At 48.7% G+C, this 70149-nt stretch overlaps 9 protein-coding genes and 2 pseudogenes across 9 annotated transcripts; 4 read left to right on the top strand and 7 right to left on the bottom strand.

Moving 5' to 3' along the window:
• Positions 1–6687: 6687 nt before the first annotated feature.
• LOC109774351 (germin-like protein 9-1) lies at positions 6688–8589 on the bottom strand. Its single transcript, XM_020333069.3, has one exon. The coding sequence runs from the start codon at positions 8587–8589 to the stop codon at positions 7867–7869; it is 723 nt and encodes a 240-aa protein (XP_020188658.1). The 3' UTR covers positions 6688–7866.
• Positions 8590–9395: 806 nt separating this feature from the next.
• Positions 9396–10263, top strand: LOC109774353 (putative germin-like protein 9-2). Its single transcript, XM_020333070.3, has one exon. It carries the CDS (start codon positions 9396–9398, stop codon positions 10041–10043), a length of 648 nt encoding a protein of 215 aa, XP_020188659.1. The 3' UTR covers positions 10044–10263.
• An 829-nt stretch (positions 10264–11092) lies between these two features.
• LOC109774337 (germin-like protein 9-3) lies at positions 11093–12326 on the top strand (annotated as a pseudogene).
• A 20342-nt stretch (positions 12327–32668) lies between these two features.
• LOC109774354 (germin-like protein 9-3) lies at positions 32669–33316 on the top strand. Its single transcript, XM_020333071.1, has one exon. The coding sequence runs from the start codon at positions 32669–32671 to the stop codon at positions 33314–33316; it is 648 nt and encodes a 215-aa protein (XP_020188660.1).
• A 4825-nt stretch (positions 33317–38141) lies between these two features.
• On the bottom strand, positions 38142–38976 carry LOC109774338 (germin-like protein 9-1). Its single transcript, XM_020333057.1, has 2 exons — positions 38681–38976; positions 38142–38565 (listed from the first exon to the last, which is right to left on the bottom strand). The coding sequence occupies exons 1-2, from the start codon at positions 38974–38976 to the stop codon at positions 38142–38144; spliced, it is 720 nt and encodes a 239-aa protein (XP_020188646.1).
• A 651-nt stretch (positions 38977–39627) lies between these two features.
• On the top strand, positions 39628–40379 carry LOC109774355 (germin-like protein 9-3). Its single transcript, XM_020333072.2, has one exon. It carries the CDS (start codon positions 39717–39719, stop codon positions 40377–40379), a length of 663 nt encoding a protein of 220 aa, XP_020188661.1. The 5' UTR covers positions 39628–39716.
• A 1461-nt stretch (positions 40380–41840) lies between these two features.
• On the bottom strand, positions 41841–42719 carry LOC109774339 (germin-like protein 9-3). The gene has a single exon (XM_020333058.3). The coding sequence runs from the start codon at positions 42717–42719 to the stop codon at positions 42108–42110; it is 612 nt and encodes a 203-aa protein (XP_020188647.2). The 3' UTR covers positions 41841–42107.
• A 514-nt stretch (positions 42720–43233) lies between these two features.
• LOC109774340 (F-box protein At5g18160-like) lies at positions 43234–44480 on the bottom strand (annotated as a pseudogene).
• Positions 44481–49950: 5470 nt separating this feature from the next.
• Positions 49951–51233, bottom strand: LOC109774341 (germin-like protein 9-3). Its single transcript, XM_020333059.3, has one exon. It carries the CDS (start codon positions 50869–50871, stop codon positions 50239–50241), a length of 633 nt encoding a protein of 210 aa, XP_020188648.1. The 5' UTR covers positions 50872–51233; the 3' UTR covers positions 49951–50238.
• A 788-nt stretch (positions 51234–52021) lies between these two features.
• On the bottom strand, positions 52022–53496 carry LOC109774321 (small ribosomal subunit protein eS25y). The gene is made up of 3 exons (XM_020333046.4): positions 53371–53496; positions 53076–53285; positions 52022–52324 (listed from the first exon to the last, which is right to left on the bottom strand). Exons 1-3 carry the CDS (start codon positions 53371–53373, stop codon positions 52211–52213), a joined length of 327 nt encoding a protein of 108 aa, XP_020188635.1. The 5' UTR covers positions 53374–53496; the 3' UTR covers positions 52022–52210.
• A 2720-nt stretch (positions 53497–56216) lies between these two features.
• On the bottom strand, positions 56217–61054 carry LOC109774356 (uncharacterized). The gene is made up of 8 exons (XM_040386144.1): positions 60853–61054; positions 60501–60745; positions 59434–59511; positions 59190–59241; positions 58555–58625; positions 57742–57855; positions 57509–57602; positions 56217–56866 (listed from the first exon to the last, which is right to left on the bottom strand). Exons 1-7 carry the CDS (start codon positions 61052–61054, stop codon positions 57513–57515), a joined length of 852 nt encoding a protein of 283 aa, XP_040242078.1. The 3' UTR covers positions 56217–56866; positions 57509–57512.
• Positions 61055–70149: the final 9095 nt, after the last annotated feature.

Genomic DNA, 70149 nt, shown 5'->3' with positions numbered 1-70149 from the left:
GATAGAAAGAGGAGGAAGAGGCGACTGGCACCTTGGTTTGCTCCCCACCACTCTCACTCCGACTCCGACTCTGATTGCAATCTCATCTCGAATCAGTCTCCACCTCCGGCTCCTATCCCCGCAACCTCCCCCTACTTAAATCCGTCCACACACCCAACAAGAAGAGCCAGCCGATGTGGGATTGATCCACACACACCCAGGGGCCAGGACGAACACCTGGATCTGGGGTCTATGGATCTCGCTGCTGCTGCTTATGGCCACCATGCAGGAGTAGACGAACGGCCGATCATTCGCAGGCACATACGCCTCGAGGACTGCCCATCCCTGACCCCGCCTGCTCACGGCTACCCGGACGACGACAACGGCGGCGAGCGGCCACCCTTCGTTCTCATAGAGCCGTACGCCTACTTCGCCGACCGCGACAACGCCACCACGGCCAGCTGCGAGATCGCGGACCCCGAGCTCAAGGGCAGCAGCATCAAGCTCACCTTCTGCGTCGTCCGCCCGCCGCAGGTCTCCTACCTGTGCGTCCACGCCGTCGGCCTGGGTTGTTAGCCTAGATAATCTCATGCATGCAGCATTGTTTACTTTCTGTTTCTTGTAATAAAGCATGCAAAGTCATGCACGTAGTGGAGAGCTGCGCCTCTCCGTAGGATACTCCCACCTCCTGGTCTTGGTCACTGATCGATCCAGTCGCTGGATGGAGCGACTCTCGCGGATCGCAGCTGCCAGGCCGGGAGGTGGTTAGTGGAGTCCTGTACGATGGATAAGATGAGGAATAACATAACAGAAAACGCTGCGCGTTGTGGCAGCACAAAACCTCTCGCGAGTTCATCTTCTTCCTCGCTCAATATCTCTCTCTGACTCGCTCGATCGACAACAACATTTGGCATCAGAGCCTCGGGTGTTTGTTTCTCGGAGCAGCGGCGGTGTTTGATCCGCCGTGGTCATGTCTGGCGACGAGTCGGACGGGAAGAACAAGGGCGGCGCAAGGTCGCCGACGAAGACGCCTTCACCCAAAGCGCCGCTCGCGCGCCTCACCGGCAGCGGCAGCGGCAGCGGCGAGTATCGGGTGGTAGAGCGCGTCGTGCGCGAGGAGGCGGGGGCGTCCATGATGCTCATGCGCACTAACTACATGGAGTGGGCGCTTGTGATGAAGGTGAAGCTCCAGGTCGCCCGGGTCTGGCCCGCGGTGACCGACGACGTCGCCGATGAAAACGACCGGCGCGCGCTGCAGATCATTCTCACCGGCGTTCTGCCGGAGATGCTGCATGTACTGGCCGCCAAGGACACGGCGAAGACGGCGTGGGAGACGATCCGGACGATGCGGATGGGCAGTGAGCGCGCCCGCGAAGCCAAGGCACAGGTGCGCCGGCGACAATTTGAGGATCTCTGGTTCAAGGACGGAGAGTCCGTCGAAGATTTCGGGCTGCGTCTCGCCGCCCTCGTCGCGGATCTGGAGCTATACGGCGATCCCATCACCGAACACAAGGCCGTTCAGAAATTTCTCCGTGTGGTGCCGCGGAAGTATCGACCGATGGCCATGGCGATCGAATCTCTGATCGACCTGAAGACCATGACCATCGAGGAACTCGTCGGGCGTTTCTCGGCTTGCGAGGATCACTATGACCTCGACGACGCCACGCAGTCCACCAGGCGCCTCATGCTCACGCACGAGGAGTGGGTGGCCAGAGAAAAACAAAGCGGTGGCGGCGGGTCGTCGTTCAGCGCAGGCAGCGGCAAGAACAAGTCGCCCGCTAAACACAAAGGCGCGGGCGGCGGCAAGCCTACGTCGGGAAACCAGGGTGCAGGCGGATCGGGCGGCTCAGGCGGCAAGAAAAAGAAAGGGAAATGCCATCACTGCGGCATCCCGGGGCACTGGAAGAAGGAGTGCAGGACGTGGCTCCGTGAACAGCAGCAGAAAGGCACCCAGGAGCAGGCAAATCTGGTGCAAGGCGGCGCGGAGCACGACCCAGGTCTGTACATGGCCGTGGCCACCACTGTTTCCACACCACAGATCGCCGTGCCGCAGGAGGTCTTCCTCAACGAAGAAAAGGTTATGCCAGTGCCCTCGCCGGACGGAGTATGGTACTTCGACACCGGCGCCAGCAGCCACATGACGGGCGACAAGGGAGTCTTTGCATCACTTGACGAAACTGTGCATGGCACGGTGAAGTTCAGCGACGGCTCTGTGGTGGCCATATGCGGACGCGGCTCGGTGGTCTTTCGCTGTCAGGGCGGAGGGCAGCGCGTGCTCACTGGTGTTTTTCACATCCCGAGCCTGCGCACGAACATTGTCTCAGTTGGACAGCTAGACGAAGCGGGCTGCATCGTCAACATCCAAGATGGCGTGATGACCATCCAGGACCCAGGGCGGCGAACACTGGCATACATCCGTCGCTCTGGAAATCGCCTGTACACTGGAGCGCTGGAGATCGACACGCCCAAGTGCTTGCTGGCGTTGGGAGACGACGCAACCTGGCGTTGGCACGCGCGCATGGGGCATTTGCACTTCCGCGCTCTCCGCACTATGTCATCGAAGCAGATGGTGAGGGGCATGCCAGTGATCGACCACGTCGAAGAGTATTGTGATGGGTGCGCCCTCGGAAAGCAACATCGCACGCCGTTCCCGCAAGTCGCCGCGTACCGTGCAGAGCGCGGGCTGGAGCTCGTGCACACTGACCTTTGTGGGCCGATCGAGCCGACCACACCAGGAGGAAGCAAGTACTTTTTGCTGATCGTGGACGACTATAGTCGGTACATGTGGCTGGAGCTGCTCAAGTCCAAAGATGAGGCCTTTGCAAGGTTCAGAAAGGTGCAAACTCTTGCGGAGGCAGAGGGAAACTGCAGACTGCGCGCGTTCAGGTCTGATCGCGGCGGCGAGTTCAATTCCGGCGAATTCAGGGCCTATTGTGAAGAGATCGGTGTCAAGCACTTCACCACTGCCCCATACTCACCACAACAAAATGGAGTGGTAGAGCGGCGGAACCAGACGGTCGTGGAAATGGCCAGGTGCATGTTGAAGAGCATGGACATGCCGGCGTACTTCTGGGCGGAGGCGGTGAGGACCGCCGTGTATGTGCTGAACCGCGCGCCCACGCGCAGTCTAAAGGGTGTCACGCCTTATGAGGCGTGGCACGGCCGCAAGCCCAGCGTGCATCACCTGCGCACGTTCGGGTGCACGGTTCACGTCAAGAACGTCGGCCCCGGTGTCACCAAGCTCAGTGATCGTTCGACGGCGATGGTTTTCATCGGGTACGGGGAAGGTTCCAAGGCCTACCGTGTGTACAACCCAGCAACAAAGAAGGTGCAGGTGACCCGGGACGTGGTGTTTGAAGAAAGCAGGCCATGGACATGGCGCGCTTCGGGCGTGGCAGAAAACCGCGCTGCGCCGACCACTTTCACCGTGGTGTATACCACTGCCAGCGGAGTGCATGAGATAGACGCCGGGTCTCCCGCGTGTGCCTTGACACCGCAAAGCTCTCCAACAAGCTCAACGCCTGCACCTGCGGACTCTCCTGCTGGGATGAACACGCCTGCTTCGAGAGCACCAGGGACACCACAGTCCGGTCTGGCTACACCCGCTACAGCTGTGGAAGATCGCTCGGCCACGCCCCAGTCGCACGACTCCAGGCATGATCTGCCAACTGGACAGCCGGTTCGCTACCGGAGCATCACAAGTGTGCTGGAGGAGACTGAAGATCAGGCTGTGCGCGAACAGTTTGAGCGTTGTCTGCTCGTGCGCTGTCTGTTCAGTGCCGAGGAGCCGCGCGACGTAGACGAGGCACTAGGAAGCAAGGCATGGAAGGACGCCATGGATGTCGAGATGCAGTCCATCATTGACAATGGTACATGGGAGCTCGCTCAGCTCCCGCCTGAGCACAAAGCGATCGGACTGAAATGGGTGTATCGTGTCAAGCGCGATCCGGCGGGGAATGTTGTCAAGCACAAAGCTCGCCTCGTCGCAAAGGGATACGTTCAGCGCCAGGGGGTGGATTTTGAAGAAGTCTTTGCTCCTGTGGCTCGTATGGAAACTGTCAGGCTACTGCTCGCGCTTGCCGCGCACTCTGGCTGGGAGGTCCATCACATGGACGTGAAATCAGCATTCCTGAACGGTGATCTCAGTGAGGAGGTTTATGTTGCACAGCCTCCGGGATACGAGGTTCCTGGCCAAGAGGGAAGGGTACTGCGTCTGCACAAAGCATTGTATGGACTGCATCAGGCGCCACGCGCATGGTATGCTAAGCTGGATGAGACCCTCTCCTCTCTTGGCTTCACACGAAGTGCTCTAGAGCATGCAGTGTACAGACGGGGCAACTCGCAGTCTTTCCTGCTGGTAGGAGTGTATGTCGATGATTTGATCATCACAGGGACAAATGCAGCAGATATAATCTCCTTCAAAGATCAGATGCAGCAGCTCTTTAAGATGAGCGATCTTGGACAGTTGAGTTACTATCTGGGTATTGAAGTGCAGCAAAACAGCGGTGGAATCACACTCAGCCAGAAGAGTTACGCTGGCAAGATCTTGGAAATGGCAGATATGAGCAACTGCAACAGTTGTCACACGCCAATGGACTGTCGCCTCAAACTGAAGAAAGAGGATGATGGTGATCTGTTTGATGCCACTCTGTATCGCAGGATAATTGGAAGTCTGCGCTACCTAGTGAACACAACACCAGATATTGCACATTCAGTGGGTATAGTCCGTAGATTCATGGAGAAACCAAGCACTCATCACTGGGCAGCAGTTAAGCAAATCCTAAGGTACATCAAAGGCACTATGCATTATGGGTGCAACTACAGGAGGGGCCATGGAACTGCTGAACTTCTTGGATTCAGTGACAGCGACCACGCTGGAGATACTGGCGATCGCAAGAGCACATCCGGGCATGTCTTCTTTCTTGGTAAGAATCTGGTAACCTGGAGCTCTCAGAAGCAAAAGATTGTGGCCCTCTCTTCTTGCGAAGCTGAATACGTTGCAATAGCAGCTGCCACTTGTCAGGGACTGTGGCTGAGCCGATTACTGGAGGATATCACAGGTACCTCACCGGCGCAGTTCAAGCTTCTGGTGGACAACAAATCAGCCATAGCTCTGAGCAAGAACCCAGTTCATCATGATCGAAGCAAACATATCGATGTTAAGTTTCACTTCGTGCGAGATTGTATGGAGAAGAAGCAAATGGAGATAGATCATGTTGGGACTCAAGATCAGCTCGCCGATGCACTGACCAAAGCTCTCGGGCGCGTCCATTTCATTGAGATGCGGCAAAGGCTGGGGATGATCGGCGTAGTGCAGTGAGATTAAGGGGGTGAAATGTTAGCCTAGATAATCTCATGCATGCAGCATTGTTTACTTTCTGTTTCTTGTAATAAAGCATGCAAAGTCATGCACGTAGTGGAGAGCTGCGCCTCTCCGTAGGATACTCCCACCTCCTGGTCTTGGTCACTGATCGATCCAGTCGCTGGATGGAGCGACTCTCGCGGATCGCAGCTGCCAGGCCGGGAGGTGGTTAGTGGAGTCCTGTACGATGGATAAGATGAGGAATAACAGAACAGAAAACGCTGCGCGTTGTGGCAGCACAAAACCTCTCGCGAGTTCATCTTCTTCCTCGCTCAATATCTCTCTCTGACTCGCTCGATCGACAACAACATGGGTAACCCCGTGTTCGCCGACCCGCCTGAAATCATACGCGTCCTCATCGGTGACACTCCGCTCGACGCCGTGCTTGACAACAGCAAGCGAGAGGAGTTCTTTGTGTATGACGCCCGCGTCCCCTCGCTCGTGCACCTCCCGCACCCCGGCCACCACCAGTGCTTTATCGATAGCACGGCCGGCATCGTACGCCAGTGCCGCGGCTGCCATGATGGAGCCGGTGGCCACAACTGCGCCTACGTCATTGCCGCGCGCAGTCTCGTTGGTTCGGGTTCGACAACCCTTCCCATCTCTGGCTGTACCACTCCGACACTGGCGCCTGGAGCAAGCAGCCGGTGGCGGTCCTCGAGCCACTCCCCGACAACTACACGCACAAGACGATCGCCGTGGGAGGAGACAAGGGCACGGTGGCCTGGGTAAACCTCTCGGGCAGCATCGTCTTGTGCGACGTGCTCGACGAGCGCCCCACGCTCCGGTTCTTACCACTGCCGCCGCCGGTGGAGCCTACGGACGCGTCTACCCAGGACGTGGCCGTCGTCGGTGGCTCTACAATAATCAAGTACGTCGACCTGCAGCCCAGCACGCATGGCTGGAAGGCCGCGGTGTGGAGCATCGGCATTGGTACTAGTACTATCTTGTCTCCGGAGGACTGGCGCATCGATTACGAGCTCGACTCCTCTGAGTTGCGACCAGACATTGATGGTACCGTAGCTCCTCACATTGGCCTGCCCAAGCTGAGCCTGCAAGAGGACGGCATTGTGTACTTCCTCACCAAGGTTGACTACCGCCACACACACCTTATACACAGATGCTCGCCGAGTTTAGCCCGACCAGGAGTGTCGGTTTCTCCTTCGACTACGATGCTAGTAGGATCTCCAAATATCTCAGAGTTGCTCCACGTGTTAATTGAACACACCGTGGAGATAGTCATAGATCATGAACAACATACGAAATTAACATGCATGACATGGAAGCACACGTAAAGCAGCATTTATATTAGGGCGGATAATTAGCGGTTTATTGTCGAAACTATATTCATTCGATCTGACTTGTAGATCCGTGTAAAATTTTCTTTTAAGTTTTTCTTCTTATATTTTATATGTTCTTTTTTTCCTTATTCGAAAAGGGGAATGACCCCGGCCCTGGAGAAAAAAATTATGTTCTTTCATTTGACCGAGACTTCGTTAAATCTCAGTCGACTGAGATCTAGTCACACCCTTTAATGAAATTATGAACTGAGCATAATCTGCCCATCGGGATTCAGTTCCTAGACTTGGCACGGGTGATCACATTTCCCCCTGGATTTATTCTAGCTTTCCCCACACTATTCTTTCAATGGTATAGCATGGCTGTCAACTAGGAGGTGTCTATGACGACTTTCTTTATCTCAAGATCCGCTGGCTCAGTCTTTCAAAGGTGCTCATAGGATAGGGTGAGTGTGTGTGTTTGTCAGCATCTGTGTATGTATTGTGTTTCTCATAAAAAAAATTATGAAGTTTATATATTTGTGCCAATTTCTTTTATTTGGTGCAGAGCTCTAAAGTGCATCACCAAACGAATATCTTGTCAAAGGTTTATGTTGTACGACTAGATATAAGGTTTATATTGTCAAAGATTTACATATACGTGTTTATGATGAACTTTTTATATATAAATGGTGCTTTTAATTGAAGTATAATTTAGCATCAAGGGGATACAAACACAATGATCACACAACCAGTCTCTACATGATTAGAATGCAAATAACCAACATCAACACATACACAAGAAAGATTACATTTGCAAAAACCAGTCATACAAGACTGAAACTATAACTAGGCAGAGGAAAAAAGAAAAAAATGAATCGTTCAAAACAATAGATGATGAAATACAACACCCATCGGCATCAACCATCTCTGTACAACACAAGAAATGATACAATAAGGTGGACAATGCACTTATATTCCGACATTTATATGATTCATTCACTAGAGAATTATTGAAATGTTGAAGAATCATCTTAAATCCAAACATCAGTTGACCCAAATTATAGACCCAACCGACCAAAAATTATGCATCGAAATGTCAACTTCAAAATTCATCTAAAAAAACTACTCGGATGCACAATTATTTAAAAATCATCACAAAATTTAAATGACCGGAAGTACTTTTGAAATATAAGGTCGTGAATAACGGACAATAAGATGAAACCACAGCTCTCACAAGATCCCAAATCAAAGCAACAATGCGGCTGCGAAGCCAACCAGGAGCGAGAAGCATGCCGGCACCAGCGACGCGGCACCGTTCTTGGGCGCCGGAGGGGAATCCGGAGCGGGAGCGGGAGCGGGCGGCGCAAGGTCATGCTCGAGCGCGTGCACGGTGGCCTCGTCGACGTGGAGCGACTTCTCGAGGATGGCGTCCGGGATGCCAGACTCGAAGAGCGTCACGGGCAGCGAGACGGTGCCGGGGCTGGCGCTTCCGAAGGCCGAGAAGGCGCGCGCCATGTGCTCGCCGCCGTTGAACTGGAAGTGCACCATGCCCTTGGGGAACACAAACATGTCGCCCGTCTGCAGCGTCTGCGCGTACAGCTCGTTTTTGGTCTCGTCGACGAGGCCCACCATCAGCGGGCCCTGCACCACGTAGAGCAGCTCCGAGGCCCTGGGGTGGACGTGCGGCGGGTTGACGGTGCCGGGGCCGAAGACGAGCGCCGCGTAGGAGACGGACTGGCCCAGCAGCGCGGGGAACTCGGCCGCGGTGGCCTTGGACACTGTGAACTTGGCCGGGTTGGCGGAGTTGTCGGCGATGAGGCCGGTGTAGGTGAAGAAGGCGCCGTCGAGCACGGACGCGTTGGCGCCCGGGGGCACGACGAAGTCCGTGAGGATGTCCGGGTCGCTGGCGTGGGCGACGAAGGCCACACCGAGGAGGACGAGCAGAGTAATAAGAGGCGATGGCGCCATTTTCGCTGAGTTGTAAGGTTGTGTGATCGGTGGAGGTCGCCGGCTGGAGGCTATTTGTAGGAGTCGCCAGGGCATTGGAAGAGCCGTCAAGATGACACTGCCAGCTGGAGCAAATTTAGCTGGCCATCACAATTGTTGTTTCCAATGTTTGACAGGAAACTAGCAAATTTGTAAGCATCGATGAAGCTCTTGTGACAGTTTATAGTTACTTTGAGACCTGATAATACTAAGTCCAGTGCTACATTACATATTTGCAGGGTTTTGGTGGACTCATACAGCTGTAATTTACCAAGTCGAGAGTGAGACACAAAGTAGTGCCAAAGTTTTGATCAGAATGCTAATAATTTTCCTAATTTGCATGCAGGTATATCCATATGCATTGTACACCCTCCGTTTCTAAATTTATGTCTTTTTAGAGATTTCAATATGAACTACATATAGATGTATATAGATATATTTTAAAGTGCAGATTCACTCATTTTGCTTCATATGTAGTCTATATTAGAATTTGTAAAAAGACTTATATTTAGGAACGGAGGGAGTATATCCATATGCATGGCTGGAGACACCAAAGAGTAACATGACATTGGCCAGTTAATTCTTCCTCAGATGTGTGCCAATTAGCCCTAGCGTGCGTGGGTGCATGCGTGGGTGCGTGCGTGTTGCAGCTTGGTGTTCATCATATCTGTCGATCGATTTTCTGTATAAATAACACAAGCAGATCTGCAAGATCTTCACCGCATCTCACAACCACACCGTCCACCCATCACTCTCTTACCAACGTTGTAGCTACTCATTCAACTTCAATGGCATCCATGAACTACTACTCTTTGGTGTTGGTGGTGGTTTCATTGGTCTGGGCACCTCTGGCTGTCGTGGCCGGCGATCCAGACATCCTTGGTGACTTCATCGTGCCGGCGCCGATGGTTGGCATGCCGCCGACGAACATCACCGGTGACTTCTTCACCTACACTGACTTCGGTGCCGCAAACGAGACCATGCCGTGGCCTCCACAGTATTTCATTGTGATCAAGGCCAATATGGGGGCGTTCCCTGCGCTCAACGGGCAGAGTGTGTCCTATGCCATGCTCGTGTTCCCCTCCGGATACGTCAACCCGCCGCACACCCATCCGCGCGCTGCTGAGTTGCTGTTTGTCCACAGCGGTGCGCTCTCCGTCGGGTTTGTTGACACTGCCGGTAAGCTCTACACACAGGACCTCGTGGCCGGTGACATATTTGTGTTCCCCAAGGGCCTCGTGCACTACCAGTACAACCAGGGCCCCAACCCTGCCACCGCGTTCTCGGCCTTTGGTAGTGCCGCCCCGGGCACCGTGAATGTGCCTGCCTCCGTGTTCGGCACCGGCGTTGACGACGTCGTGCTTGCCAAGTCCTTCAAGACTGACTTTTGGACGGTGCAGAAGCTCAAGGCAGCGCTCACTCCACCACCCAAGTGATTCGTTTGTGCTCTTGTCGCTCTTGTTCTTCATCACTGTATCGCCCCTGCCGCGAACTAATAAGGCCACCATGCTAGTGAATGATAGTGGCATAATCCCGGTTGTATTGTTAGTTTCAGTTGTGATTGTTGTGACTTGTAATAATATGCTTCTTGTGGTTTGTGAGTTGATATTGTGATCGTGTCAAATTTATTTAATCATCGTGTGAAGAATGTGCCATCAAATACACTTTTGTCTGTCATGCAACTCTTTTCTTTTTTCCTTGCATTGTTACATGTAAACTCTGCCATGTTACTTTCAGTGTGAGTGTGTGACGTATTATAGTAATTATACATTTGAGTAGAGTGTTGTGGTTCCGTTTCGATATTGTTTCAGCCCCAAAGATGCCTAAACTCCACCGTGTGATAAGCCGGTGCTGCTTTTGACGCTTCATCCTCTCGTGTTTTGGAGCTTTTGCTGCTCACTAAACTAAAAACTCCACGAGGTGCTTTTGGAGTTTGCGGCGCTCTGTGTGTGTGTGTGTGTGTGTGTGTGTGTGTGTGTGTGTGTGTGTGTGTGAGTGGACACGATGCTCTTGTGACATTTAATGGTTAATACTTAATAATGCAGTGTTAAAACAGACACACAGTTGTAGGCTATTTGCTGAACAGTTCAGACAGCTCAGATTGGTGAAGTTGAGAGTGAGAGACACAAACGCCCAGGTTTTATTTATTAGAATGATAAAAAATGTTTCTGAGTTGCATTACTTGGAGACACCAAAGAGTTGCATGCATAGGCCAGTTAAATCTTCCTCAGATGTGTGTGCTAGCTAGCTGGTAACAGCTTGCAATTCTAGAATGCTCATACATCATCCTAGATGTCATAGGGGGTGTTTGGTTCAGAAGTCCTAAGACTTTTTCTAGTCCCAGGACTAGTCAAAAAAAGACTCTCTAGTAGAGTCTTTTTCTAGTTCCTGTAGAAAAAGTCCCTTCCGTTTGGTTCCTAGGGACTTTTTAGGGACTTTTTTTAATCTCTGGGACTAAAAAGTCCCTGAACCAAACACCCCCATAGACTCTTCGTCACATAAATAGGTTGCCCGCTTGTGTAACACAGCAAGCAGCCCAACATCTTTCACCAGCCTCCATCAATAATTCTCGAGTTTTTTATGGTACATCATAATACTTCTAGAACCGAGTTACTAAATCATCATTGATTAGCGGGATAGTTTTGTCTTTTTTTTTTTGTTTCTTTAAGTAGTAAAATCCCTCACGGTGACCATCCTCCTGCGGACTCGTTGATGCCATCGCCAGTCATCAACGGGCATGTCCAACAATAGATCGGAGCTGGCCTCCGTGCCATTAAGTGGGAGCCCCAAGTCTCCAACTGGGCATCGCATCAACCAACAGTGAGAGTTTTGGTACTTATTTTGTAGGTCTTCCAATTTTGCTCCTTGAACAAAATATACTACTGGTTTTTTCTAGTAGTGTTAGTGGATCTAGCCCCTTGAATGACTTGAAATAGACTCCTCGTATTATTCTGATGTACCGTAAAAGGCCTCTAATTCTCTTAGCACAGCTAAGTTATTAGCTTAGCTTGCAGATACATTCAATTTCAATGGATTCCATGAGCTCCTACACCTTAGTATTGGTGGTCGTTGCATTGGTCTCGGCGCCACTAGCCGCCGTTGTCAGCGACCCAGACATCCTCACAGACTTTGTCGTCCCAAAAAATATGTATGGGAAAGCACCAACGAACAGCACTGGTGACTTCTGCACCTAAACCGGCTTCCGCGCCGTCATAAACATGACCATGCCGATGCCGATGCCGGGGGCGTAGAACTTCACTGTAACCAAGGCTACCATGATGGAGTTCCCAGCCCTTAACGGGAAGAGCGTGTCCTACGCCTTGCTCAGGTTCCCCTCATAATCCATCAATCCCCCGCACACACACCCGCGTGCCGCTGAGCTGTTTCTTGTCCTCAACGGTGCCCTCTCTGTCGGCTTTGTGGACACAACCAGCAAGCTCTACACGCAAGACTTGGCCGTCGGTGACATTTTTGCGTTCCCCAAGGGTATGGTGCACTACCAATCCAACCCGGGGCAAAGCCCAGCAATCGCTCTCTCGGCCTTTGGTAGTGTCGCCGCGGGCACCTTATCCGTTCCCGTTACCGTGTTCGGCACGGATGCTGATGATGAGGTGCTCGCCAAGTCATTGAAGACTGACATGCCCACCATACAAAAGCTCAAGGCGGCACTCACTCCGCCACCCAAGAAATGTTCCGTTAGTGTATTGCAATCGCCATAATATGCTTGTTTGTGACTTGTGAGTTGTTTGTCGTGGCCATGTCAAATATTATTTGATTTGGGTGTTAAGATTATGCCATCAAATTGTTGGGGAACGTAGCAGAAATTCAAAATTTTCTACGCATCACCAAGTTCAATCTATGGAGTAATCTAGCAACGAGGGGAAGGGGAGTGCATCTACACACCATTATAGATCGCGATGCGGAAGCGTTGCAAGAACGCGGATGAAGGAGTCGTACTCGTAGCGATTCAGATCGCGGTTGATTCCGATCTAAGTGCCGAACCACGGCGCCTCCGCGTTCAACACACGTGCAGCCCGGTGACGTCTCACACGCCTTGATCCAGCAAGGAGAGAGGGAGAGGTTGGGGAATACTCCGTCCAGCAGCAGCACGACGGCGTGGTGGTGATGGAGGAGTGTGGTAATCCTGCAGGGCTTCGCCAAGCACCGCGGGAGAGGAGGAGGGAGAGGGGTAGGGCTGCGCCAAGAGAGAGATGTTCTCATGTGTATGGCAGCCCCAAAACCCCCAATATATATAGGGGAGGGGAGGGGCTGCGCCCCATCTAGGGTCCCCCCCTCAAGGGGTGCGGCCAGCCCTAGATTGGACTTGGGGGCGGCCAAGGGGGGGGGGAGAGGGGGGCCCCCCACTAGATGGGCCTTAGGCCCATCTGAGCCTAGGGTTTCGCCCTCCCCCCCCCCTTCCTGCACCCTGGCCCCTTGTGGGAGGCGCACCAGCCCACCTAGGGGCTGGTCCCTTCCCACACTTGGCCCGCGCAGCCCTCTGGGGCCGGTGGCCCCACCTGGTGGACCCCGGGACCCTCCCGGTGGTCCCGGTACATTACCGATAGCACCCGAAACTTTTCCGGTGACCAAAACAGGACTTCCCATATATAAATCTTTATCTCCGGACCATTCCGGAACTCCTCGTGACGTCCGGGATCTCATCCGGGACTCCGAACAATATTCGGTAACCACGTATATCTATTCCCTATAACCCTAGCGTCATCGAACCTCGAACCTTAAGTGTGTAGACCCTACGGGTTCGGGAACCATGCAGACACGACCGAGACGTTCTCCGGTCAATAACCAACAGCGGGATCTGGATACCCATGTTGGCTCCCACATGTTCCACGATGATCGTATCGGATGAACCACGATGTCGGGGATTCAATCAATCCCGTATACAATTCCCTTTGTCAATCGGTATGTTACTTGCCAGAGATTCGATCGTCGGTATCCCGATACCTTGTTCAATCTCGTTACCGGCAAGTCTCTTTACTCATTCCGTAACACATCATCCCGTGATCAACTCCTTGATCACATTGTGCACATTATGATGATGTCCTACCGAGTGGGCCCAGAGATACCTCTGCGTTTACACGGAGTGACAAATCCCAGTCTCGATTCGTGCCAACCCAACAGACACTTTCGAAGATACCTGTAGTGCACCTTTATAGCCACCCAGTTACGTTGTGACGTTTGGTACACCCAAAGCATTCCTATGGTATTCGGGAGTTGCACAATCTCATGGTGTAAGGAAATGATACTTGACATTAGAAAAGCTCTTAGCAAACGAACTACACGATCTTGTGCTAGGCTTAGGATTGGGTCTTGTCCATCACATCATTCTCCTAATGATGTGATCCCGTTATCAACGACATCCAATGTCCATGGTCAGGAAACCGTAACCATCTATTGATCAACGAGCTAGTCAACTAGAGGCTTACTAGGGACATGGTGTTGTCTATGTATCCACACATGTATCTGAGTTTCCTATCAATACAATTCTAGCATGGATAATAAACGATTATCATGAACAAGGAAATATAATAATAACCAATTTATTATTGCCTCTAGGGCATATTTCCAACAGTCTCCCACTTGCACTAGAGTCAATAATCTAGTTCACATCACCATGTGACTAACACTCACAGGTCACATCACCATGTGACCAACATCCAAAGAGTTTACTAGAGTCAACAATCTAGTTCACATCACTATGTGATTAACACTCAATGAGTTCTGGTTTGATCATGTTATGCTTGTGAGAGAGGTTATTAGTCAATGGGTCTGAACCTTTCAGATCCGTGTGTGCTTTACGAATATCTATGTCATCTTGTGGATGCTACCACGCGCTACTTGGAGCCATTTCAAATAACTGCTCTACTATACGAATCCGGTTTACTACTCAGAGTCATCCGGATTAGTGTCAAAGTTCGCATCGACGTAACCCTTTACGACGAACTCCTTGTCACCTCCATAATCGAGAAAATTCCTTAGTCCACTAGATACTAAGGATAAGTTCGACCGCTGTCATGTGATCCATTCCCGGATCACTATTGTACCCCTTGACCAACTCATGGCAAGGCACACTTCATGTGCGGTACACAGCATAGCATACTGTAGAGCCTACGTCTAAAGCATAGGGGACGACCTTCGTCCTTTCTCTCTCTTCTGCTGTGGTCAGGTCTTGAGTCTTACTCAATACTCACACCTTGTAACACGGCCAAGAACTCCTTTGCTGATCTATTTTGAACTCTTTCAAAATCATGTCAAGGTGTGCGTTCTTTGAAAGTATCATCAGGCGTCTTGATCTATCTCTATAGATCTTGATGCCCAATATGTAAGCAGCTTTATCCAGGTCTTCCTTTGAAAAACTCCTTTCAAACAACCCTTTATGCTTTCCAGAAATTCTATATCATTTCGGATCAACAATATGTCATTCACATATACTTATCAGAAATGTTGTAGCGCTCCCACTCACTTTATTGTAAATACAAGTTTCTAACAAACTTTGTATAAACCCAAAAACTTTGATCACTCCATCAAAGCGTATATTCTGAATCCGAGATGCTTGCTCTAGTCCATGGAAGGATCGCTGGAGCTAGCATACCTTTTAGCATCCTTAGGACAAGACCTTTCTGATTGTATCACATACAACCTTTCCTTACAAAAACTGGTAAGGAAACTTGTTTTGACATCCATCTGCCAGATTTCATAAATGCAGCTAATGCTAACATGATTCCGACGGACTTAAGCATCGCTACGGATGAGAAAATCTCATCGTAGTCAACTCCTTGAACTTGTGAAAACACTCTTTGCCACAAGTCGAGCTTCATAGACGGTAATCTTACCGTCCACGTCCGTCTTCTTCTTAAAGATCCATTTATCTCAATGGCTTGCCAATCATCGGGCAAGTTCACCAAAGTCCATGCTTTGTTCTGATACATGGATCCTATCTCGGATTTCATGGCTTCTAACCATTTGTCGGAATATGGGCCCACCATCGCTTCTCCATAGCTCGTAGGTTCAGTATTGTCTAACAACATGATATCTAAGACAGGATTACCGTACCACTCAGGAGTAGTACATATCCTTGTCGACCTACGAGGTTTGGTAGTGACTTGATCCGAAGTTTCATGATCACTATCATAAGCTTCCACTTCAATTGGTGTAGGTGCCATAGGAACAACTTCTTGTGCCTTGCTACACACTAGTTGAAGTGACGGTTCAATAACCTTATCAAGACTCCACCATCCTCCCACTCAATTCTTTCGAGAGAAACTTTTCCTCGAGAAAGGACTCGTTTCTAGAAACAATCACTTTTGCTTCCAGATCTGAAATAGGAGGTATACCCAACTATTTTGGGTATTCTATGAAGATGCATTTATCCGCTTTGGGTTCGAGCTTATCAGCCTGAAACTTTTTCACATAAGCGTCGCAGCCCCAAACTTTTAAGAAACGACAACTTAGGTTTCTCTAAACGGTGTCGTCTCAACGGAATTGCGTGGTTCCCCTTTTAAAGTGAATGCGGTTGTCTCTAATGCCTAACCCATAAACGATAGTGGTAATTCGATAAGAGACATCATGGTATGCACCATATCCAGTAGGGTGCAGTTATGATGTTCGGACACACCATCACACTGTGGTGTTCCAGGCGGTATTAATTGTGAAACACTTTCCACAATGTCTTAATTGTGTGCCAAACTCGTAACTCAGATATCTCTATGATCATATCATAGACATTTTATCCTCTTGTCATGACGATCTTCAACTTCACTCTGAAATTACTTGAACCTTTCAATAATTCAGACTTGTGTTTCATCAAGCAAATATTCTCAGCATCTACTCAAATCATCTGTGAAGTAAGAACATATCGATATCCACTGCGTGCCTCAGCACTCATTGGACTGCACACATCAAAATGTATTACTTCCAACAAGTTGCTTTCTTGTTCCATCTTACTGAAAACGAGGCCTTTCAGTCATCTTGCCCATGTGGTATGATTTGCATGCCTCAAGTGATTCAAAATCAAGTGAGTCCAAATGATCCATCTGCATGGAGTTTCTTCATGCATATATACCAATAGGCATGGTTCGCATGTCTCAATCTTTTCAAAACCGAGTGAGTCCAAAGATCCATCTACATGGAGCTTCTTCATGCGTTTTATACCAATATGACTCAAGTGGCAGTGCCACAAGTATGTGGTACTATTATTACTATCTTATATCTTTTGGCATGAACATGTGTATCACTACGATCGAGATTCATTTTAGGTGCAAGACCATTGAAGGTATTATTCAAATAAACAGAGTAACCATTATTCTCCTTAAGTGAATAACCGTATTGCGATAAACATAATCCAATCATGTTTATGCTCAACACCAAATAACAATTATTTAGGTTTAACACCAATCTCGATGGTAGAGGGAGCATGTGTGACGCCCCCGATTTGACCGTACACTAATCATGCACGCAAATGTGTACGATCAAGATCAGGGACTCACGGGAAGATATCACAACACAACTCTACAACAAAAATAAGTCATACAAGCATCATAATACAAGCCAGGGGCCTCGAGGGCTCGAATACAAGTGCTCGATCACAGACGAGTCAGCGGAAGCAACAATATCTGAGTACAGACATAAGTTAAACAAGTTTGCCTTAAGAAGGCTAGCACAAACTGGGATACAGATCGAACGAGGCGCAGGCCTCCTGCCTGGGATCCTCCTAACTACTCCTGGTCGTCGTCAGCGGGCTGCACGTAGTAGTAGGCACCTCCAGTGTCGTAGGAGTCGTCGTCGACGGTGGCGTCTGGCTCCTGGGCTCCAACATCTGGTTGCGACAACCAGATAGAAAGGAAAGGGGGAAAAGAGGGAGAGAAGCAACCATGAGTACTCATCCAAAGTACTCACAAGCAAGGAGCTACACTACATATGCATGGGTATATGTGTAAAGGGGCATATCAGTGGACTGAACTGCAGAATGCCAGAATAAAAGGGGGATAGCTAGTCCTGTCGAAGACTACGCTTCTGGTCATCTCCATCTTGCAGCATATAGAAGAGAGTAGATTGAAGTCCTCCAGGTAGCATCGCATAGCATAATCCTACCCGGCGATCCCCTCCTCGTCGCCCTGTTAGAGAGCGATCACCGGGTTGTATCTGGCACTTGGAAGGGTGTATTTTATTCAGTATCCAGTTCTAGTTGTCATAAGGTCAAGGTACAACTCCGGGTCGTCCTTTTACCGAGGGACACGGCTATTCGAATAGATAAACTTCCCTGCAGGGGTGCACCACATAACCCAACACGCTCGATCCCATTTGGCCGGACACACTTTTCTGGGTCATGCCCGGCCTCGGAAGATCAACACGTCGCAGCCCCACCTAAGCACAACAGAGAGGTCAGCACGCCGGTCTAACCCTATGCGCGCAGGGGTCTGGGCCCATCGCCCTATGCACACCTGCACGTTGCGTACGCGGCCGGAAGCAGACCTAGCCTAGTGGCGTTCCAGTCCAATCCGGCGCGCGCCACTCAGTCGCTGACGTCACGAAGGCTTCGGCTGATACCACGACGCCGGGATACCCATAACTACTCGCGCGTAGATGGCTAGTGCGTATAGACCAAATGGCCAGACTCAGATCAAATACCAAGATCTCGTTAAACGTGTTAAGTATCCGCGAACGCCGACCAGGGCTAGGCCCACCTCTCACCTAGGCGGTCTCAACCTGCCCTGTCGCTCCGCCACAAAGATCCACTTGCGGGTACTCTTACGAGCCGACCCGACTTTAGTCATCACATGTGTCATGTATATAGTATATAAGTATATACCCGTGATCACCACCCAGGTGATCACGACCCGATAGTATAGCACAGCAGACGGACAAAGAATGTAGGGCCACTGATGGAAATCTAGCATCCTATACTAAGCAGGTAGGATTGCAGGTAAGGTATCAACAGTAGTAGCAAGGATAGGCTATGCATCAGGATAGGATATCGAAAAGCAGTAACATGCTACACTACTCTAATGCAAGCAGTATAGAGAAGAATAGGCGATATCTGGTGATCAATGAGGGGGCTTGCCTGGTTGCTCTGGCAAGTAGGAGGGGTCGTCGACTCCGTAGTCGAACTGGGCAGCGGCAGGGTCGGTCTCGTAGTCTACCGGAGAGAAGAGGGGGAAGAAACAGTAAATACAATGCAAACAGAAGCATGACGATGCGTGACATGACAATGAGCGGTGCTAGGTGTGTCCTAACGCGACAGTAGGTGGTACCGGCGAAGGGGGGGAACATCCGGGAGGTATTCCCGATGTTTCGCGTTTTCGGACAGACGGACCGGAGGGGGGAAGTTGCTAGTTCGATAGGTTAGGGAGGTGTGGTGGACGAACGGACTGCGTATTCGGATTTGTCTCGTCGTTCTGAGCAACTTTCATATAGAAAACATTTTCATCCGAGTTACGGTTTAAAAGATATGAATTTTCAAAGTTTATTTGAATTTCTGGAATTATTTGAATTAAGCAAAAATGAATTATGACGTCAGCATGAGGCAATGCTGACGTCAGCATGTCAACAGAGCGGCTGACCAGGTCAAACTGACCAGTGGGCCCCACCTGTCATAGACAGTGGGCTAACAGAAGATTAAACTAACTAATTTTAGTTAATTAACTACTGGACCCCACCTGTCAGTGCCTAATTAGATTAATTAATTAGTTTTAGTTATAAAAACATTTTTTTGTTTAATTATGCGGCGGGGCCCGCATGTCAGTGGCTGGGCCTGCCCAGTCAGCAGTTGACTGGGGTCAACCCAGTCAACAGGGCCCAAGGGCCCACACGTCAGCCTCACAGGGGAGGCCACGCGGCGCCACGTCGGCCACTGGCCGGAGACGCGCCGGAGTTGACTCCGACGAGCCAAACGCGGCGACGCGGCTCGGGAGGGGCGCGGGTTTCGCGCACAGGGGGTCTGCGGGGTTGTGGCTGGGCGCGTTCGACGCGGCTCGGCGCCGCGCGTCCAACGGCGGTGGCCGGAGTGGCTGGAACGGACGGGGGCGAGTGCTTCGAGCTCGCCGGCGGCGAGGTGCTTCGGGCGAGCAACGGGAACGGTGGAACGGCGCGAGATCGGGCAATCCAGAGGGTGGGGCGAGGCCTACGTGCACGCGCGAGCAAGATGGGCGCTAGCTAAAGACCAAACGGTCGCCGGAACGACGCCGGCGACGTGCTAGGCGGCGGCAAGCTCGGGCAAGTCGAGGACGGCGGCTAAAGGGAGTAAACGGCGACGGGAGAGGGCTAGGAGGGATAAGAGGCTCACATTGAGCCTGCAGGTGTGCGAGGGTGAGCTCGGGGGAGGCTCGAGGCGGCGAAACGGGGCGGCGATCGACGGCGGCCGTGCGGGGAAGACGAGCTCGGGGAGGTCGTTGCATTGGCTCCAAGCTTCAACGGAGAGGCGGAGGTGATGTAGTCGAGGGCGGCGACGGCGTACGACACGGCGAAGTGGCGATTGGGGCACGGTGGCCGCGGGAACGACGGAGAACGGCGGTGACCGCGTCGGGCGTGGGGAAGGAAGGAGCGACGTGGATCTGGGGGGGAAGAGAGAGGCGCAGAGGCCGAGTGGTGAGCGGGGGCGAGTGGGAGAGGGGCCCGAGGAGGCGGGGGGCGCTGGCGTCCTTATCCTCCCCCGTCGCCGGCGAGGGGGTGCGGCGGGGACCGGCCCCTGTTCCGACCCCGGTCGGGGGAACAGGGAAGGGGAGGGCGAGTGGGAGAGGTGGGCTAGGCCGGCTGGGCCGGGGGTCGGCCCAGTTGGGCCAGGGGTCCAGTGGGGGGCCTTCTCCTTCCTTTTTTTTTGTTTGTTTGTTCTGTGCTCTTTTGTATTTTCTTTTTATTTGTTTATTTTCTTTTCTGTTTTATTTCATTTAAAAGTATTTAGGCATTTTATAAAAATGTGTTTTCTCCACAATAATTATCAGTGCAATTTCTGGCATGGCCCGAACATTTTTGTTTAAATTTTTGAAAACTTTATTTTCCACTTTAAATTTAATTGAAGTTTGAATTAGGAGTTTGAAAAGAAATGTGATTCAAATGTGATCAAGCCCTGTTTAGCAACATGATTAGCTTAATCACAGAGAGTTACTGTAGCATGATTCTCGGGGTGTTACAGCATGCGATGCTTGATCACATCAACCTTGGAAACACTTCCAACACATATCGTCATCTCACCTTTAGCTAGTCTCCGTTTATTCCGCAGCTTTTATTTCGAGTTACTAACACTTAGCAACCGAACCGGTATCTAATACCCTGGTGCTGCTCGGAGTACTAGTAAAGTACACATTCATATAATGTATATCCAATATACTTCTGTCGACCTTGCCTGCCTTCTCATCTACCAAGTATCTAGGGTAGTTCCGCTTCAGTGACCGTTCCCCTCATTATAGAAGCACTTAGTCTCGGGTTTGGGTTCAACCTTGGGATTCTTCAGTAGAGCAGCAAATGATTTGTTGTTTCATGAAGTATCCCTTTTGCCCTTGCCCTTCTAGAAACTAGTGGTTTTACTAACCATCAACAATTGATGCTCCTTCTTGATTTCTACTTTCGCGGTGTCAAACATCATGAGTTGCTCAAGGATCATCATGTCTATCCCTGATATGTTATAGTTCATCACGAAGCTCTAATAGCTTGGTGGTAGTGACTATGGAGAACCATCACTATCTCATCTGGAAGATTAACTCCCACTCGATTCAAGTGATTGTAGTACTCAGACAATCTGAGCACATGCTCAACGATTGAGCTTTTCTCCCTTAGTTTGCAGGCTTAAGAAACTTGTCAGAGGTCTCATACCTCTTGACATGGGCACTAATCTGAAATCCCAATTTCAGTCTTCGGAACATCTCTTATGTTCTGCGACGTTTCAAAACGTCTTTGGTGCCACAATTCTAAACCGTTAGCATCACGCACTGAACTATCACGTAGTCATCAAAACGTGTATGTCAGATGTTTCGCAACATCTACAGACGACGTTGAGGTTCAGCACACCGAGCGGTGCATTAAGGACATAAGCCTTCTGTGCAGCAATGAGGACAATCCTCAGTTTACGGACCCAGTCCGCATAATTGCTACTACCAACTTTCAACTAAATTTTCTCTAGGAACATATCTTAAACAGTAGGGCTAAAGCGTAAGCTATGACATAATTTGCAAAGACCTTTTGACTATGTTCATGATAATGAAGTTCATCTGATTATTTAATGAACTCCCACTCAGATAGACATCCCTCTAGTCATCTAAGTGATACATGATCCGAGTCAAACTAGGCCGTGTCCGATCATCACGTGAGACGGACTAGTCATCATCGGTGAACATCTCCATGTTGATCGTATCTTCTATACGACTCATGCTCGACCTTTCGGTCCTCCGTGTTCCGAGGCCATGTCTGTACATGCTAGGCTCGTCAAGTCAACCTAAGTGTATTGCGTGTGTTCCGAGGCCATGTCTGTACATGCTAGGCTCGTCAACACCCGTTGTATGCGAACGTTAGAATCTATCACACCCGATCATCACGTGGTGCTTCGAAACAACGAACCTTCGCAACGGTGCACAGTTAGGGGAAACACTTTCTTGAAATTATTATAAGGGATCATCTTACTTACTACCGTCGTTCTAAGCAAATAATATGCAAAACATGATAAACATCACATGCAATCAAATAGTGACATGATATGGCCAATATCATTTTGCTCCTTTGATCTCCATCTTCGGGGCACCATGATCATCTTCGTCACCGGCATGACACCATGATCTCCATCATTGTGTCTTCATGAAGTTGTCACGCCAACGATTACTTCTACTTCTATGGCTAACGCGCTTAGCAATAAAGTAAAGTAATTTACATGGCATTATTCAATGACACGCAGGTCATACAAAAATAAAGACAACTCCTATGGCTCTTGCCGGTTGTCATACTCATCGACATGCAAGTCGTGATTCCTATTACAAGAATATGATCAATCTCATACATCACATATATCATTCATCACATCTTCTGGTCATATCACATCACATAGCACATGCTGCAAAAACAAGTTAGACGTCCTCTAATTGTTGTTGCAAGTTTTTACGTGGCTTGTATAGGTTTCTAGCAAGAACGTTTCTTACCTACGTAAAACCACAACGTGATATGCCAATTTCTATTTACCCTTCATAAGGACCCTTTTCATCAAATCCGTTCCGACTAAAGTGGGAGAGACAGACACCCGCTAGCCACCTTATGCAACTAGTGCATGTCAGTCGGTGGAACCTGTCTCACGTAAGCGTACGTGTAAGGTCGGTCCGGGCCGCTTCATCCCACAATACCGCCGAAACAAGATAAGACTAGTAGTGGCAAGAAGAATTGACAACATCTACGCCCACAACTGCTTTGTGTTCTACTCGTGCATAGTAACTACGCATAGGCCTGGCTCATGATGCCACTGTTGGGGAACGTAGCAGAAATTCAAAATTTTCTACGCATCACCAAGATCAATCTATGGAGTAATCTAGCAACGAGGGGAAGGGGAGTGCATCTACATACCATTGTAGATCGCGATGCGGAAGCGTTGCAAGAACGCGGATGAAGGAGTCATACTCGTAGCGATTCAGATCGCGGTTGATTCCGATCTAAGCGCCGAACCACGGCGCCTCCGCGTTCAACACACGTGCAGCCCGGTGACGTCTCCCACGCCTTGATCCATCAAGGAGAGAGGGAGAGGTTGGGGAATACTCCGTCCAGCAGCAGCACGACGGCGTGGTGGTGATGGAGGAGTGTGGTAATCCTGCAGGGCTTCGCCAAGCACCGCGGGAGAGGAGGAGGGAGAGGGGTAGGGCTGCGCCAAGAGAGAGATGTTCTCATGTGTATAGCAGCCCCAAAACCCCCAATATATATAGGGAAGGGGGAGGGGCTGCGCCCCCATCTAGGGTTCACCCCCAAGGGGTGCGGCCAGCCCTAGATTGGACTTGGGGGCGGCCAAGGGGGAGAGAGGGGGGCGCCCCACTAGATGGGCCTTAGGCCCATCTGAGCCTAGGGTTTCCCCCTTCCCCCCTTCCTGCGCCCTGGGCCCCTTGTGGGAGGCGCACCAGCCCAGCTAGGGGCTGGTCCCTTCCCACACTTGGCCCACGCAGCCCTCTGGGGTCGGTGGCCCCACCCGGTGGACCCCCGGGACCCTCCCGGTGGTCCCGGTACATTACCGATAGCACCCGAAACTTTTCCGGTGACCAAAACAGGACTTCCCATATATAAATCTTTACCTCCGGACCATTCCGGAACTCCTCGTGACATCCGGGATCTCATCCGGGACTCTGAACAACATTCGGTAACCACGTATATCTATTCCCTATAACCCTAGCGTCATCGAACCTTAAGTGTGTAGACCCTATGGGTTCGGGAACCATGCAGACATGACCGAGACGTTCTTCGGTCAATAACCAACAGCGGGATCTGGATACCCATGTTGGCTCCCACATGTTCCACGATGATCTTATCGGATGAACCACGATGTCGGGGATTCAGTCAATCCCGTATACAATTCCCTTTGTCAATCGGTATGTTACTTGCCCGAGATTCGATCGTCGGTATCCCGATACCTTGTTCAATCTCGTTACCGGCAAGTCTCTTTACTCGTTCCGTAACACATCATCCCGTGATCAACTCCTTGATCACATTGTGCACATTATGATGATGTCCTACCGAGTGGGCCCAGAGATACCTCTGCGTTTACACGGAGTGACAAATCCCAGTCTCGATTCGTGCCAACCCAACAGACACTTTCGAAGATACCTGTAGTGCACCTTTATAGCCACCCAGTTACGTTGTGACGTTTGGTACACCCAAAGCATTCCTACGGTATCCGGGAGTTGCACAATCTCATGGTGTAAGGAAATGATACTTGACATTAGAAAAGCTCTTAGCAAACGAACTACACGATCTTGTGCTAGGCTTAGGATTGGGTCTTGTCCATCACATCATTCTCCTAATGATGTGATCCCGTTATCAACGACATCCAATGTCCATGGTCAGGAAACCGTAACCATCTATTGATCAACGAGCTAGTCAACTAGAGGCTTACTAGGGACATGGTGTTGTCTATGTATCCACACATGTATCTGAGTTTCCTATCAATACAATTCTAGCATGGATAATAAACGATTATCATGAACAAGGAAATATAATAATAACCAATTTATTATTGCCTCTAGGGCATATTTCCAACACAAATATACATGTGTCTATTATGCAACTCTTCTTACATGGCGTTGTGGTACCGTGTCGTCGTACAGATCGGCGCCAATGACCACGGACAGGGCGGCGTTCGAGCATTCTCAGTGGTGGCCATCGGTAGTCACTAGGTTCTCCCCCTCCCCCCCCCCCACCCAGGTCCACCGGGACCGGCTGGGGACACTGGCGTGGGCGCTTCCTACCATGGAGGTGCCGACCCAAACCCGGTGGCTGATGCCGGGCTAGGAGTGAAAGGAGGTCCTTTTCACTGTTACTACTATGGTCGGGTGCTCGTGACGTGGATGATCGGCGATACCTAGGGGCATGGATGCTGGGGTGGCGGCCCCGGTCGGCGGGCCTCATGGTTGGCTTTCCGGCAGGCTTCATGGTGGCGGTGGTGGCTCCGTTTTTTGGTCGTGTGGGCGACTAGGGATGTAGTAGCGGGAGGCTCAGGACTGCTCTGGCAGTGCCCAGATCTGGGGTGGGCAAGCTCGACCGTCGTTGAGGTAGTGGCCGGGGCTCCTTGTGGTGGTGCAGGCGAGTAACCGAGTGAAAGCTCCGCGCTTCTGGTGCCGACTATGGCGACACCTGTAGGTGCCGCTTGCTTCTTGAAGACGGCGTCGTGGACCTCGTACCTGTGCCAGGGCTTACGGGGAAAACCTTTGTCTGTCCTCAGACTCGCCAGCGGTGACGCTTTACGCCGTCACCCTCTTGGGGGCGTTGTCTTTGAACTCAGGGGTCCCTGTTGGAGCATCAGCGAGGTGTTAGGCTTATGTTCTATCTTTTGATCTGCTTTGTAAAGGGCCTCATCACCATATTGTATCGTTCAACCGTGTACTTTGGTTGATTGCTTTATTTATAAAGCGGGACGAAAGCCTATTTCGAGAGTGGTGTTTTTTTTCGTAGGGACTTACTGGGGTCTGGCCTTGCAGCGTTGAATAAACTGCTTACATGTTTGCAGTCCATCCAGTTGTCACGTGAGTCAGACAAATTTAAATGACACTGCACCAGAATAGAAAGTTCACGTGAAGCCTTTATATTTAACACTGCCCATAGTGACGTCCATGTTGATAACTACAAACTATGGAAGCTTAAATTATCTCTTGGGGTTAATATCTTCCTCTGGTTCTTGAACCGGGGAGTAGTCTTGACTAGAGACAACATTGCACATCGAAATTGGAAGGGGAGTAACTGTCATGTCTTTTATCAGCACGATGACATGATGAGTCAATTGAACACCTTGGATGTGTGTGCGTGGATAATATATCCAGGAATAGCTATTTCTCAGCTGCATTGAGCAACAAATATTTTTAATGGAATTATGTACCCAAGTGTGTCAACTTCAAGAATCATCAAAATTGTCGATGCACATGTTTTCTATACTAAGCCTAGTGCAACAAATTCAAATACCTTTCAAATATATAAATTTACCCCCTTAGAAACCATAACAATTATTTTGGTTCTTTGGATGCTTGAAATAGCTTATTCGTGGAAATACTTTCAAACCACGCTCCCAACAACAAGATAAGCCACTGCTTGGTATCATTTAAAGTATTTATTGCTCAGTATCCAAGTGTCAACTTCAAAAATCATCTAAATTGTCGATGCATACATCATCTATACTAACTAAGCCTAGTGAAATAAATTTAACGTATATAGATTATTCTCCTTGAAAACCATCACAATTATTCGCAAAAAAAAAAGTCATCAACAATTATTGGACAATGCTAACGCCCACACGTGCGGTGGGGGCGAAACCCACCCACACGCCCTATAACACACAGACTGCGCCACGTCACCGCATGCATGCATGTGGAAATATTTTTGGATTTTCAGTTTTTAAAATGTTTTATCTCTTAATTGAAAATTCCGATTGAAGATCCGTTTTCACCATTAAATCCCTCACGACGAGATCTTCGAAACTATATCCCATGTTGATATGTTTCGACGAAATTTTTTTGGGTTAAAAATTGTTATGTCTATTGCACATGAATTGCCATGGTGTTTACACTGAACTTGCCATGATATATTTCAGTTATTTTCTTTTACATTTAAAAGTAAATTTTGACATTTATAAAACGGGGAATTAAGAAACTAGACTTGCCATGAACCATAAACTAAAATTGCCATGATACATGCACTTAAAATTGCCATGGTTCATACAAAAAATAATTTTCATGGTCAAAGTACTGGAGTTGCCCTCATCAAAATACTAAAATTGCCATGCTCTACAAACTGAAATTGACACATGGCAACTTTTGGGCAAAAAAAAAATTTGTCGAAACATATCAACATGGGGTCTAGTTTTGAAGATCTCATCGAGACGGATTTAATGGTGAAAACGGATTTTTAATTAGATTTTTTAATTAGGAGATAAAACATTTTTAAGCCAAAAACCAAAAAGATTTCTGCTGATGTCATCTATTCACATGTGGCAAAATGAGTGGTAAAGGAGGCGTGTGGGCGATGTGCAACATGCCACACGTGTGGGCGTTAGTTTTTTCGCAATTATTTTGGTTCTTCGGGTACCTTTTTTTATTCTCGAAAGTCTTCATTCCAACAACAAGATCAAGCCACGGCTCACAGTAACAGCAACAATGCGGCGGCGAAGCCAGACAGCAGCATGAAGCACGCTAGTGCGGGTGCCACACCACCATTCTTAGGCGTTGGCGGTGTATTGGAAGAGTGAGCGGCGCCAGGTCCTGCTCGAGCGCGTCCACAGTGGCATGGTCGATGTGAAGCGACTTCTGGAGGATGCGGGATCGAGACGGTGCCGAAAGGCCCAGAAGACACGCGCCACGTGGTCACCACCATTGAACTGTAAGTGCACCATGCCATTGGGGAACACGATGTGACGCCCGGATAATCAAGCTACAGTAACCTCTGCTAATAATGCCACGTCACCTCGATTACTGTTGCTAATCTTGCGTTAGTTAGAAACTGACTCAAATTCAAGTTTGAATTAAAGTCAAAACAATTAAAGTTTTCAACAATTAAAACTAAAATGTTCGGATTGAACCAAATAATGCATAGGCAATTATGGTGGAGAAACCAAACCTTTATAAAATATTTAAATACTATTAGATGGATAAAACATCAGGGAAAACTATTATTCAAATACTTTTAAATATTAAATAATTATGAAACTATTTTAGTTTGGGTAGCAAGTTAATGTGGCCGTGGCATATTTGGTAACAACAAATTAGGTGCCATTTTGGTATTTTGCTAAAACAAAATAAAAGAGAAACTAGAAATAAAACAGAAAAGAAAAATAAATAAAAAGTAAAAAGAAAGCAAAAGAAAAGAAACCCCCCCCCGGCTCCCCAAGGGCCTTGGCCCACTGGCCCAGCTAGCCGGCTAGCCCAGCCCAGCCCAGCCAGCCCAACTCCCCCTCCCCGGTCGTCTTACCTGTTCCAGCGACCGCATCGCTACAGGGGCGAGACCCCGCCGGATCACCTCGCCGGCATCGCCGCGAGAGGATAAGGCCTCCACCTCCCGCGACGCCTCGGGCACCTCCACTCCCCTCTCTCTCTCTCTCGCATGCGCTCTCTCCCCTCCAGATCCGCCTGGGCCGTGCCTCTCCGTCACCGCTCACCGCACTCCAGCGCGGCCACCGGCCGACCTTCGCCTCGCGGACGTGCCCCAAGGCTCTGCCTCGACCTCCTCATCCTCCCCGCCGAGCCACGCGGACCGGGACGGCCCCGCAGCACCACCGCGACCTCTTCTTCCTCCTCTGCCCCGACCCCAGTCGTCGTCGATTCGCTCCACCGAGCCTCCCCCGAGCCCACGATTGCACACCTGCAGGCTCCCAGTGAGCCTCTGTTTCCTTCCCCCCTCCCTGCGGCACCCCGTTCTCCCGTAGCCACCGCTCCACTAGTACTAGCATGCATCGCCGCCGACGAGCTCGCCTCCGTGGCCATCGCCACTGTCACATGCGGCTGAACCTCGCATCGAGCTACTAGAGCTCGTGTGAGCCAGAGCCACCACTAGCGCGCCTCCCCGTGCTGTGCAGCTCCGGTTCCACTGACAACCGACTCCGTTGTCCGCCGGCGATGACCTAGCGCACGGCACCGGCCTTTTCAGCTCGCGCTCGTGCCATGAATCGACGCGGAACCTTGCTCCCGTTCGAACGCAACCAACCGCTGTCGTTTTGGCCGCCGGACGGCGATTTCCGACCACCCCCGACGCGCGCCGCCGCGCGATTTGGTCGCCGGAGCTCTCTCCGGCGCCGACACCGACGTGGCTCAGTGGGTCCCGCCCCTGGGTCGCTGACCCGTGGGCCCCTGGGGCCCGGCTGCCCTGTTGACTTTAGTCAACTGCTGACTGGGCAGGCCCTAGCCACTGACTGGTGAGCCACTTTGACCAGTTGACCGAGGTCAACGCTGACTGGGCCGGCTTCTGTCACAAACATGTGGGCCCCCACTCTGATAATTAGTTTAATAAACGTTTTTATAAAAACAAGTAACTATACTAGCCTAAACACTCACTGACATATGGGGCCCACACCCCTAATTTGCTTAGTTAGATTAGTTTAATCCACTATTAAGCTAACAGAGGCTGACATGTGGGTCCCGCTGGACCCACGGGTCAGGTTTGACCTGGTCAGCCAACCTGTGTTGACTGCTGACGTCACCCACACGTCATGCTGAAGTCATGTCCCTTTTCTGTTAATTCTATTAATTTAAATAATTTCAGAAAACTATTAAAACTTTATAAAATCATAGAAAATAAAGCGTAGCTCGGATGGAAAAACTTTATACATGAAAATTGCTCAGAAAAATCCAATGAATTCGAATACGCGGTCCGTTTACCTGTCAGATGCCTCTAACTACCTGAGCATGGAACATTCCCCCCTCCGGTCATCTGTCTGCACAGGTCCAGAACCGGGAAAACATTCCCGGTTGAATTTCCCCCTTCACCTATTCGTGTAGACATACGTTAGGTCACACCCAACACATCGTATTACCACGTTATGCTTTGTGATGCTATGTTTGCTTTATATTTACTATTTCTTCCCCCTCTTCTCTCCGGTAGACCCCGAGACCGATGCTGCCCCTGTGATCGACTACGTCTATGACGACCCCTCCTTGCCAGAGCAACCAGGCAAGCCCCCCCCCACCTTGATCACCAGATATCGCCTATTCTTCTCTATACTGCTTGCATTAGAGTAGTGTAGCATGTTACTGATTTTGGTTAATCTTATTCTGTTGCATAGTCTCTCATTGTTGCTACAGTTGTTACCCTTACCTGCTATCCTACTGCTTAGTATAGGATGCTAGTGTTCCATCAGTGGCCTTACACTCTTGTCCGTCTGCCATGCTATACTACTGGGTCGTGATCACTTCGGGAGGTGATCACGGGTATATACTATATACTTTTCATACATGACACATGTGGTGACTGAAGTCGGGTCGGCTCGTTGAGTACCCGCAAGAGATTCTAATGAGGGGGCTGAAAGGACAGGTGGCTCCATCCCGGTAGAGGTGGGCCTGGGTTCCTGACGGCCCCCGACTGTTGTTTTGTGGCGGAGCGACAGGGCAGGTTGAGACCACCTAGGAGAGAGGTGGGCCTGGCCCTGGTCGGCGTTCGCGGATACTTAACACGCTTAACGAGATCTTGGTATTTGATCTGAGTCTGGCCATTTGGTCTATACGCACTAACCAACTACGCGGGAACAGTTATGGGCACTCGACGTCGTGGTATCAGCCGAAGCCTTCGTGACGTCAGCGACTGAGTGGCGCGCGCCGGATTGGACTGGAACGCCTACTAGGCTAGGTCTGCTTTCGGCCGCGTTCGCAACGTGCAGGTGTGCAATGGGCGATGGGCCCAGACCCCTGCGCCATAGGATTTAGACCGGCGTGCTGACCTCTCTGTTGTGCCTAGGTGGGGCTGCGACGTGTTGATCTTCCGCGGCCGGGCATGACCCAGAAAAGTGTGTCCGGCCAAATGGGATCGAGCGTGTTGGGTTATGTGGTGCACCCCTGCAGGGAAGTTTATCTATTCGAATAGCCGTGTCCCTCGGTAAAAGGACGACCCGGAGTTGTACCTTGACCTTATGACAACTAGAACTGGATACTTAATAAAACACACCCTTCCAAGTGCCAGATATAACCCGGTGATCGCTCTCTAACAGGGCGACGAGGAGGGGATCGCTGGGTAGGATTATGCTATACGATGCTACTTGGTGAACTTACCATCTACTCTCTCCTACATGCTGCAAGATGGAGGTGGCCAGAAGCGTAGTCTTCGACAGGATTAGCTATCCCCCTCTTATTCTGGCATTCTGCAGTTCAGTCCACCGATATGGCCCTTTACACATATACCCATGCATATGTAGTGTAGCTCCTTGCTTGCGAGTACTTTGGATGAGTACTCACGGTTGCTTTTCTCCCTCTTTTCCCCCTTTCCTTTCTACCTGGTTGTCGCAACCAGATGCTGGAGCCCAGGAGCCAGACGCCACCGTCGACGACGACTCCTACTACATCGGAGGTGCCTGCTTCTACGTGCAGCCCGCTGACGACGACCAGGAGTAGTTAGGAGGATCCCAGGCAGGAGGCCTGCGCCTCTTTCGATCTGTATCCCAGTTTGCGCTAGCCATCTTATGGCAACTTGTTTAACTTGTGTCTGTTCTCAGATATTGTTGCTTCCGCTGACTCGTCTATGATCGAGCACTTATATTCGAGCCCTCGAGGCCCCTGGCTTGTATTATGATGCTTGTATGACTTATTTATGTTTTAGAGTTGTGTTGTGATATCTTCCCGTGAGTCCCTGATCTTGATCGTACACGTTTGCGTGCATGATTAGTGTACGATTAAATCGGGAGCGTCACACACGAACATGTCACCAACCAGAGGGGGGCACCTTAGCGGGCCCTGCACCATGTACAGCAGCTCCGGCGCCCTGGGGTGGACGTGCGGCGGGTTGATGGTGCCGGGACTGAAGACGAGGACCACGTATCAGACGGACTGGCCCAACAGCCCCGGGAACTCAGCCGCGGTGACCTTGGACACGGTGAACTTGGCGATGAGGCCGGTGTAGGCAAAAAAGGTGTTGTTGATGAGGGAGGAGTTGGTGCCCGGTGGCACGACGAATTCCGTGAGGATGTTCAGGTCGCTGGCGCGGGCAACGAAGGCCACAACGAGGACGAAGAGACGACGGCCCCATTTTCAGAGTTGTAACTTGTAAGGTTGTGTGATCGGCGGTGGAGGTCACCGGCTGGAGGATTACTTGTATGAGTCGCCGAGTATTGGAAGAGCCGTCGAGGGCACACTGCCAGCTGGAGCAAATTTAATTAGGTCGCCATCCCCATTGTTGTTCCCTATGTTTGCCAGGTAACTAGCAATTTGTAAGCATCGTTGAAGCTCTTGTGACAGTTGATATATAGTAGTTACTTGAGACATAAAAATACTAAATCCACTGCTACATTACATATATATTTGCAGGGTTTTTGTGCACAATATAACTGTAATTTACCAAGTCGATAGTGAGACACAAAGTACCAAAGTTTTGATCAGAATGCTAATATTTTTCCTAATTTGCATGCAGGTGTATCCATATGCATGGTTGGAGACACCAAAGAATTGCATGACATTGGCCAGTTAATTCTTCCTCGGAATTGTACGTGTCAATTAGGCCTAGCGTGCGTGGGTGCATGCGTGGGTACGTGCGTGGGTGCGTACGTGTGTTGTAGCTTGGTGTACATCAAATGCTCAATCAATCTCCTGTTTTATGTATAAATAGCACAATTAGACCTGCAAGTTCTTCACCGCATCTCACAACCACACCCTCCAACCATCAATCTCTTAGAAAACTTGAGTTGCATTCAGTTTCAATGGCCTCCATGAAATACTATTACTTGGTATTGGTGCTGGTTGCACTGGCCTCAGCGCCGCTGGCCACCGTGGCCGGCGACCCAGACATCCTCACCGACTTCGTCATCCCAAACATGTATGGGATAGCGCCGATGAACATCACCGGCGACTTCTTCACCTACACCGGCTTTCGTGTCACGAACGAGACCATGCCATGGCCTCGGCGGAGCCTCATTGCGATTAAGGCCAACATGGAAGCGTTTCCGGCGCTCAACGGGCAGAGTGTGTCCTACACCAAGCTCGTGTTCCCCTCCGAATGCGTCAACCCACCGCACACCCATCCGCGCGCCGCCGAGCTGCTAGTTGTCCTCAACGGTGCACTCTCCGTCGGGTTTGTCGACACCACTGGCAAGCTCTACACACAAGACCTCTCAGCCGGCGACATGTTCGTGTTCCCCAAGGGCCTAGTACACTACCAGTACAACCTGGGGCAAAGTCCCGCCATCGCGCTATCGGCCTTCGGCAGCGCCGCCCCGGGCACTGTGAATGTGCCTGCCTCCGTGTTCGGTACCGGCATTGACAACGTCGTGCTCACCAAGTCGTTCAAGACTGACTTTTGGACGGTGCAGAAGCTCAAGGCAGCACTCACTCCACCGCCCAAGAAGTGATACATATGTGATCTTGTCGCTCCTCTTCTTCACCACAGTATCGCCACCGTCGCGAACTAATAAGACCACCAAGCTAGCGCATGATAGTGGTATAATCCCGATGGTATTGTGAGGTTGAGTTATGATTGTTGTGACTTGTAATAATATGCTTCTTGTGATTTGTGAGTTGATATTGTGATCATGTCAAGTTTTATTTAATTTTGGTGTTAAGAATGTGCCATCAAATATACTTGTGTCGGTTATGCAATTCCGTGTGTTTTTTCCTTGCATTTTTACAAGTAAACTCTATCATCTTACTTTCAAGGTGATGTACTATTGTTATTATACATTTGAGTAGTGTTCTGGTTCCGTTTAGTTATTATTTCAGCCTCACTCCCCCGAGATGGCCTAACTCCACAGTATGACAAACTGGTGCTGCTCTTGACGCTCAAATACATCACATCCGTCTGAGTACCACTTATCTTCTTAACTCGATGTGAAAAGGGGAGGTAAGAAGAACCATGTTAAAATTTGTCTTTTCAGCTCACTGAACTAACCTGCAGAAGGTGTTTTGGAGTTTGCTGTGATGTGTGTGTGTGTGTGTGTGTGTGTGTGTGTGTGTGTGTGTGTGTGTGTGTGTGTGTGTGTGTGTGTGTGTGTGTGTGTGGGCGTGTGCGTCTGTGTGTGTGTGTGTGTGTCTGTGTGTGTGTGTGTCTGTGTGTGTGTGTGTGTGTGAGAGAGAGAGAGAGAGAGAGAGAGGTACAAGTCTCTTAATATAGTCGTTTTCAAGAATATTGGATTCATGTAAATAAAATGTGATGCTAAAATTATGGTTTTAGGTTTATGAGCAGGACCGAGAAATAACTTTTTCTAAATATATTGAACCGAAGTCACCTGCTTAATATTGTTTGCTTTGTTTTTTGAGTTGGCCAACCATTTCCTAGCTTAGGGCACAATGTTTTGTTGTTTGTTAGACAACACAGAAATAGTTACTCATGCCATCAAAGAAAAGCCCGCTCGCAAAAATGAGTACCAAGAAAATAATTACAATGTTCCCCACAAAATAAAAAAAATGTAAAATGAATTATGCACAAGTCCGTACAATAGATCAAATGTCTCTCACCATCAATAGTAGGCACGCTAAATACATTTTATAGATTATTAGGGCATTCTTTGTTAGGTAATCTTGTCTAATCCGGTTGATTAGTGTTAGCAAAGTTGATTAGTACTCCCTTCTTTTACAAATATAAGATGTTTTGGATATTTCAATATGGATTACATATGGACTAGAATAGGTGAACAAATACACTAAAATGTGTCTATATACATCTGAATCATAAAAGTTAAAACATAGGACGGAGTAATTAAGTAGAGAAGACGTACTAGTTGGTAGGGATGAAAACGGAGCGGAAACGGACGGAACTGAGTGCTATCATATTTGTTTTCATATTTTTTTGCAAAAACGGAAACGAATACAGAAACCCTGGAAATGAATACGGAAACAGGTACTACCGGAAACAGACACAGAGCGAATACAAAGCGGATACGGAAACAGAAATAGGCATTGATCGGAACTTAAAAACCCCTTGAATAATAGAGAAATACACACAAAAACAAACAAATTTAATGAGTTGTTAACATGGCTACAAAATAATATCATTATGTTAGCAACTTAGCGTAGTATTGTAGTAGTACTGGACAATTGCGTATAGGGTCAAGCTGAGTACATGTGTGGTACTAGAAGTTGGGCCATAGATCCATTCTACTAATTGTGTCATTGTGTTCTCTTTGGTGGTTGGGCTACAAAGCAGCTATAGGTCTATAGTAAAAACAGAAATTCCATATTCACGGAAACGGAAAGTTCCATTTCCATGCATGTTCCACCGGAAAACAACGTTCCGTTTTTGTTTCCGTTTCCGCATAAAAAATTCCATTTCCACTTCCGTATGCAAATTTCCGTTTCCGTTTTCATATTTCCTCTCCGTTTCCATTTTTCCTCCGGAAAAACGAAAAGTTTCCACTCCATTTTCATCCCTACTGATTGGTCTAGTTTGTGTCGTGTCTGGGCTTACAATGCTAGCCCGGTTAGAGCTAGCTTGTGCTTTGCCTGTATGGTACTAGGAGTGGCGTTTTTGAGTAGGCTAGTATCCGACAACATTCTTTTCGTTGGGGCTTACTTGCGTTTTAATTGAGGTCGCCACAAAGTTCACACATTAATTCGCTACCATGGACCAATAGAGTGCACGACGCGTCAAACGAACAGACCTTGACTTGGCCGGGGGTTTCTACCTCCTTTTCGAAAAGAAAAAGACATAACTCTTTTTTTTGCGGGTGGAAAAAAATCCTTAACTCATCGGCACAGCGGATAGTTTAGTTAGGTTGTTCCAACGAACGCACGCCCAGTATCTGGGATGCTTTCATGACAGAGTTTTCTTTTGTGTGTGTGCGCGTGGACACGCTGTTCTTGTGACAGTTAATTCTTAATACTTAATAATGCAGTATTAAAACAAAGATACAGTTGTATGCTATTTGCTCAACAGTTCAGACAGCTCGGATTGGTGAAGTTTTTTTCTTTTCCGGAAAGACGGATTGGTGAAGTTGAGAGTGAGAGACACAAACACCCAAGTTTTTTTTGTTAGAATGATAACAAAATTTTGAAAGTTTCATCTAGGTATATCCATATGCTTGGAGACACCAAAGAGCTGCATAACATAGGCCAGTTAAATCTTCCTTAGATGTGTGTGCTAGCTAGCTGTTTACAGCTTGCAATTCTAGAACGCTCATACATCACCCTTGGTGTCATAGACTGTTCGGACCATATTTTGACTCTTTTTTGCTGAGAACTACTCGGATGTCCAAATGCGTTGAAATTTGGCACGCAGCTCACGCACTCAAACATCTTCCGTGCAAAAGAAAAAACAGATTTTTTAAATATTTCTAGTATTTGATTTAGAATTTACTGTTCACCAGGTGCAGATGAGCCCATGCTCAGAATTGAATATTCGATGAGGTTCTCTCAATTTTGTTTGGTGACTGAATAGGGCAGTTTGTTATGACCAAAATTGATTCTCTTTTGTTGCTATGTCCATGGAGCGACCAGCCTCATTTATTTAATAGTATGTTTGCAGTTAAAAACCAATCCATGACTTTTAATAAGGACTGAAGCTTTCAGTAGTTTACATTCTGGTTCTACCTGTTTTGCATCCGCTTTGACAGCTCCACTCCTCGATCTGATTTAGACACACCCACGCTCTATGGATGTTGATATTTTTTCATTAAACTTGGTCAAACATACATGCTTGACTTTTCGAACATTGCTCTTATTTTATCCCTTTTTTTCCTTTTTGTAACATGATTTTCGTTTATATAAGTAATAGTGGGTGCTACTGCAAGAGTTTAACAACCTTTATAAATACCTATTGAGTTGTGTCTGAAATAAATAAATAAAGAAAATTGATGGTCCCGATCCTTTGGATCCCGGAATGGTCAAATTTGTGTTTTATAGCACTACAGAATATTAAATATTTGTAGGAAAACAGCACTACATAAAGTTTGGGTAAGTTCATTTATCTATTCACGAGATATGTACGAATATGTTTGCAGAATAATATAAAAAAATAGTATGGGTGAATTCCTTGCCTCCTTGAAAGTTCGTGTAACCTTGTTGTTCGCGTGACTTGAAAAAACAATTAGGTTTGAGATCACCATATTAAAGTGTATTATGAAAGCATGTACAATAATACTCATCAATTTAGATCCGCGTCATTTTGGTTTGTAGGTCATGGTATAACATTACACCTCTAACCTCACCGACGGAAGGCTGTGATTTAAACTTGATCACGTAATAACAGAATAAGCTGGCCCGTGTTGTTGTAACTTAGTTGAGTTATGTTGTTGTGACTTGTGAATGTGATAATATGCTTGTTGTGACTTATGATTGTGCTCATCTCAAATTTTGTTTGACACAAAAACAATGTTTTGTTGCTCGTCGAACAATTGAGAAATAATAGGGTTATGTGCCATCAAAGAAAAGCGCACTCGCATAAGCATAGCGAAAAAGAAAAGAAAAAGAAAAGGACATATAAATTATGAGTCCATACACTCCATTCATGGCATTGAATGAACTGCTTATATGTTTGCAGTCCATCCAGTTTTCGCATGTACACGACGAATTTAGATGAAACTTGCATCAAAATAGAAAGTTCACGTGAAGTCTTAGTATTCAACACTGCCCATTGTAACGTCCATGTAGATAACTAAAAGTTATGGAAGCTTGAGTTAAGATCTTCCTCTGGTTGTTAAACTGGGGATTAGGCTCTCTCTTTTTGTGAATAAACTGGGGATTAGTCTTGACTAGAGACAAACTTGCACATCAAAACTGAGAGGAGAGCAAGTGTCGCGTCTTTACACGCATGATGAGTCGGTTAATCACCTATTTCTTGTGTGTGTGTGTGTGCGCGCGCGGGCGCGCGGGCGTGCGTGCGTGCGTGTGTGTGTGTGTGTGTGTGTGTGTGTGTGTGTGTGTGTGTGTGTGTGTGTGTGTGTGGATAATATATCCAGGATTAACTATTTATCAGTTGCATTGAGCAATAAATGTTTTTAATGGTATTATGTACCGAAGTGTCAACTTCAACAATCATCTAAATTGTCCATGCACACACTTTGTATACTGTAAACCAAGTGCAACAAATTCAAATACCTTTCACATATATAAATATCCCCCCTTAGAAACCATCACAATTATTTTGGTTCTTCGGATACTTGAAATAGCTTATTCGACGAAGTACTTGTAAATTACGTTCCTCACAACAAGATAAGCCACGGCTCTAAGTCACAAGTTCACAAGTCACAGCAACAATGTTGCTGCGAAGCCAGCCAGCAGCGCGAAGCACGCTGGTGCGCGTGCCACACCACCATTCTTAGGCGTTGGCGGTGTATTTGGAGAGGGAGCAGGAGCAAGCGGCGCCAGGTCCTGCTCGAGCGCATCCACGGTGGTCTGATCGACGTGAAGCGACTTCTCGAGGACGGCGTCAGGGATGCCGGACTCAAAGAGGACAGTCGGGAGCGAGACGGTGCCGGGGCTGGCACTGCCGAAGGCTGAGAAGGCACGTGCCACGTGGTCGCCACCGTTGAACTGGAAGTGCACCATGCCCTTGGGGAACACGAACATGTCACCCGTATGCAGCGTCTGCGCGTACAGCTCACCTTTCGTCTCGTCGATGAGGCCCACCAGCAGCGGGCCCTGCACCACATAAAGCAACTCCGACGCCCTGCCGGCCACCATCGCAATCATGGAAGAAGAAGCACATGCATGACATGAGCACAAACCTGTATATACTGAGGATGAATCATGATCAACTACAAAGAGTGTAAAGTTTTTTTTACCTTGGGTGGACGTGCGGCGGGTTGACGGTGCCTGGGCCAAAGATGAGGGCAGCATAGGAGACGGACTGGCCGAGCAGCGCCGGGAACTCGGTGGCGGTGGCCTTTGTCACCGTGAACTTGGCTGGGTCGGCGGAGTTGCCAGCGAAGAGGCCCGTGTAGGTGAAGAACGTGCTGTTGAGGAGCGACGCATTGGTGCCGGGCGGCAGGATGAAGTCTGTGAGGATGTCCGGGTCGCCGGCGAGGGCAAGAAAGGGCACAGCAAGGAGGACGACGAGGGCAAGACACGACGACACCATTTTCACGTAGTAGTAAGGTTGTGTGAAGGGTGGAGGACTGGAGGTGGCCGGCCTGAGGCTGTGATTATTTGTAGGAGGCTGTAGCCTTAGCCTGTAGGGGCCAAACAAATTGGCTTGCCGTTGCTATCGTTGTTTCCTAAGTTTGATGCCCTTGTGACAGTTCATGGTTGAGACATGATTATAAATCCATTGCTAGTTCATCGTTGTAGCCTGTAGGAGGCTGTAGCCTGTAAAGGACGACACTGGTAGCTAGCTGGAACAAATTGGCTTGCCATTGCCATCGTCGTTTCCTAAGTTTCACAGGTGATGTACACGTTTGTGCTCATGTCATGTATGTGCTACATTACATACTTGCAGGGTATTTGGTGGACAGATCATATTTATCAAGTTGAGGCTGCAAAGTTCGTATCAGAATGAGAACAAAAAGATTCTGAGTCGCATGCTGGTATATCCACATATATGCTTGGAGACACCAAGAGCTGCATGGAATTGGCCAGTTAATTCTTCCTCAGATGTGTGTCAAATAGCACTAGCTGGCACCAGCTTGCTGTTGTACAATGTTCATGCATGGCCCTTGGTTTATCCGACCTTCATCACCTCACTGGCTAGATTGCCTCTTGTGTATAAATAACACAACAGGTAGCTCAACATCTTCACCACAACTCACAACCACCGCGTTCACCAATCAGCCTCTTGTCACCACAAGATCATTAGCTTACTTGCGGCTATACTCAACTTCAATGGCGTCCATCAACTCCTACTCCTTGGTGCTGGTGGTGGTTGCATTGGTCACGGCACCACATGCCATGGTGGCCGGCGACCCGGACATCCTCACCGACTTTGTCGTCCCTGACAACTTCTATGGGATAGCACCGATGAACATCACCGGCGACTTCTTCACCTACACCGGCTTTCGCGCCACCATGAACATGACCATGCCGATGCCGATGCCAGGGGTGCAGAACTTCACTGTGACCAAGGCCAGCATGACCGAGTTCCCGGCACTCAACGGGCAGAGTGTGTCCTACGCCATGCTCAAGTTCCCCTCCGAATCCATCAACCCACCCCATACCCACCCTCGTGCAGCAGAGCTACTGCTCGTCCTTCACGGTGCGCTCTCCGTTGGCTTCGTCGACACGGCTGGCAAACTCTACACTCAGGACCTAGCCGCCGGCGACATGTTCATATTCCCCAAGGGTCTGGTGCACTATCAGTCCAACCCAGGGCAAAGTCCAGCAGTTGCACTCTCGGCCTTCGGTAGCGCCGCCGCGGGCACCGTGTCTGTTCCAGTTACCGTGTTTGGTACTGGCGTCGATGATGCGGTGCTCGCCAAGTCCTTCAAGACTGACCTTCCCACCGTGCAAAAGCTCAAGGCGGCACTTACTCCGCCACCGAAGAAATGATTCGTCGGTGCATTGCTGCCGCCATGAATAATAAGGCCATCGAGCTAGTGAATGATGGTGGAGTGAACCTGGTGTTCTTGTGAGTTTCAAGTCGTGTAATAAGATGCGCATGTTGTGACATGTGAGTTGTTATGGTGACTCATGTCAAACTTCATTTGATTTGGGTGTTAAGATTATGCCATCAAATATACTTGTGTCTGTTATGCAACTCTGTTTTTTTATTTCCATGGTTACAAGTAAACTCTATTATGTTACTTTCAATGTTACATACTATGTTAATCGTTATTGTACAAGTGAGTAGTGTTGTGCTTCTGTTTTAATATTATTTTTGCTCCCACTACACCTATACGGACTGACTACGCCATGCCATACGGCGATGTGGCTCTTGACGTGTCGCCAACTTGTGCTTTGGAGTTTTATTGCTCGCCAAAATAACATGCACAAGCTGTTTTGTGAGTTTGTGTGTGTGTGTGTGTGTGTGTGTGTGTGTGTGTGTGTGTGTGTGCACGCGTGTGTGCATGTGCGTGTGCGTGTGTGTGTGTGTGTGTGTGTGTGCGCGTGTGTGTGTGTGTGTGTGTGGATGAGCTTCTCCGAGTTATATTTGGAATGTGGCAGCTTGTTTTGACCAACACTCAACTTTTTGCTCTGTCCATGGAGCGATGAATCTCGTTTATTTAACTGTTTGCAGTTGACAACCAAGCCACAACTTCTATTAAGGACTAGTATGAAGGTTTTCAGTAGTGTCCATTCTGGTTCTACATGTTCTGCATCCGCTTTGACCACTCTTCGAGCTGATTTAGACACACTCACACTCTAGGAGTGGGCTTCATCTTATCCATATATACACTTAATTCAAGCTCATTTCACGAGAAATTTTCTCATGTGCATAATAATATAGCGATGGATGCACATTGTTCTATACAAATCACACTTATTATTACAAGTCATAACATAAGACAAGTGTCCCTCTCTGTCTTCCTTACACCATTTTGGGGAGAATCCTATCATTCTAAATAAAACTATGGAACTTAGTAGATGGCCGCTCAAAATGAAATGGTTCCGTGCTGTTTTAACATAACTGACACCACAAAAACATCCAAATATAAATCTAACTAAAGATTAGCTACAATCTTGATATGGATATAACTAAGAACAAATTTCAATGTCAGATGAGTCTTGCATTCACTACACCAAGACATATCGTAGCTAAAAACTGCTGAATCGCCCCTCTGGCTAATGCCTCTCCCTTAGCTCTAATCGCCAAGTTCATCGCCACAATTTGACAGCAAAGTTCACTTAATAAGTTCACTGCTACAAATTTGACATGCCAAACTTTCATCATGCACATAATTGTACACTTTTGTGAGGTCTGAATTGTTTAAAACATGTATCATATGCCAAACTGAAACTGTGTATCATACAGCATTGGTACCTTCAAAATGGTATACAAACTCACCAGACACAACCTAATCAAAATCGCAAACATATATGTAACTCAAAGAGTCAAGATCACAAGTTTCAAACATCAACACACACAAACCGTTCGATCCAAATCAAGACGACATTGCAAACACATATATTCAACAACATTTCACCACCAATTTGCTCCTACCATGTGGATGCAGTACTTGGTTATCTGCATTGCCTGGCAGGTCGGTTATTTCAACAAGCAAAAAAATCCAAAACACACACAACGACGGTTGGCACATCGGTCTTGAACGGACAGACTTATTTCTTGGGTGGCGGAGTGAGCGCCGCCTTGAGCTTCTGCACAGTGGGCACGTCAGTCTTGAATGACTTGGCGAGCACAACATCGTCCACTTCGGTGCCGAACACGGTGACGGGCACGGACACGGTCCCCGCGGCGGCGCTGCCGAACGCGGAGAGCGCCATCGCGGGCCGAGACCCCTGGTTGGACTGGTAGTGCACCAGGCCCTTGGGGAACACAAACATGTTGCCAGCGACAAGGTCCTTGGTGTAGAGCTTGCCGGCGGTGTCAATGAAGCCAACAGAGAGCGTGCCCTCGAGGAGGAAGAGCAGCTCGGCAGCCCGGGGGTGGGTGTGCGTCGGGTTCACGGTGCCCGGCGGGAACCTGAGCTTGGCGTACGAGACGCTCTGCCCGTTGAGAGCCGGGAATTCTGCCATGGAGGCCTTGGACAGCGTGAAGGTCGCCGTCGGCAGTGGCACGGGGCGGAAGCTGGTGTAGGTGAAGTAGTCGCCGGTGATGTTGATGGGAATGCCGATCAGCGATGTGGGCACGACGAAATCAGTGAGGATGTCCGGGTCGCCGGCCACAGCGGCCAGCGGTGCTGACACCAGGGCAATGGCCACCAGCACCATGGAGTAGAAGTTCATGGACGCCGTTAGAGCAGAGCTTGAAGCTTTTGCTAGGTGAATGCCTGTAGCCGTGGTGATGGAGGATATGATTGATAAGCTGCCATTTATAGGCAGCCAGGTTTCCATTTCTTGGAAAGGAATTGGAGGAACCGAGGAGCTGATGTCTTGTTCTTCTGTCCCTTGTGAGTGACGAACACAAGGTGTTGCATAGATAGTAACCATTTGCTGGCTAAGATTAAGACCAGGAGAGTGGTTTCTCAACTCCCGGGTGTCCCTACACCAGTGATGTTTCTGCTCCTCGGGTGCATCAAAACTGCAAGGAATTCACTGGTTTTTTGGCGAAGTTAGCATCATGAACGATCACAGATGGTTGTGGATTGGGGATTGAAGAGGGGAACGAATCGTGAGCTAGGCCTAGGGGGACAAATAGGAGTACTAATAAGACTTAGGACCAAATTCCATTTTGAACAACAACGATCAACCTATCAGCCTTGCATACGGAATAAACATTACAAACGAAAATGCAATACCTAGCTTCTAAGAAAACGCCTGGGTGCATTCCTGTTACAAAAATACATTCACTCAAAGGAACATAATTGGTGTAATGTTATGTTTGAGGCGGTGTTGAGTGAGCAACATGCGATATTGACTCTTTCCTATGTTCACCATACCTAAGAACTTGCCATCAATGTCGAGACGCAGCACATATTTTGAATTAAACCTGATCAGCAGCTCATGCTCGATGAGGACAACCATATCATTGAACCATTGCACTGTTGAATGAAGTGGTGTTTTCATTTTCTTTTTGAAAGAAGTTAAATAAAGTTGCCGTGATGCCTCCACTGTTGACACATCAATCTGATACTTGAAAGACCATATTTCAGCGTCATAATCCAGCATCACCCAAACATCCATAGCAGTGAAACGAGGAGTCGAGCTGCCCAAAAAAGCCAGTGTCTCCTTCATTTTGAATAACCTCCTATTAGAGTACGGCTGGGCAGGACCATGCATCCACCGGAATGACTCAACTTCTGTGTCAAACACAATAATGTCTCTCCTGTCTCCCGTAATTTCATTGGTGGAATAAGGACACCAATGCAGGCTGCCATGGTGGTCTATTGGTGGTGGACAATGAGGCAAATAACGCAACCCATTCAGTAGCATATGTTCCACGGAAGAATGTCCCACACAACGTCTTGATGTAGTTGGTATTCTGACTATGACGTGCCTCGGCTCGGCGGATCCCACTGTGAGGACATATAAGCTGAATATATGTGACCGTGAGACCCAGAGCACCCTGTATTCTCCAGTAGGATGGTGCCGGTAGAAACCAATTACGTTGTTGCCGGCTTTCCCAACTTGAGGCTGTGGTAGGACAGCATGCATGCGGATGAGCGGGTTGCAAATGTAGAATCAAGATCTCCGGTAGATGATGAGGAAGCCATCACATGCGGCTTGGATGCTATTCTCTAAATGTTGTTTGGCACCCGGAAGACATGGCCAGATTTCTTGACTGGAAGCTTTGGTGCCCACATCGTGGAAGACGGCGAAAGTGGCTGGCCGCCCCTGCCCATTGATTATGGGGAGTGACCGCTGCGAGCGGTGGTGTTCAAGCATAAATTCACTCGTGGAGGTGGCATCACACCAGGATGTTCTGACGGCACGACAACGACCAACGTCCTTGGGTGTTAGCCGGACGAGTATCTTGTCGATGAGCTCCCCAGGCAAATCCTCGAGGAGTGTTGCCCCTCTTTTGTCCGGCATGGTGCTACGTTGAGTCAAGGGTCAACTGAACAAAGCAAAAAAAAAGATTTACTGAATGTCTTGGGTGACTAACTTAAATAAAGAACACAAGTAAGAAAAACTAGTTATGGAAGACGAAACTGGTTTACCTTAGAAGATGAATATGAAGAGTAGGCGAGGTTCCAGCGATGGCGACAAACAGGGTCCGCAACATGGGTGTGTTTTGTCGCGCCTAGCCATCCATACATGGATATTCAGCGTCAATAGCAGATGTAGAGAAAAATTAAGAAACACACACACACACAGAGAGGGGGGAGAGAGAACGACAACTAGTTTGCACGGTGAATAAGCTGCTCACCTTTGTTGTTGAAGATGCCACTCCGGCATGCTTCCGAGGTATTAAAGTGAGCAGCCGAGAAGATCTCGGCGTAAAGCGGGGTAGAACGTTGGCTGATCGCGGTCGTGGGGGGTTTCAACCCTTACCGGGTCTCGAATTGGATGCCATTGCTTAAGGTACGGAGGGGAGCAAGCTCGATCTGAGACCAAGGAGGTAGGACAACACAAGCGGCGGTTGCGAACTTGTTTTGGATGTGAGGATAGGGGCCGAGCATGAGCAGAGGCTAGGTCTCATGGTGTGTTCAAATAGCATGTCTTCAAGACTGATTTTGGTAAGTCTTAATCACTTGCTTGTTTAGGTAATCTTCATCACTTGCCTGAAAACTACAGAATTTAATATTACCCATTATTTCTAATTCACATTATTGGCTTCCTTTTATTCTTACCTCGTCGCTCGCACCTCATGTTTCCTTCCCTATCCACATTGGCCGGTCAAGACTAGCCAACTCGCTACCCCACAACCTTTCTGCCTCGACCTGCCCCAACCATGACAAAAAATTCTAGCCTTAGTCCCTCCACCATCCCTCTATCCCCCAAAAGGGCAAAAGAGAACCGAAAGATTACGATGAAATTGCAGGAGGGATTGTATAAATCCAATTAAGTTAGTCAATACTTGGGAACTATCGTTCTATTGGGCTGGCCCATGGCCATATTTTTGCTATGGTGGTTTCCATATTTTGGTGTATGTTCTTTAGTAGTACTGGCCTAATTAGATGTGTCGGTTGTATCTAACTAATCACTTTTAATTCCCCCGGTACCCCCTTGAATCCATCCCTGCCTGGTTTGTCATCGGTGCTGGGCATTCCTCATGTGGTCAAATATTAATGGAGAAGTTACTTTTGACGGGACTAAATCCCTGCCCGTCAGGGTTGACATTGTTACTAATGTGGTCTCATGCTACTCATGTTATTAGTGGAGAATCCGGACTCCCTGGGAACGCCTTTGCTCTATTGATTTGAAAAATCCCCCATTACTCTTGGTTGCATTTATTTTATTCTTGCATCTTTTATTTACTTGTTGTCACCATTCACCCACAATATTTCAACCTCTGTGTTCACTTTGCTTCAGACCTTCATTAACTAGCAGGCACTTTGTAATAATTCACTACAAGAAATAAGGACCATTTCTTGTGCTCCCTATGGGATCGATACTCTTACTTTCAAAAGGCTACAACTAAACCATGTAAAAAGCCTCACCTGTATGTCTTCCCATGTCCAATCCACTCACTGGCACCTCACAATCCCCTCTCCCTCGCCTCTGATGGCATGCAAGTGCACATGGTTTAGTTGTGCTCTTTTCTAAGTAAGAGTATTGATCCCACGGGGAGCACACGGGAATTGGACTTTGTCTCTTGTAGAAAATTATGGGAATTGTGCCAGCCAATTAGTTGTAGATGAAAATCAAAATGATGGTGAAAGATAGCAAGCATCATATGAATGGCAGTGACAAAAATGGACGATGGATCAGAGTAATGCACATAGGAATCCTTTAGGGTCCAATATTACAAATGAATTGAGATGTATGGCAACAAATATGATGATGGATATGGTCGATGTCGGCGTCGGCGTCTCCTTGTAGGAGATGTTGGCAATGGTGAAGTCCTCCTTGCCGATTCCCCCTCCTAATGCCTTCTGGAAGCTAGGGTTCTTAGTTCTGGAGAAGTTTTTGGTGGCTATGGGTGTCTCCTCCACAATCCGATTGCATGGGGAAGAAATATTGAACCAGGCGTTACATCTTGCTACTTAATTCATTGGTGAACGTGCCACAAATCCATGCAATAGACTATTCATTTTTCAACCGAAAAAATATAAATGGGTCCTCCATTCTTATCAAAAATATTTGAATGTTATCTTTCACCTTTTTCTTGGGAAGTATGTTTATTTTCCCATATCACACTCGTTCATCTTCATGTGACATGTAAGCTAACATACTTCTTTGTTTGGGATTTGGTTTGCAAAATTATTTTATCACTTTTTATTCAAGAGGTTTTCTCCTCTCTTGCTACTTGCTCTTGTATAATCATTTTGCTCTGACTTATGTCTCAAAACATTTCCATTAATGTATTTGAAAATTTGAGTAAACTATCCCATATAGTTGTTTCTCCTTCTCTAAACAATTAACACCAAAAATAGTCATCGACATGGTGAAAATGCCCTCATTCATGCTTCTTCATCATCTCATATGTTTTTCAAAACAGTGTAATGCCACTACGCATCGAGAATATACATTACTCATTGGAAGAGAATCTTCGCTCATTCAAAAGGGACTTGACTGTTCATCTTTATTTGGCAAAATAGGGCAAGCTAGTATCAACTTGTAGAAAACTAAATGCGAGAAAGTAAATATGCAAGGTACTCTCAGATTTCCCCCAAGCTTACAATCAAGTCGGCGGGATCCTTGTAGCTAGTTTTTCTTGGGCCTACCCCGGTGCCTCCTTGCCGGTCTCCTCATCGAGTTCCTTGTCATCTCCCCAGTCGCATGCAATGGCAATGCACTTGAAGCGGGATGCCATGCTTACAATTGCCTTCTGATGTTCAGAGGCCACCATCATGAGAAATTCAGTTTCTACAACAAGCTTGGAGGTGACCTCAAGTAGGAGATCTATCTTATAGAAGAGACCATCGATCCTTGACTCAAGGTCTTCTCTCATCATCCAGTAAGAGTCTATGCTCTCAACAATTGTATCGACGCATGCCCTCGAGACTTCTTCAAGTTCCTTGATCTTTTCCTTTATTTCATCAAGGGTTGGTGCTTCCTTTTCGCACTGACGTGGTTCAAATCTCAGAGGAAATAGAGGAATAGATCCTTGGATGTCAAATTGATAAGGATTCTGGGGATACTCATCTTGCTTGTTCACCTCTTTTTCTGCCTTTTCCTTCTTTCCATTTTTCTGCCCTTCTTTCTCCTCCTCGGGCATCCCCTCCTCGTCCCATCCCTTTGAGATCTTCTCTTTCAGGTTACAAAAAGGGATAATCTTGGTTGAGGAAGATCTCTTCCCATTGGTCATGGCAGCGGACGGTGGTGGAGAGGTGGCATGTGGCAAAGGCTAGGGATTAGATTAGTAATGAGCCAAGGGACATGAGAGATGTGCTTATATAAAGGTTAGAAACCCTAATGTTCCTGAGATCAATCTTGAAGAAAAAGTTAGAAAGAAAATCATAAAAGAATAAGGAAAATGAGGCGAAGGACACCTATTGGTACAATCCTTCACCGTGTGATTTTTCTAAAAAAAACATTACTAACACCAACTAACATAAACATCAAAGTTGTGAACGGTCGAAAACAGATGTCATATGCCAAACTGAAACTATGTACCATCCAGACTTGGTGCCCTCAAAATGGAACACCAAAGTCACCAGACACAGTGAGGTTCAACAAAATACAAAACTGCACACATATGTGAGAGCATCTCTAGCGGATCCGCTAAAATCTCATACTGCAAAATTGTTTTAGGGTTCCCCCGAAAACTTATTTGTGGTACCGTGCATGCTCCGGTGGAACATATCCTGTAAAAATCAGTACTGCATATTTAAAAACATCTTCATGCTAGAAAATAGTTCATCACACAAACATAGTGCATACATAGGAAATACAAACTTCGAGCTACAAAATAAGAGCTAAATCGACCGTCACTCGTCGATGTTGAGGTAGAACTTGACTGTGAAATTGCGGAATGCGTGGGCGAGGGCGTGCTCCTCCTTGGCGGCAGCGAGACGATCGGCGGCACTTCTTCTTCGGCCGCATATGCGCGCTCCACGGTGATGAGCTCCGCATCGGCCTCCCGACACCTCTTGAAGTGTGGATAGAGGTTGGCGTCGAGCTTGTGGAAGCTGGCCCAAGGGCTCCGCCCGCCGCTCCGGGAGAGCTGGCTGCTGTCGCGAGCTTGCTTCTAGCGATATGGGTCCACTGCGCCACTGGAGCTGCTGACCTCCGTGTCGTGGCGTGCCTTCTTGTGCGGAGACGACCCGCCACGGATTGCCGGCCATCCGCCAGCCATCAAGATGGGAAAAAGAAGAGGCGACGAGGGCTGAATTTCTCGCCGGAGTATGTGAGAGCTAGTGGCGGAGGGGATCCGGAAGGCTAACCCTAAACCCCCCCCCCCCCCCCCCAGGGTGTCGTGTATATAGCGGTTGTGCGGTGGAATATCCAGGTCACCCTAAAAATATTTACGGGCCGGCTGATATGCGGTATCTCTTCGGGGCAAAAAATGCCCAAACCCACATATCGGCGGTGCTTTTTGTGGAGAGGTGCTCTAAGTAAAGAGTCGAGATCATGAGCTCCAAAGATCAACACACAAACGTCTGATTCAAATCAAGACCACATTGCAAACATACACTATAATTCAAGCTCATTTTACCAGCAATTTTCTCATGCATGTGCATTATAACATAGCGATGGATGCACATTCTTCTGTACAAATCAAAACTTATTAGTTCCTCCGTTCACAAATATAAGATGTTTTGGATATTTTAATATGGACTACATACAGACTGAAATAAATGAACAAACACACAAAAACATGCCTATATACATTCGATTCTGAAAAACTTAGGACATCTTACATTTCGTATCATATGAATTAAGCTCTTATAGACGAGGGTCCCTCTTTGCTTTCTGTACACCACTTCGGGGAGAATACTTTCATTCCGAATGTCCCTATGGAGACTCTGTAGATGGCCTCTCCAAATAAAATGGTTCCATCTTGTTTTAACACTCTGACACCAATGAAACATCCAAATATAAATGTAACTAAAGATTAGCTAAGTTCTGGTATGGATAGAACTAAGAACAAATTTCAATGTCAGATGAGTCTTGCATTTACTATGCCACAATATACCGTAGCTAAAAGCTGCTGAATTCACCGCCGCCCTTGGCTCTAAAAAACAAAGCTCTAATAGCAAATTCACCGCCGCACTTTGACGGCAAAGTTCACTAATTAGTTCACTGCTTCAAATTTGGCATGCCAAAATTTCATCATGCACATAATTTTGCACTTTTGTGAAGTCTGAACTGTTTAAAACATGTATCATATGCCAAGTTGAAATTGTGTATGAGACAGCCTCGGTGCCTTCAAAATGGTATACCAACTCACCACACAGAACCCAATACAAATCGCAAACATATACAACTCAAAGAGTCAATATCATGAGTTCCAAAGATCAACACGCAAACCGTTTGATTCAAATCAAGACGACATCGCAAACACACATATCTCAACATCATTTCACCACCAAATTCCTCGTACCATGTGCATGCAGTACTTGGTTGCCTGCATAGCTCGGTAGGTAGGTTATTTCAACAAGCAAAACAAATTCACAAACACAACACGGCGGACAAAGTGCCAAGAACAACACCAAACATACGGCACGAGACACGGACGGGCTTATTTCTTGGGTGGGGTGAGCGCCGCCTTGAGCTTCTGGATGGTGGGCACGTCGGTCTTGAACGACTTGGCGAGCACGGCGTCATCAACACCGGTGCCGAACACGGTGACAGGAACGGACACGGTGCCGGCGTTGGCGCTGCCGAATGCCGAGAGCGCCACGGCGATCGTTGTCCCCTGGTTGTACTGGTAGTGCACGAGGCCCTTGGGGAAGATGAACATGTCGCCGGTGACGAGGTCCTTGGTGTAGAGCTTGCCGGCGGTGTCGACGAAGCCGACGGAGAGGGCACCGTCGAGGACGAGCAGCAGCTCGGAGGCGCGCGGGTGGGTGTGGGTCGGGTTCACGGTGCCCGGCGGGAACACGAGCCTGGCGTACGACACACTCTGCCCGTTGAGCGCGGGGAACTCCGCCATGGAGGCCTTGGTCAGCGAGAAGGTCGGCAGCGGCAATGGCACGGGACCGAAAGCGGTGTAGGTGAAGTAGTCGCCGGTGATGTTCATGGGCATGCCGATCATCGATGTTGGCGGGATGAAGTCGGTGAGGATGTCCGGGTCACCAGCCACGGCGGCCATCGGCGCCGACACCAGGGCAACCACCACCAGCGCCAAGGAGTACAGGTTCATGGACGCCATTAGATCACAAATAATCCTGGCTTTTGAAGGTATTGTTGCTGGTGCTTGTGGCTGTGGAGATGATGAGTGAGGGTGCACTGCAATTTATAGAACTCTTGATTTCCTTTCCTTGGACAGGTGGAGGAACCAAGGAGATGATGTCCTGTTCTCCTGTCCCTTGTGAGAGACAAGGCACACAGTGTGATGCATAGAGAATGACAATTTGCTGGCAAGATTAACACCAGCACACCACAGGTAAGGTTTGGTCCTCGGATGCATCAAAACTGCCAAGAATCCATTGGTCCCTGGGTGAACTTGGCAACACATGTAGTTTTGCAATTCTGTGCTGCTTGTTCCATGTAGTTAAACTGACATTGTTGATTGTGAGGTAAATTATGGGAATCAGAGCAAAATAATGGGTAAATGCGTATGTACTATCAACATGTATACTTCAAAGACTAACAAACATGGTAATCCAAGCCTCCCAAAATCAAGAATTCATTGGCCCCTGGGTGCAGTTCTGCAATTCTGTGTTGCTTGTTCCATTTCTACAATTCACAGGTGGTCTAGTCATCTACAATTCACAGGGTGGTCTAGTCATTTGAGCTGAGACATAAGGCTCTGGCATTACTTCTAGTTAGTACTCTCTCCGTTCACAATTATGAGATGTTAATATGGACAACATACGAGAACTGAGCGTAGCTCAGTTGGCAAGGCGTGGGAATTCGCAGCCAGCCCACCAGGGTTCAAGTCTCAGCTTGATATTTTGGTGCTCATGGAGTTTCCTTCTATAAAAAAATGTGTTCATTTGCAAAGATATGAAATGAAACTACATATGAACTCGTATTTACTTCTGTTGATTCAGGAATTAGGGACTTCGTGTTATTCAAGAGTTGGGTCAAAAGACACGGGGAAGCCAGGTAGTACAGACAACCACCATTATTCAGGCAAATAGAAACCACAGACTTGCATCAAAATCATGAGCATGATAATTTAATCCTCCCGAAATCAAATCTACTTCAGAGAAACTTCATTTTATACACCATGACCCTCGCAACTAGGGGCTGCACATGCAGCTACAATCAAGGTTCAATTGCACGACCGGATGGAACATTCATATAGCTGAAGAAACATGAAAGCAGGGACAGCAACAAATACAAACAGAGTCTGATAATATAAGGTAGATTTCATTGCGTCTTAGATTGTACCAAAAACTCAAAAGCAATTCAAACATACTTGTGGCACGAGCGCAAGACAAGACCCACAAAGTGCCTCGCTGAACATAATGAACGTCAATATAACAGCGACATCTCAGTCTACTGGACTAGAAAACAGGCAGCTAACACATGAGGTAGGTAAATCAGGTGTTTGTGGCCCTGGTGAAGATCTGCTGGCTGGAGTGGATCGACACCATCCTGATGAGCCCCCTCTCCATCAGGTCCTTGATGGCCCTGCGAGCCAGCGACCCGTTGATCTGCAGGCAGGTCAACACAGGGTGAGTAAGATCGTCAGCACCATTTATAAATCAAACGACACAGGCGATACACTTATATACATTGTGCATACTAGGAAATGGCAGAAGAGTTAAAATTATTAAACTGAGCAGTGACAAATTGGATGCACAGTCCTCACATCAATCAGTACTTCTAATGTACAGTTCAAGGCAAGCCAGGCACAAATTGTTGACAGTAAAGGCGCAGGGCCAGGTCAATTAAGTGTTCATCAGAGTCGCCAAACCACATTTAATAACTCTATGAAACCCTACAAATCGATGGTGATGTCGAATCACGTAAAACACCATCAGGCATTAGCACTGCACATGTCCAAATCAGAATATGAAATATCTGTGACACCAGACATAAATCATCACCACTGCACTCTGCATCCTAGCTATAACATGGCACACCAAGCAAAATCTGCACAAAAACTACCACCAAAGATGAAGCAGCCGAATGAATCCAGCATCCAATCAATTCACAACACAATCATATACGCCCTATTTAGACAGGCCTAGAGCGCACGGTTGTGACTTTGTTCTTGCTCAGGGTACTACTGACTGACCCCAAAACAGAGATCTTGTTCTTGCTCAGAGCAGAACACTTCACCAGGAGCCATGATGCATCACACACAGATCCTACCATCCAGAGATCTCAATTCTGACGAAGGTAAGTAAGAAGAAGAGATCCGGCGGAGGGAGGGAGGGATGGAGGGAGTGCTTTCGTTACCCTGAGTCGCTCGGAGAGGACGGAGGGCGTGATCTGCTTGTACTTGGGCACCTCGGTGAGCAGCTTGTCGTAGGTGGCCTGGTCGAAGAGCACCGCGTTGTTCACCTTCTCCTTTTGCTTGCCCTTGCTCCACTTCTTCTTCTTCTGCTTCCCGCCGCCCGACTTGGCCGGCTTCGACGACGCCGCCGGCGCCTTCTCCTTCTTCGGTGCCTGCGACGAAACAAGGGGGCCGTCAGCGCGCGTCCGGCGTGGTCACGCGGGGAGACGGATGCGGGTGGTGGGATGGGGCGCGTACCATGGCTGACGGCGGTGGCGCGGCGGCGGGAGCGACGAGCGGCGACGAGGAGGAGGAGGAGGGGGAGGAGGCGGCGGCGGCGGGGAGAAGAGATGGGTTGTTGGGAGGAGGAGGGGGTATATGAGTGGGATGAGGGCTAGGGTTTCTCTGCGGGCCGGGGTGGGCTGTTGGGCCGCGCGAGGTGGGCTCGTTCTGAGGAGTTTATCCATCTGAGTCCATTGACCCTAAAAAAATACGAGTCCATTTGAAGTTTCTTGGACATTTAAAAACCGTCTCCGTGTTCGTGCACGTGCAGTGGAAGTATCTGAAAAATGTTTGTTTGCAAGGGCGTAAAGGGAAAGGAGGCTCCCTCGTACGAAACCCCCTCTCGGAATTTATTTTTTCGAGAAAACTTCCAATCTATTCATCTTCAATCATGGCAGTACAACGAACACCAGAAATAAAAATTACATCTGGATCCGTAGACCACGTAGCGACGACTACAAGCACTGAAGCGAGCCGAAGGCGCGCCGCCGTCATCGCCCCTCCATCGCCGGAGTCGGGCACAACTTGTTGTAGCAGACAGTCGGGAAGTCGTCGTGCTAAGGCCCCATAGGACCAGCACCCCAGAACAGCAACCGCCGCTCCACACGCCCACCAACGATGCTAAACGCACCGCCGGAACGGGGGCTAGGCGGGGAGACCTTTATTCCATCTTCAGGGAGCCGCCGCCGTCTCGTCTTCCTGAGCAGGACACAAACCCTAGCAAGATTGGAAAAAACGACTAAAAACGGAGCCCTCCCGCCGGCCCTTGCCAGGATCCACCGCGCCTCCATGGCCCTAGGGCCACCGGAGACGAGGCGGACCTGCGACGGCGCCTACATGAGGCACAAACCATGGCATTTTTAGAAGAAAAAGAAAAGGCTACCATCCGACATTAAATTAATGAAGCCCTTACGGATAACCATACAACACCACAACAAACATACGCAACAAAGAGAGAAAATAAAAACGACCTGGTACAACAGTGTCGGGGAACAACCACAACCCCAGACAAACAACAAGGCAGACTGATGCGGCATTGCTTGGAGTCATCTGGGTACTCATCCACAATCAGGCAAACGGAGCTAGATCCCAACTCACTGCACCCTCGTCGGGGTACGGAACCCTCAACAAGAACAGAAGTCCACCGCACTTCAACCACAGCGTCAATTCGCGCTTCGTTTGCAAAGAGATGTTGGTGACGACCAGCCAAGAACGCCAGCACAACGACAAAAGGACAGGGCCGGCCCCATGTACAGAAAGGGACTTGGACATGCCAGATTCCAACAAAAGGGTGCTTGAAGCCCAGTTAAAAAAAAGAAGGGTGCTTGGATCTCCGGTTGAAATATAGGGCATGGGTGTAGTGTAGGGGGGCGACAGCCCCCCCCCCCCCCTCCACGAGCAAGCTGTATATTTCAATAATTGATTATATTGGGGTGCATGTATCCTATAAATATCATTTTTATTTATAATCACATGTATGGGGTACTACCCGTGAATGGAAAGTTGTTGGTTAACTAATTACTTACATCCTTGCTGCCACGCTGGGAATGCATCGTAGATGAGACCCATGGTATTTCCGCATCACGGAACCGGTTGAGGAAGTCTTGGATGGCGGCAATGGTGGTGGCATGATCGCCAGCGTCGGGGCGGAGGTCTACGATAGACTTCACCAGCCAATATTTTTCATCCAGGGGCGATGAGGCAGACGGGGTACAGAAGCCGGAACCAGTGTGGTGCTAGCCCATGGAAGTCATGAAAAGGGGGAATGCATTGCTTAGTGTTTTCCTCTCGTGGATCTTCTCTCTAGGGCACGAGGAGTTGTCAGTTGTTCAGGTCGAGACCTCTTGACGCGGAATCAAATTCTAACAGGTGGCGCGCCATCGAGACTTTGCTATCACTATCAGTAACTAGTCCCATGATGACTAGGAGCCGCGTGTGGAGGTGGGGTTCACTGTGGACCGGACTGGGCTGTTGGGCCGCGTGTTGTGGGCTCTTTATGGGGATGAAGTTTCGTACATTCGAAAACCATCCCCGTGTGCATGCATGAGCAGTACCAGACCAAAACTAAATATGAAGAATTCTACATTATTTGTCCATTTTTCAGTATTTTCTTTGGATCCTATGTCTATGGAGAATTTTAGAATTTCGTACTCCCTCCGATTCAAATTAATTGTCGCAACTTTGATAGTAATATCTAAAACTGACGAGCAAGACCTTAAGATAATGGTTGTATCGGAGGACTGGGAGAGCCTGCCTTTATTCTTCAGCGTCACCATTTTTCTGAGAGTCTTTGAAATCGCAAAATGCCGTATCTATCTTATAGTACCCCATCCGTCTCAAAACATAAGACCATTTTTGACACTATCATGTTCTTACATTTTGGGACGAAGTGAGTATTATTATAAATTTATAATGTTAAATCATGTTATTTTGGATAATCTCGTGCCCTTACCTGAATGATGCCATCTGCGTGTAATAAATAGCGTTGATATACCTGCTTGGCTTTGGAACGATCTCCGTGTCCATGTGCTACTAAAATACGGTAGTATGGATGGATCTAGACTATCAGATGATGGGAATGGACGACCCATATTTGTTTGATGTACTGCAAAATAACTCGGTTGATGAGCTACTCGGTCGAGGTAGGAGATCAAATGACGACCATCACGACGATGCTGTTGCAGAGCTGAAACATATACAGTTGGTGTGTAATGGCCCTCAGCTCAAGTGAAATCTCTATACTAGTTCAAAAAACAAATCGTTCCTTTTTCTGCCAGGCGCAATGCTTTGTCCAACCTTCCATTCTTTTACTAAGTATATCATTCCTTGAAAACCCGCCTTAACTGTTTCACTTTTTATTAACTTATACCGAATAAACTTACATCTTCTTTGCTAAGTCAATAAGTGATTACAAAATAAAATCCTAAAACATGGGCAGATAAATCACAGGCAGGATTTGATAAACATTTATTCACACAATAACATTAATATGGACCGATGAATCACAGGCTAAAATACTAAAATATTTGTACATATTGCAACACTAGGGCAAATTATATTACATAAAAATTACAATTGACCTCCGGCGTTGAGCATCGTGCCTGATGACCTCCGGCTCTCAGCCGTCTGAGCTATATTCAATCCATACTTTGTCAGTGCTTGCTTGCTGCTGTCTTGCCTTCAGTTCAGTCCCGTACAATCAGCACCTCCTCCGTCAAAGCGATGTCATACACTACATGCACCCTTCACCGATTTTATACCAAACACATACATTCCTACCAAGACTCATAAAATACAGCATTGTCCACTGGGACAAGATTATTCAAGAGTTCATAATTAGAAACTGTACAAGAAATAATATGTACAGACAGCACTGATCATATGTCATCTCTCAATCTCAAAACTCTCCGAAAGGATTGTAGTCGTAGTCCGGGGATGACGTATCATCAACTTGAGAATGCTGCGGATAAGGCTGCAAAAAAAAAGGGAACATAAGGTCAGCTCGATTTCAACATATGTGTGGGACTAAAACACGGCCCTACAAACTTCTCTTCTTGTTTTGCAAGGACATATCACTAATCGATATTTACAGTAACCTTATAACAGTATGCACAATATCTCATATGTACATATATATTAACAATGGTAGTGCTGTGGAAAAACCTATTAGTAGGCTTAGTACTGTGTGCTCATACGAATCAATGTAGTTAATTGGCTTCTGGAACAAACATTGAAGGTAGCACGTGCAGGTGAACACCACTTGACAACAACGGCAAAATTCTTTGGTGTGTAGAATCCTACGGGAAAAGGGGTGTAGGAAAATACAATTCATAGAAATTATGATGGTCATTACTTTGATCAAGGGTATCCATGAGCAATCCAACGGAATAAAATCCTCCAAAGTTGCTATAAAACCCTATGGATTCAAGTGTGTAACAATAATATTCCAAAACAGGAGAAAGGTGCAAATTACTTGTCATTTTAGCCAAAGAGAACAGAACACTGAAGGATCATCTTTTTCTTACTTGTATTCAGGTCCAAACTACTTGAAATTTTGAAAAAGCAATGTTGTTGGTCCTACGTTACCACTTATTTCAACAGCAAAGAAGCGTACCATGCTATCCTGAGTTGGAGTTGGTCCCCATCAAGGTATTGTAGTATTCATTAAGGATTGATATTTCATCAGCATGAGAATACTGTCCACCAAACTGCAAGCAAAAGGAAATATAAGATCAGTTTACTTGCAATATATGTGGCAACTAAAACACGGAAATCGTAGATCAACTGAAAAATAAAATAAAATGTGGTGATGCAACAAGACCGAGGATGAATGTAATTGTATAGTACCTCTGGCGTTGAGTTGTTTTCTGAAAACAGGTGGTGAGAAATAGCATCCAGAGATGCATCATGAGGTGGCAGAGCAGCCCCGGTGGAATGAATCGATTGCTGGTCGTAAATAGTCTGTTCAAACTCACATTGTTATGTTCTGAAATGCAGCTGTAAGCCAATTATCAACAGACAAAAACTGAAGTTCCAGATAATGTACGCTAAATTCACTCCAAACAAGTGTTCTATATAACAAAAACAACATGGGAGAAGGACTATATCGGCCGCCAGATCCAAATCGGAGGGTCCAGAATTGTCTAGTACATTCTGTAGTATTGCAATTAATTATGCATGGTGTTGAGATATACCACTTACCAATGTTTACAGGTATCATACGGTATGTAAAATATCTCATATATAGGTTGTGCTGTGCATAAAACCTATCTGTAGGCTAATCCTGAGTGCTAATAGCCTAATTCTCCCATCTCATCCGAAGTGCATGTTGTTTACCTCAGTACACCCAGAACAGTGAAGGACTCGATGCCTTAGTTTTGAAAATGATTTCCCAATTAAGTATACCAGTCTAACTCCAATACCAGTAAGCAAATGACAAGTTCTCTCCCTCCGTCCCACAATGCAAGACGTTAAACGTGTTACATTGTGGGACAGAGGGAGTACGTAAGAACAGAAATTGACTTAATAAAACATCTTCTATGTCTTCTTACTAGAGATAATAGAACTTGAGTTGTCACATTTAGATAAGCATAGGGGTTGTACAAGAAATCTAAATTTGGTGGTAACTTGTTCTAGTTTGTGCATGGAAAGCTTAATTACCTCACTGCTAGAAAACAGAATAGTGGTGTAATCAGCACGTGAACCACTCACGAATCCAGAAACATCAGGATCTGCAAGCAAGGTAGCATGTAAAACTTCTGCCAGTGTAAGACCAATGCGATTTAATATGCCACAGCGCAGAGAATTGGAGCTATTACATATAGCCCAGATTAAATTCCACAATATATATTGGAAAACAACAATATGTCTATCTTATGACTGATAAACGCTTAGTTCAAATATCATTCTGCAGTGATTGATTTATGTTCAATCATGTGTTCTGATAGTAGACGTCCCTGGTATATATCTAGAGTTCTGGACTTATGAGTTCTTACCTTATCAATTCATCAAATAGTGTATAAATTGAGGATAATATATATATCAGCTGTGGGGTTTTAAATTTATCTGCCGAAATAAGATGTACAAGTACAAAAATGCTAAGTAATAGGATAAAATAACAGATCAATCTACCTCGTTTTCATATTTCCATGACTAATGTAAGGACGTAGATATATGAAATCAGGGCTATCTATGTACCCAGATCAAAGATCACTATGTTTCAACAAAAGTACAGATGGTGCCTGTTTCAGTTAAACTGTCGAAGGCATTGGGGATCAATCATGACTTATGAATACCTTGATATTGCTCCGCGCCCAGGTTTGCTTGAGTTCCTCCCGGGAACCATCCCTGAAAGAGGAGAGTAACCTCATAGTAATGTTGTTGGGCTCATTCATTTGTAGCAAAACATGCATAGTGGAATCGGTCTTGTTTTATCGTTCAGCAACTGAATCAATCTACAGTAGCTAATTGGCTTGTAGACCGAACATTGAAAGTAGCGCCCACGGGTGAAAACCAAAACTGGAAATAGAAAATATTTACCTGGCCGATGTAGAGCCTCAAATCCCGAATGCTATACAGATAGTTAGTCGGATGCAGCAGGCAGATAGCAACTTGGGGCTAGAAAAACAGAAACAAACACGAAAGATCAACATATAATTTTCACTGACTTGCTGAAAAAAGAAGTGCATCTCCCCAACCGGAACCTCGCCGCCGCGTTCGCTTGATTTCTAGGGTTCGGGGCTGCGGCTGAGCGCTCTCTGTCTTGGATGACTTGGCGCCGCCGCCGCCGGCGACCGTTGACTAGAAGAGAAGAGGGGTCTGGACTGGACGAGACGAGGCGGGGGACGGAAGGGTTTACAAGCTGGGCTTGGGCTCGTGAGGAAACGGAACGGGCTGCTTGGGCTCGTAAGAAACAGACCGAGGGCGAGGGTTTACTAGCTGGGCTATGACGACGAGGTTTAAGGGCAGCAGAAGAAGGTCAACTTAGGACTAACCTTATGGTGGTGTGCCCCTAAAAAGTACTGATCCTATAGTATTATATTGCTCTAGCTAGAGAACAAACGAATTGGGATCATCCTATATATAATAAAAAGGACTAATCTACTGTTGATCATGTCGTCATGATTCTCCTGATTTTTTGTCTTGTTCGCTAGCTCTTCTCCTTCTACTACATCGATCGGGCCGGCACGTGCTCATCAAGTCAACATGAGATAGTTGACCACACTTGCCGTTGAAATTTAGCTTGACAAAGGGGTTCATATGTAAGTTTAGATGTACGGAACAGCAATGTTGAAATGCAACTTCAGTGAGATGGATTTTTATTTTTCTTTTTTTGAAGGGAAGCAGACTGATCCGAGCTAGGGTTCGTCGCCGACGGGAGAAGAGATCGGTGAGATGGAATTTGTTTTGGCGAGAGAAGGAGAAAAAACGAACGGAGCCGTAGTCCTACACCGAAGCTTAAGAAAAGGGTTCATATATACCAGCAGTTTCAAGCAGGGGCGCAAATCTTTGAACAACGTGGGCAACAACCATGATAATATATAGTCGCATAAGCAAATTTAAAACAAAACAAAAAAAATGCGATGGATGGAGCAAGCACAGCATACCTCGTTTCTGAGATGGATCTCCCAGGCGGTGAATAATCTGCCGCTGGACCCGCCCCGTTTGAAGTACAGTGTGCTGACGGCGACCTCGTCCCCTACCCTGGGCGCGGTCTTGCTTGTCCACGTCCCGCCTCCCAGTGCCCTCCTGTTAATGGCGCCGCCCCTCCTTGTGGTGATGAGCGTGAAGAACACCTTGGCTCCCTCCGCCGCGGCGTCTCCGTCCCAATCCTGGATCAGCAGCCCGCCGGCTGCATAACATACGCGCGCATTCATGTTGATCACGAGGCCGGCCAGGCGATAGTGAGAATGAGTAGCATTATGCAGATCAATCAACAGTGGAGATTAGATTACTCACATTGCTGCTGCCAAGCCGGGGTTGACTCGTAGATGCGGACCCAGGGGATTCCTTGGTCGCGGAACTGGATGAGGAAGTCCCGCACAGCGTCGAAGGTCCCGGCATGAGCGCCGCCGCCGGGACCTGATCCCACGAGACACCCCACTAGCGTGTCTTTTTCACGCAGTGCCGAGGCCGCCGAGGGGCTGTGGTGCCCTGCCATCTCCCTACCTCCGGCCGGCCTTCTCGACCTGCTAGCTAGTTTCCGGCTGCTGCGCCTACGTAGCTAAAGCTAAGCGTGTGTCCACTGCGGGTACTGCAAGCAGCTCCACCAGCCCGATCGCTTATATACTGAGCGTCGTCGAGGGGCCGATGCCGAGGCCGATGCCGATGCCGATGTCGATCAAGTCGGGTGGAGACGCCGGCGCGGGCAGGAATCGAGGCGGGAGAAGCGAGAGCGTGTCAAGTCAAGAGAAAGAGCTCAAATATCAAATATCGTGCACACTAGTATCTGTGTTTAGAATAAGAAACGAGCCGTCCAGTACTGGTGCGCCGTAGTTTCCGGCTGCTGCGGCGTAGAGAGGCACATAAGGGCATCTCCAATGGAGGGCGCCTAATCAGGCACTTGACTGGAAATAAAATAGTATTTTCTTCCTAGCGCCTGGGCTAAGAGTCCCTCTTCCAACGCTGAGAGCCACGTATGAGCGCTACACACATAAAATATACAGAAAACTGAGTTAGCGCCCGACGCCCGACGACTTATATGGCATCGATGCCAGCTCAATTCTCAAATTTGGACGGGAACTAAGCCAAACGACTAGGATCCTGACCCTGGCGCCCGCCTTAGCGCCTTGCGTTGTAAATGCCCTAAGGCACCCACCCACCCGTGCACATATACATGGGTCTGCGACTTCCGCCCATTGACCAAATCTCTCCCCTTGACGCCATTGGCCAGGAAAATCGATTGACTCTATGCTCAAATCGCGAGACAGTGATATACTTGGCGGTCGACGAGCTACACCTATGGCAGAAGGTGCGCAGAAAATCACCGCTTGCGGTCGATGGTTCTGCTCTCGCCCTTGCGCGCGACCCATCCCGTCCGGCCCGTCCATTTGGGACAAAACAAACAAATCCCACAGCCCAGCGCGCGACGGCCTGAGCCCATCTGGTCCGTTTTCTGTCCGGGCCGACCCATTTCAAGCGCAAACATGTGCCGGATTTGAGTCGCGGCGGACAGCAAACGGACGCGTCGCTCGTCCGCTTCGAGGCCGCGTGGCAGGCGGCCACCTACCTCCCACCAGCCAACATTAATGCGCACGCGCGGTCGGCCCCACCTGTCATCCGTCCAGCAAACAGTCACCGTCCTTCTTAAATGGGAAACCGTGGACCGGTCGTCGTCCACACTCCCCACTCCAGCCCGTGCTGCCTCCTCGAAACCCGACACACCCCAAACCCTAGCTCTCCCTCTCCCCGTCCTCGATCTCGTCGACCGGCCGCCTCGCAGCCATGGGGTTCTGGAACACCGGTCGCAAGGGGAAGCGCGACCACGAGGCTGGCTCGTCCTCGGGCCGCCGCCGCGGCTCCATGAAAGAGGAGCCCGCATCACCACCGCGTCGAGCCCCCACGCCTGCCCCATTCACCATCGGCCCTACGGCCGGCGGCAAGCGCGACCAGCAGTACATCCACGCGGATGTATGCCGGCGTTATTGGGAGACGAGGACGCCGCTCCCATGGAGCGACGTGCACCTCCCCAATAACTGGCATCTCTCCGCCAACCGGGTGCCGATCCCGCCGGTCCCGACGAGCGGCCGTGCGCGTCGCGAGGAGATCCAGTGCCGCCGCCGCCTCCTGCCGGACGACCTGTACTATGACCCTCGGTACGCCCCCGACTCTGACCTGTGGGACACGTGGTTTCGGGACGAGCACGACACGCGTCGCGCCTCTTTCTTCGCCGGCACCTTGTTGGGGCCGCGACGGCCACGTCGAGACGCGACGGCCACGTCGAGAGCGCACAACGGCTGCTCCCCAGGTGCGCAGGCGTACGCGGGTGCGCGGCCTCACGCCCACGCCGTCGCCTTCACCATCTCCGCTGCCACCACCACCTCCTCGCATGACAGCGGAGGAGGAGGCCCGGCTCATGCAACGTGTCATGGAGGACTCCATGAAGACGCACGATGAGCGCCAATGGGAGGGCCTCGAAGAGATGATGGCCCTCTCTGCGGCCGGCGACGTCGCCATCCCCGAGCTGGAGATGGTGAGGACGGAGGAGGTGATGGAGGAGGAGCCCGTGGCTGTGTTCCACCCGGGCCTGGTGGGCTAGCAGTGGACTGGTGCCCCAAAACGCCACGGTCACCGGAGCGGGAGGCGTCGCCACGGGAGGAGGAGGTGTAGGCACCTCCCGCCTTCCAGCTCGCCCCCGTGTACCACGCACCGCCGTCCCACCTCTGGACGCCGCCGGACTACGTTGACCTTGTCAGCGACAACGACGACAACGGCGGCCACTGAGAAGACGGCGACGGGCACGGCAGGAGCGCGCGGGCGGCGGTTTTATTTTGTTTTTATGTTAATTATGTCTATGTGAACCATGGAACTGGGCCGTTTTGTGGCCGTGATGGTTAATTTATGTTTTATATTTTTATGCTTGCGTTTATTTAATTTTTTTGGCATTTCATTTTAGTTTTTGTGTTTTTTTAATCACGTCCACCCTGGACATGATTTGGGGTGCGGCCGTGCGTTGGGCATATCGACAACCCAACAGACCCAAGCAGACATGGGCGAACCCATTGCCGCCGCAAACAGACGAAAGCAGGCCAAACCGGGCGTCCGTTTGGGGTCGTGCGCTGGAGTTGGCCTTGGCCGTCGGAGGGTCATGGCCGTCCGAGGAGATCTGCGCGGCCAGCCCCTGGAGCAAGCGCTCCTACTCCTCGGCGTTCGCCTTCGCCGCAGCTTGCACCATTGCCTCGTGCTCGGACAGCTCGATGCCAGAGCCGCCGTGCATCAGTCTCCACCATCGTCAGGGAGCGGCGGAGGACCGACGTAACGAGCGTGTCCTAAGGATCCACCAGTGCACGCGTTTGCCGACGCCTCACCCATCGCCATGAAACCGTCTCCATCGTTGACAGGGAGCGGCGGAGGACTGACTTGACGAGCGTGTCCTCGGGATCCACCGGCGCCTCGACAATGCCTCACCCGGCGCCGCGCATCCGTCTTCGCCTTCGTCAGGGGGCAGCGGAGGACCGACGCGAGGAGCATGTCCTCGGGATCCACCAGCGCCTCCCCAATGCCTCACCCGCCGCCGCGCACCCCTCTCCGCCGTCATCAGGGACCGGCGGAGGATTGACACGAGGAGCGTGTCCTCCGGATCCATCGACGCCTCTCCAACGCCTCACCCGCCGCCACGCATCCCTCTCTGCCATTGTCAGCGAGCAGCGGAGGACCAACGCGAGGAGCGTGTCTTCGGGATCCACCGACGCCTCGCCAACGCCTCACCCGCCGCCGCGCATCCGTCTCCGTCGTCGTCAGGGAGCGGCGGAGACCGACGCGAGGAGTGTGTCCTCGGGATCCACCGGCGCCTCCCCAACGCCTCACCCGCCGCCGCGCATCCCTCTTCGCTGCCATCAGGGAGCGGCGGAGGATCCGCACAAGGAGCGTGTCCTCTGGATCCACCGGCGCCTCTCCAACGCCTCACCCGCCGCCGCGCATCCCTCTCCGCCTTCGTCAGCAAGCGGCGGAGGACCGATGCGAGGAGGGTGTTCTCGGGATCCACCGGAGCCTCCCCAACACCTCACCCGTCACCGCGCATCCGTCTCTACCATCGTCAGGGAGCGTCTGAGGACTGGTGCGAGGACGTGTCCTTGGGATCCACCAGTGACTCGCCAATGCCTCGCCCGACGTGGCCCTCTCCCTCGCTCGTTACAGCTCGCGTCGTGCGTCCCGCGCCTCTTACTTGAGCGTCCTCGACCGCCCCGACATCGGCAAGGGCACGAGCACCCAACGGTAGCCGTGGATGCCCTCCGAAGGTGGCAGAGCAGGGATGGGCTGGGCGTACCTACAGTAGAGTAGAGCGGGCGCAGCTGCCACCGATGCTGCGTGTCGGACGAGAGGGCCCGACAACGTCGCCCGCACTGCGCCCTGAGTTGTAGCCGCTGCTGCTGCACCTATCCAGCCGCGGCTGCAGTGCGATGCGGAGAGCGAGCGCATCCATGTCGGAGCCGTCGTCGGAGCCCGCGCTGCTCTTGTCGGATGCCATAGAATGGATTGAAAGAGAAGGGAACGAAGAGAGTGAAGTGGACTGGAGCAGATTGAGGGGTAGGGTTCGTCCGAATTTGGATTATATGCAGGGTCCCTGTGGGCCACGGTGGGCCGGGCTGACGTGCCGGATGCGCCCTGGCCTCCTCATATCCACCCTAGATTTGGGTTGGATACGAGGAATGGCAGACAATCTAGACATTTTGGGGTCCGGTTTGAGAAGCCGGCCCGTTTGAGTCGGCCTTTTTTGACCTGTCCGTCCACCCGGGCAGTTGGGGCCGGTTTTAAGGTGCCCGACTACAGATGCTTTAATATTACAAAAAACAGAAAATAAAATCAAGTAAATCCAATATATACCAATTCTCATAAACCACCTATTCCTCCCCGGGCACGTCGTCGTCGGTGCGCCCTCTCCATCTCCCTGCATAGGCCACCTTGAGCGGTTAGCTTTTTTTTTTACCTCCTCGCCGGCGGCTCGCAAAGGAAAGCCACGGTCGCCTCCTTTCTGTCGCTTGTGGATGTGGACGAGATCCGCTCTTTCCCGGAGTTAGGAGCCGTCGGTTCCTGATTGCGTTTGCAAATTGATCACCAGATCACCTGACGGTTGCATAGAATACAGTACACTTGCCGCAGTTGACAATGCCACTGCAGCAGTTGTCTTATGCTCCATCGATGGACGAATGGCGCGTTGCACACCGGTGCAGCACCAGTTTAGGCCAATAAAATTTAAATTCATCGTCAGAGCCGGAGGCATGAGATAAACTTCTACTACTATCACATATAATATGCTTGTTTACTCCAGCACTAGTGCAGAGCGTCTTCGTATCGGACGCGTATGCTGCACATGCTTGCCATTTCATCTGATTCGACGCATCAGTACGGTCCACGTCCACGGATCATGGACTGTACAAACTAGTATTGATTATTAAAGATAAGAGACATACATTCATTACAATATTCGTCACAGCACGGGTACACTTCCCACTAACAATCCATCTGATCTTGAATAAACAGAAGCCTTTTCTTTTCTTTCCAATTTTCAACGCGCCGTTAGGCAGGATTTTCATCAGAAACCAGAGGCAAAGGCAGTCACCTCGCACCACCTTGGAGAGTCGAATCAGATGATCAGCCGTCTCCAAGGGCGCAGGGCATAGGGGATCACATTGATGGTGGTCTTCCGGAGAAGCACGTCACTCACGGGCATGAATGAATGGGGAGACTTGTATGAGATCGCACGTTACGTGAGATCAATGAAATCAACCTAAAAAAAATAATCATATTTAGACATTTTGAAAAAATCTGAAATTATTTGACAACATCCATGTGAGATATGTTTACAACACCGAGAAAAATCAGCTCAAAACTCGATGTAGATTTGGAGATTCAAAAAAGACAATTTCGAATGCGAATAGTGACAGCCTTGGGTGAATAGTGTTTTGACACTATTCACGTCCAAATTTGTGTTTTTTTGTTTCTATTAATGTATGTCGAATTAGGAGTTGAAACTTTTTAAGGTTGAACATCAACCATTGATGTGTGTCTACAGTTTTTTTGAGAATGTATGAACGTGTAGTTTTTTGTTTAAATTAATCGCATTGATCTCACCTAATGTGAGATCTCACATTAATACCCCCTGAATGAATGTGTCTCAGGGAGAGGAGCCAAGCAAAAAACTTGGACACGCTACGGCACCCGAGAGGACCAAATCATTGCGGGCGGAGAAAGGGCACAACACCTTGCCGGCGTGAGAGTGCTCATAAAGGCGGGCGGTATACATGCAGCCGGGCGCCGCGGCAGAGAATGAGTGACCACTGATCGGGATCGTTCCACACCCACCGAGCCAACCTCGACTCAACGTGAGTGTGGAACCAGTGAATAAGCTTGAGGAGTAGACACTTTTTTGGCAAGCGAGGTTCTTCAGGCCAAGACCAACCTCCTCCTTGTAGTGGCATACGCACGTCCCAAAGGAAATCCCAGTGAAACACATCAAGCGCCTTGACCTCAAACGCTGGCAGCAACATATCAGCCATGGTACATGTGGGGAGGGCGTCCAGCACAACGTTGAGGAGGACAAGGCGCACGCCGGGGGAGAGCAGTCACGTCCACCACCCCGACAAAGTACTATCCACACTAGCGATGAGAGGAAGGAAGTTGACATGCTTTAGCTTTTCACCTAAGAGTAGCAGGCCGAGATAAGCTTGACGGAGCCCCTCAACCGAGAAGCCAAGGACGACGATCACCGAGTCCAACACGAGGGGGTCGATATGCATGGGAACAGGGGTGCTCTTGATGAAGTTGATGATGAGGCCTGATACGTCTACAACGTATCCATTTTTTCAAACACTCTTGCTATTGTTTTAGCCTCTAATTTGTATGAAACTAATTTGGACTGACGTTGTTTCTAACAGAATTGCCATGGTGTTGTTTTTGTGCAGAAATAAAAGTTTTCGTAATTGGACGGGAATTTTTGAAGATTTATTTTGAAATAAATAAAAAATACTAGAGCCAAGAACTACTGGAGGCCCCCCACCAGGTAGTCACATGGATAGGTGTTTGTCCATGTGGGACCCATGTGCACCTCCTTGACATTATAAATTCATATCTGCCTTGGAAAAACTTAAAGAAAATTTCATCGTATTTTACGATAAGGAGCCGCCCCTACCTTCTGTTCTTCGTCAGGAGCCCTATTCTGGAATCCGTTTCTGGCTCCAGAGAGAGGGAATCGTCGTCGTTGTCATCACCAATCCCTCTTCATCAACAATCTCATGATGCTCACATTCATGTGAGTAATTCCTTTGTATGCATACTGGAGGTCGATGGGATTTGGATAAGATTTCATATGTAATCATTGTCAATTAGGTCTTGATCTTTAGTATCCACTATGTTCTGAGATTGATATTGCTATGACTTTGTAATGCTTATTTCTTGTCACTAGGGCCCGAGTGCCATGATTTCAGATTTGAACCTATTATGTTTTCATGAATATATTTATGTTCTTGATCTTACTTGCAAATTGTATGATACTTAGTTGGCATTAATGTTACTTGCTATGACACTCCCACTACAGGAGGTCTTAAACCTCATACAAGTCCTGGTAGGGAGAAATTTTGGCTAGTTTTATGAAGGTATTAGCATTATGGTCCTCAAGCAAGGTTAATCCGTCGGACCGGGAATGGAATGAATACTCGAAACATGGATGACAACTATTTGCCAAGAGATAACATGCTCAGAGCACTACATCCACGGTTGGCCACCCCACCGGTTCTAGTTGAAGACCTTATCGATGGGGCGGCTAGAATATGCCACAGAGGATACAGGAGACATGTTTTGGTCGATTGCAATATGGCAAAGTGTGTATGTTCTGTGGGCATTGCCAAGGTGAATTAATGTTCATGCCTCGGTTTCAACGAATCATGAGAAAAGGAGCCATTGCGGCAGTGTGTAGGGACGAACACATGATTTATTTGGGTGCTTGGCCATAGTGTTGAGAAGTTTAACTCAACCAGAATCCTTGGAAGCTATGACATGCTTGTAAAGGAACCGAGGCTCACGAACCGAGAGTGTGTCAAGTCAAGAGAAAGAGCCAGCTGTCCCTTCCTAATGGTCTTTCCCCTGTTCGTTTAGTTCTTCCCTCGCAGTCTGATGAACAGCTGCTTAAGATTTTAGATGATGTTGGTATTTGCTTAGATTCTAGTTTGGGATCCCCCTCTTCTTTACTTGGTGTGATTAGGGCAAATGAATTAGCTCAGGCTGACATTGCTAAAGCTAAGGAGGCTGGGGTAGGTGTGATTGCCCCACTGGTTGTGGCCGGTGGGGATGTGGGGGAAGCTGACAGGTGTCAGGTCTCCCCGGTGGTTCATAAACGAGGGGCTGGGAAGCGTGCTAAACCCTGCAAGGCTCCGTGCAGGTCGAGTCTCAGAATTAAAAACCTCTCCTTCAAATGAAGGCCTTATTCTGGAATATTAGAGGTTTCAGCGCTAGGGGGCACAGGGACCAGCTTAAATATTTGGTGCGTTATGAAAATGTTGATTTTATTGGCCTTGTCGAGACCCTCAAACCTTCTTTCTCCCCGAGTGAACTCTCGGCCGTTGCTGGGATAGATAGATTTAAATGGAACTATGTGGCCTCTGTTGGACAGTCGGGTGGTATTCTCCTTGGCACCAAAAATGATGTTTTTGACTTTGTTGGTTTTGATCATGGCATTTTCTGGGCCAGCACGGTGGTGTCTCATCGTACTCTCAACTCTCTTCTCGAGATCATGGTGGTGTATGGTCCGGCAGGCCATTCTTTGTCTTACATTTTTCTGGACGAAATTTATAATAAAATTGAATCCTGTCAGCTACCCCTCTTGATTGGGGGTGATTTTAACCTGATGAGATATCCTTCTGATAAGAGCTCCTCTAATTTCTCTTGGCCTCTGGCTGATGCCTTCAATGCTTTCATCAGGGATACGGCTATTCGTGAAATACCTAGGGTTGGGGCCTGCTACACCTGGACTAACCGCCAAACCTCCCCAATTCGCTCTGTTCTTGATAGGGTTTTTCTTTGCCCTAGTTGGGATGCGCTGTTCCCTCGTGTGAGCTTACGAGCTCTTGCCATTGTAGGCTCTGATCACGCCCCCCTAATTCTTGACGATGGGTCGCGTTCGGTTGGTTTCCCGAGGTTCCAGTTCGATGCGTCTTGGTTACAAGTGGAGGGATTCCCCACCTTGTTGGCTCAGAAGATTACGACCTTCCTTTCCTCTACTCGCCGTTCTTTTGGCCCAATGGATGATTGGCATCAATGTTCTTATTTCCTTCGTAAATTCCTTAGAGGCTGGTCTAAAAACTACTATGCTGAGTCAAGGCGAGACAAAGCGAGGCTGGTTGCTCAAATTGGCGAACTTGACAATCGTGCGGATAGATCTGGTCTGTCCGAGGTCGAATGGCAGATTCGATATGGCTTAGAAGAGGCGCTCCTGGAGGTAAAGAGGCACTATCAATTGGACTCTAAAGGGTGATTCTCCTACGGCCTATTTTTTTGCTATTGCAAACGGTAGACGCCGGAGATGCTTAATCGATAGCCTCCTGA

The sequence above is a fragment of the Aegilops tauschii genome, chromosome 4 (genome assembly GCF_002575655.3).
Source record: "Aegilops tauschii subsp. strangulata cultivar AL8/78 chromosome 4, Aet v6.0, whole genome shotgun sequence".
NCBI classification, from domain to species: Eukaryota; Viridiplantae; Streptophyta; class Magnoliopsida; order Poales; family Poaceae; genus Aegilops; species Aegilops tauschii.
The sequence above is the reverse complement of the archived record's forward strand: the minus strand, read 5'-3'. Positions and strand labels throughout refer to the sequence as shown.

Excerpts from the sequence above, each read along its gene's own strand:
- LOC109774351 (XM_020333069.3), bottom strand. The coding sequence starts at position 8,589 with ATGGCGCCATCGCCTCTTATTACTCTGCTCGTCCTCCTCGGTGTGGCC.
- LOC109774353 (XM_020333070.3), top strand. The coding sequence starts at position 9,396 with ATGGCATCCATGAACTACTACTCTTTGGTGTTGGTGGTGGTTTCATTG.
- LOC109774354 (XM_020333071.1), top strand. The coding sequence starts at position 32,669 with ATGGCCTCCATGAAATACTATTACTTGGTATTGGTGCTGGTTGCACTG.
- LOC109774338 (XM_020333057.1), bottom strand. The coding sequence starts at position 38,976 with ATGGTGTCGTCGTGTCTTGCCCTCGTCGTCCTCCTTGCTGTGCCCTTT. Across the intron at positions 38,566-38,680 it reads CCGCCGCACGTCCACCCAAG|GGCGTCGGAGTTGCTTTATG; the intron begins GTAAAAAAAACT and ends GGTGGCCGGCAG.
- LOC109774355 (XM_020333072.2), top strand. The coding sequence starts at position 39,717 with ATGGCGTCCATCAACTCCTACTCCTTGGTGCTGGTGGTGGTTGCATTG.
- LOC109774339 (XM_020333058.3), bottom strand. The coding sequence starts at position 42,719 with ATGGTGCTGGTGGCCATTGCCCTGGTGTCAGCACCGCTGGCCGCTGTG.
- LOC109774341 (XM_020333059.3), bottom strand. The coding sequence starts at position 50,871 with ATGGCGTCCATGAACCTGTACTCCTTGGCGCTGGTGGTGGTTGCCCTG.
- LOC109774321 (XM_020333046.4), bottom strand. Across the intron at positions 52,325-53,075 it reads TCCTCTCCGAGCGACTCAGG|ATCAACGGGTCGCTGGCTCG; the intron begins GTAACGAAAGCA and ends ACCTGCCTGCAG.
- LOC109774356 (XM_040386144.1), bottom strand. The coding sequence starts at position 61,054 with ATGGCAGGGCACCACAGCCCCTCGGCGGCCTCGGCACTGCGTGAAAAA. Across the intron at positions 59,242-59,433 it reads TGAGGCTCTACATCGGCCAG|GGATGGTTCCCGGGAGGAAC; the intron begins GTAAATATTTTC and ends CTCCTCTTTCAG. Across the intron at positions 57,603-57,741 it reads AAAACAACTCAACGCCAGAG|TTTGGTGGACAGTATTCTCA; the intron begins GTACTATACAAT and ends TTTTGCTTGCAG.